Source organism: Spinacia oleracea, chromosome 1 (genome assembly GCF_020520425.1).
Source record: "Spinacia oleracea cultivar Varoflay chromosome 1, BTI_SOV_V1, whole genome shotgun sequence".
NCBI lineage: Eukaryota > Viridiplantae > Streptophyta > Magnoliopsida > Caryophyllales > Amaranthaceae > Spinacia > Spinacia oleracea.
Genome location: NC_079487.1, coordinates 123,327,023 through 123,387,807, shown reverse-complemented (window position 1 = coordinate 123,387,807; position 60,785 = coordinate 123,327,023). Strand labels below are relative to the sequence as shown.

Sequence of the window (60,785 nt, the reverse complement as noted above, 5' to 3'; positions counted from 1 at the left end):
ATATATCTACGTACTAGTTTAGGGCCCGTGCAACGCACGGCTACTACTAAAATAATTTATTATTTTAATAGTAACTAAAAGACTTGTGATATTAGAAAAACGTGAAAGTAAAAAGGATATATGAAAAAGTATAAATTCAAAATTGTGTAAAAAAAATATTCAAATGAACTAAATTTGCATATTACTATACAAAGATAAAAATTATAGTCGTTTACTTGTATGTAGAACGATCTACTAACGCTAACCAAACCCGAATGACTCAAGACTAATTTTCGAAAAGACCCGAGCATAATCGAGTTAGTCAAATACAACATATTTTAAATTGAGTAAAATCTTGATAAATAAACTTATATGTTAGTCTATTTACCATGCATGTATTATTATTTTAATTAACATTCTTATTTACCAGTTACCATGTATTATATTATTAATAGTAGACTAACATTAGAAGTTCATTTATTAATATTTTTTATATTTCTTATCAGATTAAAAAGTTATAATAATACATAAATAAAATTATATCATAAAGGAAAAAACAATATTGATTTAGCTTTCCTCCAATAATATATTATGCAGTAAATATCTATCATAATTAAAATATATTTTTATCTTAGTTTCCTAAAAAAAGGTAATGTAATTTATTTATTTTAAAGTAAAAAATAAAAAATCATTTCGGCGGGAAAAAATCGCACCAGGAAATGACACGTGTCATTCCTGGTGTCTCTTTTAGTATATAGTAATAGATAATAGATTCCATAATGATATTGTTTTTGGCAAAAACAAAAAAGAAAAAAGAAAGGGAAAAGTGGCAAATAAAGATCGGAGCACACTTCCAGGCTTCACAGTAAGAACTTGGAATACCAAGTGCAAGTTTTGTGTTCCAATTGCACTTTTGTCCTTATACAATCACTGCCTTGGCTTTTTTTATCAATCGATCTCCACTCAATGGTACTCATCAATCAACTAGGATATTATATATGTATATGTTTCTTTAGTCTCGTGGCAATGTAGAACACCGACCTCATTATCATCAGGTAGACAGCTACCTTTTTCACCATGGTAATGTGTACTAAATTTAGACCTTGTCTTCTATATTTTCTTCCTTTGTAGGCAAGGCTTTAACATTTCCTCAATGAGATTTTCGTGTAATTAACTACTCCGTAACGATTTTAGTGAAGTTGCACAATACTTCTCCTCCCCTTGTATTCCCCGATGGACTCTAAATAATACTACGTATTCCATAGTACAGATAGAAAATTTCAAATTTATTCACGTTATTTTTTTTAATTAAACTTCTCAATAAAATATAGGAGTTCTTTTTATCGGATGAAACTTAAACTTATCTGAATTGATTGATCTGAACTTATTTGACACGATTAAGCTTGTTTAAACGTATAATTATTGCAACAGATAGACCTAATTAATTATCTGAACTTCGAAATTAAACTTGTTTAGAATTTATTGAAATCATTGAAACTTATCTGAACTTCAGATCGATCAAATACAGCTAGGAAAAAGGAAAACAAAAAAGACTACATCTAATTAACAACAAATTCTATTTTGATAGCCATACAATATGATCCTCGGGCAAGAAATGACAAATAGGAGCACTTCCAGGCTTCACATTAAGAAGTTGGAATGCCAAATGTTTAGGGTTCCAAGCACTTGTATCTTTATGACAAATAGTCAACGCTCTAGCCTTTGACCCATTCATACTCATCAAAGACACCATATATGCCGATGTGCCACTACTCTTATGACAATAGAACACTGCATAAGCATACCTTTGCTTATGACACACTATAGCTGCATTATCTCCATCCACTTTTTTCATTGCAACAATTGTATAGTTTTGAACTTTGTTACTACCAATTATTTTAGACTCAGTAGACATGGCCTTAACATTTGTCCCTAGAGTTTTCTTCACGTAATCAACCAACGACTCGAGAGAAGTTGCACAATACTTTTCTTCCCCTTTTATGCCCTTATCCTTGCACCCTGTAATTGTCTCTTTGATAACATTGGCTTCTTCGGATTCTGGCTCAACCTCAAATTCTCGAAGAATCGTTGTGATTTTGTTGGAGGAGAAAGGAAGTGACTCAGCTTTCTCCCTAGGTAAGAAGGTGGCTTCATTGGTTCGTAGTCTAAAATGAATTCTCATCGACTTTCCAAATTTCATGTCTTTCTCTAAGAAAAACAAAGAACGTCCATTTTCTGCATGACCCTTTTTGTGATGGGCATACCTGTAGTCAAATGGGTTAAACCCGGGTTGTACTTTAACGTAATTGGGCTTATCTTTTGGGCCTGCGTTTACTGTAACTCCTCCATTTCCTACGTCCACGTCAGCGTTTCCTTTTCCGTGTTTTGCTGTGTGTACTCCAACTCCATTCATTGGGCCCACGTCAACATTTGTGTGCCCACCATTGTTATTCCTTGTGTGTACCCCAACTCCATCCATTGAGCCCACATTTACATCTGCTTCGCCATCAACCTCTCGATGATGTCGTGGATGTCTAACATGTCTTAAGGACCTGCTATTATCACGGAGGTGAACTCCATCTTCAATCCCTACAAGTTGTTTAGGAAATTCGAAATTTATAACTGTTTTTTCTATATAAGATCAGTATATTTATTTTTCTCAGAAAGAAAACTCTAAACTCTAAACTCTAAACGGAAAGCGGGAAAGATATGGAAGATAAATATAATATTATAAATCCGGGAAGAAGTACTACTCCCTCCGTCCCGGAATACTTGACCTGTTTTCCTTATCGGATCGTCCCTTAATACTTTACCTGTTTCTAAAAATGGAAATATTCTAACAATATTATATTATTTCTCACTCCACCCTTATTAACCCACCTACCCCCTACTCCATACAAAAAATAATTAAAAATTCAACCCCTACTCTCCCCCAACCCCACCTCTTAACCCACCTCCCATTAACTACATTAAAATAATACCCCACTATCAACTATTAACTATTAAATTAAATAAGTCAATTCAAGTCTCTTAAACTCTGTGCCGGTCAAACCGGGTCGAGTATTCCGGGACGGAGGGAGTAGTACATTTTAGCTAGGTTTCGTGTACTCCATCCGTATTTTAATACTACATCTGTTTCATAAAGTTCTTTATAATTACTATTTGCACGAACTACAATGCAATATTTAACTACTAATATATTCAATTTCATATGTTAAAAAATTATAAAATTTTGATATTCTGAAAATGCATACTGAGACCAATCTAACTAGATATTACATGTATATTTTGATATATATAATAGTTGGAATTTATGGTCAAAATTTTCATACTTTTGAAACATTTTTCAAAACGTAAAAAACTTTCAGAAGCAGTATGAGATTATGAGCTACACTTTCTACAAACGGTCATATTTTAATATGAGTTATACTTTCTATTTTTGGTAATGTCACTCACAATTATACTATGTACGTAGTAATAGTTTATCTTCTCCGTCTTGTGCTCGCTCATAACACATACTCATCCCATCGTTTTTTTAAAATAAACAATTCACTCATTGTCAATTTCTTACAATATAAAATAACCCATCTATTCCGCTTTCATCTTATTTTAATAAAATCGATCAACTCATCTTCCTAAAACTCATAACGATCAAACTATAACTCATATTAAAATACGGAATGGGTAGTACTCCGTAAATAATACGGAGTAAAAATAACCAATACCAGGCTCAGACAATGAAAGCTTGATAGCATTTGGCATTTTAGTATTTGGCAACATTTTCTTCCAGTAAATTTCGGGTGATGGAGTGGCTTGGCTTACTACAAGAGCAATCTGAAAAATATTTGTAAAAAACAATTAGCAACAAATAAATTAAATATAATACCCACCTTTTTATTAATATAAAAGTACAATAAATTAGTGAATATTTGTGAAAATTAAACTTAACATGAGGCAGTAAACAGTACATAAACGCATCATAATTAAATAGTGTGATGAACTTACAAAAAGGGAGGCGATAAATGGTAGAATATGAAGATCCATTAGAATAATATTGGATCTTTAAAAAATTTCCAAATTTAGAAAAAATAAGTAGGATATTGTATTATATTTCGAATAATGTAGTATTTTTTTTTGGTTATGTAGTCTGTAAAAAATAACTAATGATGATATTAGGGATATATATCTATTTGTATAAATGATATATATATTGATAATTTAGCTTCTTGTACTATTTTAAATTTTTTATTTTTTGATAAACAAAGATGTATCTAGTAGATTTTTTTTTTTTTTTGAAACTTCTAATGAAGGCAATGAATAACACAACAATATAACTTAGTATTTATAGAAATTTAGAAGTAAAGATATGATATTCAATGAATGCGGTTGAGGATTTGCGAAAAAGTATATCCTATAAATAATATTACTCTGTATAGAATTACTTTAAATGGTAAGAACTTATTTTTAGAAAAAGGATCATAAGGAAACCATTTATTTACGGATCTATAAACTCATAGACTAGGCAGTGTGATATAACGGAAAGTGAAACGAATATAGTATGCAAATTTCTAGTTGTTTCTTTTAGATAATACAATTCATTAAAACCGACATCTTAAAAAAAAATTGAGTGGAAAACAACGATAATAATATAAGTTGTATCTTTTTATAACAACGGAGTATTAATTAATTATACATTATAAGTTTATAACGCTAGATGTGTAACATATACTACCTCCGTTTCATTAAGTTCTTTACGTTTTGAAAAATGTGTCCAATAATCAAAACTTTGACTATAAATACTCACTATTATTTCTTTTAAAAATTATCATGAGATATCTTGTTAGATTCGTCTCAAAATGAATTTTATAAACATTAATTTTTTATAGTTTTTTGTCTTACAGAATTGGATATATTAACGATCAAACATTGCATTGGAGTCCGTGCAAATAGTAAGTGTAAAGATCTTTTTGAAACAGAGGTAATACTACGTATAACACACAACAACCAACACGTAGAAATACTAAAATGAAAGTGTAAAATTCTTCAAAACCATAAGATGAAGATTAAACTATATAATAAGATAAGAGCACAAGAAAACCTAGTTGTTGGGAACCCAAACAATGTGATCCTCAGGTAAAAAGTGGCAAATAGGAACACTTCCAGGCTTCACATTAAGAACTTGGAAGGCCAAATGTTTAGGGTTCCAAGCACTTGTATCCTTATGACATATAGCCATTGCCTTAGCCTTTGACCCATTCGGGCTCATCAAGGACACTACATATGCAGATGTGCCCTTAGTTTTGTGGCAATAGAACACAGCATAAGCGTACTTTTGTTTGTGGCATACCGCGGCTTCATTATCATCGGCCACCTTTTTCACCATAGTAATAGTATATTTTTGGACCTTGTCTTGTATGTTTTTGGCCTCTGTAGACATGGCTTTAACGTTCTTTCCTAGGGAGTTTTTCGCGTAATCAACCAAAGATTCAAGTGATGTTGCACAATATTTTTGCTCCCCTATTATGCCTTTTGCCTCACACCCTTTAATTGTTTCTTCGATAACTTTAGCTTCATCGGAATCAGGTTGAACCGAGAATTCCGATAAGATTTCCGGGATTTTCTTGGAAGAGAAAGGCATTGATGTTGCCTCTTCCCTTGGCAAGAAGGTGGCTGCATTAGTACTCCTTGTAAAGTGCAAGTTCATTGAGTTTCCAAGTTTCATATCCTTCTCTAAGAAGAATAAAGCACGAGTTGGATCATCGTGAAGTTGGGCCTCAGACGCAGCATAATTGTAATTGAATGGGTTTGGGCCTGGGTGTACTCCAACAAAAACAGGCTTCTTTTTTGGGCCAGATCTTACTATGACTCCTCCTTTACCAACTCCTACATCTGCTCCTCCTTTTCCGGGTTTCCTTGTGTGTACTCCAACTCCACTTTTTGGGCCTACATTGACATCGGTGTGCCCTCCTCCGGGCTTACCAGTGTGAACTCTAACTCCACTTTTTGGGCCAACATTCACATTTGTGTGCCCTCCATTGGGCTTTCCAGTGTTTACATTGACTCCTTTGTGAGGCCCAACGTTCACTATGGTCCCTCCTCCTTGCTTTCCTCCTGTATTCACATGGACCCCACCTTTGCCTACATTTACCGATGTGCTCTTGTCTTCCATCCATTCTACAGTCAGTAAAAATTGAAGTGGTAAGAAATTTAGAGTTAACTGTAAATTAACCCCCTCTGTGTTAATGTTGACCGGCACAAGTTGACAATAAAGAAATATAAATATTACAAGTGGTTGTAAAAGTTACCAAAAAAGGAATATTTATGATTTAAATATGGGTGTAAAAGTTACCAAAAAATAAAATTGTGACTCCTAAAAAAACGGTCCGAATTAGTAATTGTAATTTCTCAAAAAATACGGAGGGAGTAACATGCAATTTTTGTTACGACTTTGTAGTTTGAAAGGATATATTAAATATCCTTAAATGGGAACGTTCCAATATTTGTAACACTCTCTTACTCCCTCCATCCTTTATTGTTTTGTCACATTGTAATTTTTCGGGATGTATCAAAACGTTTTTAAAGTTTGACCATGAATTCTCAATAATCTATAAGAACTAATAAAGTAATCGGAATTTTGTAAGACTCGTTTTAATGTGTACTTTTATAATATCAACTTTTAGAATTTATACACGAGTAGAATTGTTTAAGATATTTGTATTTTAATTCACGTCTTAAAAACCATAAAAAGTTAAATTGAGTAAACAACAAAGGATGGGGAGTAAATAATAAATGTTATACGGAATACAATTTTCTATGTACACTCGGTTGTACCATACAAGTGATACAACAAATGTTGATTGTACGGTGAAAGTTTTGCATATTGATTGACATCTCCTAAATGTAAACAAAATTTAAAAATATGATAGTATCGCACACTCATAGGAAATTTTAATTTCCTAGCTAATACTGTCATCGACAACTTTTGTGTAAACCGCCTTATCGGAAAGACCACTTTGATTTTTTAACTAATTGGTTTCATTGCTTAACTAATTAGTTCAAGTGCTTAACTAATTAGTTTAATTGCTTGACTAATTAGTTGTATTGTTTAACTAATTGAATCTTGTGCTTAATTATTTAGTTTCATTGCTTAACTAATTGATTCCATTGCATAACATGAGGTCTTTTGTGTAAGACCGCCTTATAGAAAAATTCGTATACTCTCATACCAAAGTACAGTAATGGATTCTATTTCCAATACTTGAAAAATATATACCAAATATGAGCTAAGCGTCCTCAAAAACTGTTTTTTTGTTTTTTTTGTTTTTTCGGTTCTAACAGTTTAGAAAAGCAAAGTAAATAGAAAAAAAAAATATGTTTAAAGCATAATAGCAAAAGTATAACCAATACCAGGCTTTGGCAGGGAATTCTTGATAGCTCTTGGCATGTCACTATTTGACAACATTTTTTTCCAGTAAATTTCAGGTGGTAAAGCTGCCTGACTAACCATAAAACCAATCTGCAAAACGAAAAAAATATATATAATATGAAAAAAGAAACAAAAAAAATAAAAATAAAAAAATTCACCGTGGCTTTATATATAACATTTCTATTTTTAACTAATTAAGTAATTATGATGTAAGAAAACTAAAACATGAAAAAATAGTGCGAGTATCCCGACTTTAACTTTAGAATAGTTCAGCTCGAAAATCAAAATAATCTCAACTTTGAGAGATATTAAGTACGAACACCAAAATATCTTTTAGATTGACAAAGGTTGTTAATACTTAAATACAAAAAATGGATAAAATTACATTAACAATTAAAACGGATTTAAAATGATCAAAATTGAATGAAAAACGCGAGAGTTAAAACTAATGTAACCAACTTACAAAAAGGAAAGTGAGGATTGGTAGTATATGAAGCGCCATTTGAATATTATAGAATTTAATAAAAGATTCCAAAGAGAAATTAAGTTTTAGAAGTTAATTTGTCTTGCAAAAGATGAAGAGAATAAACATGAAAGATCTTGTATTTATAATATGGATAAATTAAGTTAGAAATCAATTATGATGTTTGAAAAAAGGGCAAAAAAGAGAGATATTATTCTAGAAGTGACACATCAACCAAAATTTAATGTGGTCTCAACTAAATCAGTTTGCTAGTAATGAATATGATGCGAGCAAAACAGATGGGAGTTGGCTACTAGGAAGAGGTCGAAGGGGTACTCGGTCCTGCGCTCAGTGTGAACACGCTACACCATTAATTATGTGCGTAATTTATCATACACGGATGGAGTATAATACTTTAGGTGAATTTATCATATATTGATGAGTTAATTCTAAAAATTGTATATATCATTATTCATTTTGTTCATACTATTGTATTAATTTTGTGGAAGTGGGGCGGCTTCACTGGACTTTAATTACTAAGATGTATTTGTAGTTTGAACAACCAACTACAAAAGATAGATTTATTAGGAGGTTGAGATGTTACATATTTGATGTAATTCTTGAGGGAACTGAGTGTGTTTAGACTCGTTACTTAATTATGTTGCATGGTTGGTTGTACTATATATATATATATATATATATATATATATATATATATATATATATATATATATATATATATATATATATATATAACTTAAAAATAGGAGAAAAAAATACTATAAAATATGCATATAATGTAGAATCATAAAATAATTATATAAATATATTAAATGAATATATCGCCATGTGTCAAGATATCATTACAGACTCTATGATATATTATGTAAGATCCAGGGTAATTACTATGCATGTGACACACAAAATAGTAAATAATAAAATAGAGTGATATATAATAGTATTATATGCCCTCTTTTATTATTTTTTTGGACTAGGCATTAGCTAAGAGCTTCCTAGAAGGCTGTCCGGATGACGGGTTATTTGAATCTTGACATGTGCATTTTCCAGAAGAGTTGCTTGAAGACGTTGAAGAAAAACTATTTGATGCATGCTTTGAGGTTTTCTTATGTTGAGTTGAGAATTGGCTTGATCCTTGTGTTGAAGACTTTTCACGAGCTCCGCCAGATGCTTGGCTTGAAAACTTTGCAGATGCTTCATCGGATGCTTGATGACCTGGAAATTTTTTAGTTGATTTTCCAATTTTGAAGGATTGATTAGATGATTTCTCTTTGTTCGATGATTCTCCAGATACTTGGCGTGATCCTTGTCCAGGAGATTTCTTAAATCGATGATCTTTAGATGTTCCATATGATTTACTCGTAGTTTGACTTGAACCATGTGTTGAAGATGATTTGGAAGATTGGTCAGATGCTTGACCCGATCCTTGTACCGGAGATGTTCCCAATGATGGACTAGAATTTTCTAAATTTTGGCCAGATTTTAGTTCACTAGTATTTTTTACGGATGTAGAAGATTGCTTAGATGTGTGGCCTGATGATTTTCTAGAATATTGACTCTCTTTTTGGTAAGATGTAGAGTACTGACTTGCTTTCTTGTGTGAAGATTTTTCAGAAGACTTATTAGATGTTTGTCCAGAAGACTTTCCAGATGAATTTGTAGAAGACCCGTTAGATGCTTGACCTGAACCCGAACCTTTACTTTTTTTATCAGAATTAATTTTTTTATCGAATTGAGCTTGATCTTGAGCTTGACCCTGTCCCGAACCTTGGGCTGAACCTGAAACTCCTGTTTTTGCAGTAACACTAGAGTCGATTGAACCTCCACTTTTTTTACCAGAATTATTGTTGCCACCCAAATTAGCATGACCCGAAGCACTCGCTTTAGCATTAAGACTGGTGTCTATAGAACTTGATACTTTGCTTGAAGATGGACTTCCAATATTTGCACCAACACCAGCGCCTATAGAACCTCCAAATTGTTTACCAACGTTAAGGTTGCTACCCAAATGAGTATTACCTTGGACGCCGCCACCCAAACCAACTTGACCTTGGGTTGTACCTGACCCTTGGGCTGAACCTGAAACTCCTGTTTTTGCAGTAACACTAGAGTCGACTGAACCTCCACTTTTTTTACCAGAATTATTGTTGCCACCCAAATTAGCATGACCCGAAGCACTCGCTTTAGCATTAAGACTGGTGTCTATAGAACTTGATACCTTGCTTGAAGATGGACTTCCAATATTTGCACCAACACCAACGCCTATAGAACCTCCAATTTGTTTACTAACGTTAAGGCTGCTACCCAAATGAGTATTACCTTGGACGCCGCCACCCAAACCAACTTGACCTTTGGTTGTACCTGACCCTTGAGCTGAACCTGAAACTCCTGTTTTTGCAGTAACACTAGAGTCGACTGATCCTCCACTTTTTTTACCAGAGTTATTGTTGCCACCTAAATTAGCATGACCCGAAGCACTCGCTTTAGCATTAAGACTGGTGTCTATAGAACTTGATACTTGGCTTGAAGATGGACTTCCAACATTTGCACCAACACCAGCGCCTATAGAACCTCCAAATTGTTTACCAACGTTAAGGCTGCTACTCAAACCAGTATTACCTTGGACGCCGCCACCCAAACCAACTTGACCTTGGGTTGTACCTGACCCTTGGGCTGAACCTGAAGCTCCTGTTTTTGCAGTAACACTAGGGTCGACTGAACCTCCACTTTTTTTACCAGAGTTATTGTTGCCACCCAAATTAGCATTGCCCGAAGCACTCGCTTTAGCATTAAGACCGGTGTCTATAGAACTTGATACTTGGCTTGAAGATGGACTTCCAACATTTGCACCAACACCAGCGCCTATAGAACCTCCAAATTGTTTACCAACGTTAAGGCTGCTACCCGAAGGAGTATTACCTTGGCCGCCGCCACCCAAACCAACTTGACCTTGGGTTGAACCTGAACCTGAAACTTTCGCATTAATATTGGATTCAGAACCCAATTGTGCTTGACCTTGTATTGTCCCTTGGACCGCCCCTTGACCTCCAGCATAAATTCCCTTATTAAGTCCACCAGAAACTCCAATTTGTTGTTGATGGCTAAGATCGAAGTTACCACCAATATTTGCACCACCTTCAAAAAATTATAGTTAAATAAAGATTAAGTTTATCTGAATACAACATAAATGTAAAAATTAAATTCTTTAATTTTTTATTGCACTCTATAAAGGTTGTATAAATTACAATGCGTTTGTAAAAAAAAATATTCATTTATTTATGCTTTGAAAATGAAGGTAAAAGGGTGGAGTAAGAAGAAGTGGTTTGAAAATTTCAGTTATATTTTCAATAATATTTACCTCCATTTTGTAAGCTCCCTCCTAATGCGCCTCCTGTAGGAAGTAAAAAAGTCGCTTCGGTAGCTGTTATTGTTATCTGCATAAATTAAAATAAAAGAATAAGAAAAAAATATTCGCATGAGAGTAAAATAAAGAAGATAATCTCTGACTAAGAAAAAAAGATAATGTGCTTTACATAAAGAATAACGGTGATCTTTAGGATGTAAGACTCCATTAAAAGTTATTCAAAGAGATAATTAGCTATACGAAGAGTAGAGAAACTATATAAAAAAAGTGTAGAAGAAGGATTAAATGATTCTTTTCTATTTTCTTTTTTTCTTCTTTTTTCTTTTTTTATTAAATAGTTGAGATGATGCTAAAAAGATAAAGGAAATTAAATTTTGTTTTGGTGAGTTAAAAAGATTTAAAACGGGGTATTTAAAGGCATTGGAAAAATGGCATTGAGTGATTTGCCACCATACATTAATTTGCGGAAATTTGTAGGACGAATGCATGGCTTTGGTGAGATTTTCAAATAAGGGTAACTGTAACTTTTTCTAATCTAGTCGAATACTAAATATAGTTGCTGATTGTTAGAGAAAACAAAAATTACATAGAGCAAAATAAGGAAAGCCATTAATTAATTTATTTATTTTTAAAAAAAAGAGGGAGTACAGAAGGGAGGACTAAGAATTAGGACCAAGGAAAGATTTACATGGAGTTATTCCAAAACCAAAAACTTACGGAGTACGGAGTACTCCACAATTTAACGCACAACTTTCCCTTGTTTTCTTGTATTTGTTCTATTTTGACCGGAAACATAGGTTAACGCATAACTTTAACTATAATTATATTTAATTGCTTATTGGTAAAAATTATAACAAGTTGATAAGTTGGAATATATGTTGAGACAAATTAACAAGATCAAACATGATTGACTATGTTTTTCAGTAAATACGTATTATCAAGAAGGTCAAAATTTATCAAGTGATTAGTACCAAAGTCAATATGGTAAAACTAAGAAAAACAAAGAAAGTATGTACTATGATCGGATGAGGTATGTATTTTATATGAAATTAAATAAAATCATATAAGGAGTACTTTGAAGAAAACAAATTAAACAAATAGATTGATGTTTTTTTACGGTGCGAATGAGTCACAAGCACAAGAAGGTTATATTTTCCATATTACTTCCATTATTCACTGTACCAAATTATGCACGTACTTAGAATTGATTTTATGCTCAAATATTGCAATTAACTATAATGTCTTACATCTGTTGGATGTTAAGTAGCTTAGTTGCTAAAGTATTGAGGAGATGGAACCGGTCCAAAAATAGGATAAATTATGTACACATCATTTATCGCATTGCCCTTTATGGCTCTCTTTTAAAATTAAAATAAAACTACAATATATTGTGGAGAATAATGACTTTGAACGTGGAGAATACATGTTCAGATGTTCTCATGATCTTAATTAGATATTGACATAATATGCTCATCGTTAGTTATTTCCTATCATACAAAACGGTTGATAAACATCGAAAAGCGGTTAGTAATTTAATTACCTACTACTCCGTACAAGATAGTCAGTAAACATTGAAAATGATCGGTAATTTAATTACTTACGTATATACTACTATACTTCACATATATAGAGAAAATTTTAAAATTGTGCCACATATTGGAATTGACTAACGCAGTGTTACTTAAGACACTAAATAATCGCAATTTTGATTATATATTCGGATGTACAGTGTTCAGTTCACAGTACATTTCGAAGAATATTTACTGAATAACTAATGAATATGAAGAAGGATATTAATATACACGTACAAGTGAAATATTATTAAAGTTATATATATATATATGTGTTCTTTAGAATTTGAACTACGAATTTGAACCACTAGCTTATGGCTTATTCGGACCCAAGAGTATGTAGCCATACCATGCATAGACAATGGAATCAATCTCGCTCCTTAATTTGTACTCCCTCCGTCCCTTAATACTCGCACCGCTTTTTTTTCGGGTCGTCCCTTAATACTTGCACCGCTTCTATAAATGGAAATTTATACCAATATTTTATTATTTCTCACACTTACTTACTAACCCCACTTATACCCCTATTCCCTACAAAAAATCATTTAAAAATTCACACCCCCACTCACCACTCTTCACCTCTTACACATTTCACACTAACTATATTAAAAAAATACCCCACTATCAATTAACACCCATTAAATTAATAAGTCAATTCAAATGTCTTAAACTCCGCACCAATCAAACCGGTGCGAGTATTAAGAAACTGAGGGAGTAATGTTTTTGTCTTTCTTTTCTTGATGTGTAGCATGTTGTTTCTTTTCGACTCCGGAATATCAGGGATTGGGCAATTTGCCGGTTGCCACTACCATATGAACGTCTTTTGGTCCAAAAGAATAACACATTAGGTTCGTATGTCTTTTATTTGTACGTAGTACTCCCTCCGTCTCGGAATATTCGATCCGGTTTGACCGGCACAGAGTTTAAGGAACTTGAATTGACTTATTTAATTTAATAGGTAGTAGTTGATAGTGGGGTATTATTTTAATGTAATTAGTGGGAGGTGGGTTAAGAGGTGGGGTTGGGGGAGAGTAGGGGTTGAATTTTTAATTATTTTTTGTATGGAGTAGGGGGTAGGTGGGTTAATAGGGGTGGAGTGAGAAATAATATAATATTGTTAGAATATTTCCATTTTTAGAAACAGGTCAAGTATTAAGGGACGGCCCAATAAGGAAAACAGGTTAAGTATTCCGGGACGGAGGGAGTATGTAATTAACTAATTATATGTATCAATAAAAATTGTGAGTATTAGGACAATGGGAAGTTTTGTCTCATATTGAAGAAATAGAGTGATATTGACTAACATACTCCGAGTGAAATCGATGGGTTATTCCACCTATCACCAATTAGTATTTAGATAAATTTTATCAGATTTATATGTATTTAGACTCCGTCATATTGATTCAACAACGATCAAAAACATTATTTTATAGACTTGTTGGAAATACTTCTTCTGTCCCTTGTTATTCTTCCTATATATTACTTCGTATTTAATTTGAAATCTTTTAGTAAGAAGAACATAATTTATGAGATGGATGGAGTATGAATCAGATAATATTAGTTAACCTCTGAGCCATTCTCGGTTTTTAAAAAATACATGAATAACAAGTTCAAAATTTAGTCGAACACATATTGATCATCAATTGATAATACTCCATTCGTCCCTTAATACTTGTTTCGCTTTCCTTATAAAGTCGTCCCTTAACACTCACCTCTTTTCTATAAATGGTATATTTTTACTAATATTATAACATTTCTCTCACTTAACCATGGACCCACCTATATTCCTATTTCCTAAAACAAAACATTAAAAAATTAATCCCCTCTCTCACACCCTCAAAAAAGTTTGACACATTTTCCACTAATTATGTTAAAAAAATACCCCACTATCAACTACTACGTACCACCTAATAAATTAATACGGATTTTTCATAAAATACTCCTCAATTTTCACAACATTCACCAAATGCCCCTCGACTTTCAGAATTACACCAAATGCCCCTCACCTTTAACGTAATACCCAAACTATCCTTACACTTAACAGATGTTAAGTCGTCGTTAGCTGCACTTTACTGTTTTTCCCTTATTTTGCTTTTGGGCGCCATTACCCCTCTAGACCCACTTCCTTCATCCCTACAGTTCAAAAAAATCACGACTCTCAAACTGCTTCTCTCTCTCTCCCCTGTTCTTCAACATTCAACCACCCTAAACACATCATCAATCACAAAAAAAGAATCAGAATTTTGGTGCGTATTGTGTTGGTGAAGTTGTTTCCTGGGTTTTCAACCTCAAGTGATTTCAGAAAGGAGAGTGTCAGGAAGAAAATGGAGGAACAAATGAGGTACACGGTTGCTATGGAGGTCCCAGTGGTGGATGTTGAGAATGATGGGATTGAGTATGTGAGGGTTATTAACACATAAGATGATGATGAGTTATTTTTTTTTTGCTTTCTCAATCACAACCACAAGCACAAGAATCCCCCTCTTCTAATCAACCTACCAAGTTTAAACCTAGGAAGAAAATGACCCCAAAAAAGAAGAAGACACCAAAATTCGCACCCCCAAAAGCTACTGAAACCACATCCACCCCAGAAACAACAACACACACACCTCCACCCCAAGATGAGTCAACACAAACAACACCTCCATCCCCTCCTCGGTCAACACAACCAACACCTCCACCCCATCCCCAGTCAACACAACAAACACCTCCAACCCCTCCTCAATCAACACAATAAGAACCTATACAAACTGATAGTGCAACCCCAACTGAAACACGGGAAACAATACATGAAGCTGGTGTTCCATCCAAACCCAAAAGGACAAGAAGAGTTAGACCTAAGGTTTTAGGGTGGGGAATCCAACATTGGTGAAACTGGGATCATATTTGCCTAAAACTAATGCTAGTAAGGGAAAGAGAGGGGCAGGAAGGGCATGTTAGAGTACTGATGTGTTCTCTGATGGAGAGGATGATGAAAAATGAGGATGATGATTTTGAGGAATCTGGGAGTGATTAGGATACTGAGGAGGAAAGTGACATAGGGGATTTTATTATTGATGAGGAAGGGTTAGAGAATTTTCAGGATGAGATCCATTACAAGATATTCGAGGATTGTTTTTACGGGAGTTCTAAGATGGACATAAATTTCAAAAATGGGAAGGTGTATGTTGAGCATCCATATATATGGTTCTATTAGGCTAGAGCCCTGGTTAATATATAAAGACATGGAGTCCTTTATGAATGCCCTTACGGGCTACTAAATTCAAGGGGGGTTTGGCTCGAGTGTTGAAAAGTCAGACAACAAGAGATACACTGATGTGTGTGCAATTGAGGGCTATGATCGGAGGATTCATGCCTCAAAGATGGTAGATAAGTGTAGTTGGGAAATCAAGTGTATGAGTGGAGAGCAAAAACTGTGTGGTAGGCTTGAGGACAACCCCATAGTGACCACCAACTGGTTGGTGAGGAAATTTTGCCTAGACATTAAGGCAAACTTAGAAATACATGTGGTCACACTGAAGAAGTATACTCAAGAGAAGTTTACGATACAAGTAAAGAAGAGGCTTTTCTATAAGGTGAAAGCAGTGGCTAAGGAGATTATCCATGGTAGTTTCAGTGAGTCATAAGCACTGTTACCTAGGTATGCAGAGATGATAAATGAGACTAACCTGAGAGTTATGAACTGATCACATGGCATAGTGATTTTGGGAATGTGAAACCAAGGTTCAAGGCTTATTTTTTCTCATTTGCGGCACAAGTCAGGGGATTTTTGAAGAGGTGTAGGCCCATTATTGGAATTGATGGAGATCCACTAAGTGGGTATTCTAAGGGGATTCTTCTGTCAGCCTTGGGGATTGATGGCAACAATGAGATATTCCTACTAGCTTATGGGGTTGTTGACACTGAAAGCCGAGAGAGCTGGAACTATTTCATGAGGAACCTAAGGGCATTGTTTGAGAAAGAAGGCTGCAGCAGGGATGACTAGACCTTCATCAGTGACAGAATGAGGGTAAGTAATTTCTCCAAATACCCTCATACTGTAAATTAATTTCACCAAATATCCTCAAATTGTAAAATAATTTCACCAAATACCCCTAAACTTAGTTTGTTTGTTTCACTAAATACCCTTTTATTTCACTAACTTTGTTGTTTAATTTACTGATTAGGAGGTGGATTTAGCTATATATGAGAACTTCCCAAGGGCCACTAGAAGGTGTTGCAGTCAACATCTATACATGAACTGCAAGAATGGAGGTTGGAGTGGAGAACTGTTCCACGTACAAGCTGTTCTGGATAGCTTCTAATGCTTACAACCTATGTTTACAACCAGCAATAGAGAAGATCACCGAGTTTGATCCAAATGCAAGAAAGTACCTGGACACATGTACTGAACAGTGGTCCAGGCATCAGTTTGATCCAGAAGTGTGTTGTGATCATAACACAACTAACTATGTGGAATCATTCAATGCTCTGACCAAGCCATACATGGATTTACTAGTGTTGACCCTATTTGAAGTGAAAGTCTTATGTTTCTATTCTGCTTTGCTTATTCTGTCTGATTATCACATATTATTGAATCTTATTTTTCCCTGGTTGTTTTGTTTGATTTGCAGCAATAAGAAATTGGGCCATGCAGAGAATTGGGGTCAGGTTTGACAAAGTTGCCATCTTGGAGCCTGACCACTTAACTGAGTATGCCAGAGAGGAACTTGAGCTCAGAAGTGCAGAGTCCAAGTTTTTCTACTCTACTCCTTGTGGAGGTGGGGACTATGAGGTGAGGGATGACAATGTACACTTCCCAGTGAGGATAGACACTAGGAAATGTGGATGTGGGGTATGGGGTATGGAAGATCTCTGGAATTCCTTCAAGCATGATTTGAGGGTGATTTACAACCAGAGATTTAGCCATAAAGATTATGTGTCTGTGTTTTTCAAGGGTGTTGCATATAAACAGACATATGTAGAGCATATGCACCCAATGCTTGACCCCACTCAGTGACCTGAGTACTCCCTTCCCAACATTAATCCTCTTTGGATCAAGAGAAGTGTTGGAAGACCCCTAAACAGAGAAAGAGGGGTGCCATGGAAGTTAAGAAGCGGAAGAGACACAATTCAGTTAAGTTTGGAAAATGCAAGAAAATGGGCCACAATGCAAGGACTTGTAAATCCGGTACTGGAACTTCCAAGGCTCCACCAAAATAGAGAACTCCAACAAAGAAGAGGAAAGAAGCATCTGATGGTGCAAGTACATCCAAAGCACCACCCAAGGGGAAGAAATCAAAGCAAGTATGAGGCAGTGTTGCATTAAGAGTGTTTGGGGGGTAGTATGACTTTTTAATTTTGGATTAAATAGAAAACAATACCACATGTAAATGGTACACATATTTTTTGTAAATTAAGCTAAAACATAAATGCTTCCCAAATGTGGGTTTTTGTGCATATGTAACTATGCAAAAACAAGTAATTGCTTGTAGATTGATTCACTTCATTATGACAAAAAAGTAAGATTACAAACATCAATATTGCCATTTGAATTAAAACATTAACTACTTTTTGTTGTTGTTTTAGCTTCTTCTTCATTTGCTTTAATTCTTCTTGCATCTTACTATTTCCCTGATTTTCGACACTTTATCCTTCGTCAACGCTTCCTCTGTTTTCTTGCTCAACTAATCCCTTTCACCATCTCAGATTGGTGTATGGATCACAGTTGTAGTATAGCCTTTGTGGGTTGAGTGTTGTATCAGAACTACGGATGGCAAACTTTCTCCCACAATAACAAAATTTGTTAGAAACATACTCTAATATATGCGGACTCATTGTGTGTGGATGGCGATTTTGAATGAAAGCCCATGACAAAAATGAGATGAAACTACAACAAAACAATTTATAAACTACAATAAACACTCAGATCTGGGTTATTTATAACCAAACAACAAGCAACGTCTACTTTTCAAACCCCAAAACTAACCGTTGGGCTTTACAAAGCTAATTTTCAGTTTTGTGTATTTGGTGAATTATGTTTACATTTAAGGGTATTTGGTGAATTACTTTTAAATTTAGGGGCATTTGGTGAATTTGAAAGTAGGCTAGCGGAGGACTAACGACGCGTCAGTAGTAAGGGTAGTTTGGGTATTATGTTAAAAGTGATGGGCATTTGGTGTATTTCTGAAAGCCGATGAGCATTTGGTGAATTTCGTGGAAATTGAGGAGTATTTCATGAAAAATCCGAAATTAACAAGTCAATTAAATTGCCTAAAATTTTGTGTCGGTCAAACTGGAACGAGTATTAAGGGACGGAGGGTAGTACTTTTTTTAAATAGTACATCTTAGAAAATACTCCGTATGTACATTTTTGATAGAGTCGTCTCTGATTTTTGATGGCCATAGCCTAATATTAAAATGGAGCCCTTAGTTTGAAATGATATAAGTGTAAAAAAAAGTTGATGATAGACGTGAATACGTGATATACTTTTTATTGAAAAAATGTCCTACAAATCATTGGAGTTTCACTTCTTTGGAGTTAACGCTACTCTATGTCTCTATGTCTAATATAATTGAATATGACCGAGAATTTTGTTTGGTCTATTCCGCTTGAAACTTTTCTATGAAGTATTAACTAACACTTCGTACTTAAATTACAGGGGACTTCTATTAAAACATGAAAAATCTATTCAAAATATGACAAAATTATATTATTAATTTTGAGAGAGAAAAAGTTCAAAATGTTTGTGAATCTTCCCCTCTGAAAAAAAAACACTAGCTAGAACAATTATCTATTTTAATTTATTCTACTGGGCATACATATAACTTTATTAAAAAGCATATCGATCTTAATTAAGAAATTCCAATTGGGCATTGGGTAGAAGCTTCCTAGATCCTTGGAATGTACGTTTATCGTAAGACCCATGAGTTGATGACTTGATGGAAGAAGGAGATGATGGTGAACTCTTAATCGGGGTTACTCTAAGAGATTGGGTACGCGGTTTTCCTAATCCATGTCTTAATGAATAACTTAAACCAACTGAACTTTTTCTTGAGCTTGTTTTTGTCTTTATTTTGAGATCTTGACTTGATTTTCGATCAACTGATTCTGTAGAATACTTGCCATATTTTTGCTTTGAATAAGATTTTTTCGAGGTTGTTCTTGAATGTGTCTTTGATCCGTGCTCGTGATAATGTTTGTAAGATTTCTTAGACGATGTTCGGGTTTTCGAAGCTTTGCTTGAACTCTTCTTGGTTGACGATGGCGACATTCTAGGGGAGTGTTGCTCGGAATCGTTGAGTGTTTTCCATGAAGGTACGGTGATGGGTAGCTGGTTGAATTGGTTTCTTGAAGATTTTTGTAAACGTTGATCAGATGTTTTGTTGTTGTCGGATTGGTTTCTTGAAGATTTTTGTAAACGTTGATTAGATGTTTTGTTGTTGTCGAATTGGTTTCTTGAAGATTTTTGTAAATGTTGATCGGATGTTTTTTTGTTGTCGAATTGGTTTCTTGAAGATTTTTGTAAACGTTGATCATATGTTTTGTTGTTGTCGAATTGGTTTCTTGAAGATTTTTGTAAACGTTGATCAGATGTTTTGTTGTTGTTGTTGTCGTTGGGGGGAGATCCAAATGGCTTACGACCATCTTGTGAAGTTTGGACGGGGGTGTTTCTCTTTTCCGCGGAAGATAGATCAAAAGTCTCGTTTGAGTCTTGGCTTGAATTCTTTCCATACGATAGATCATGTGTGTTATTCAATGGATTTCCAAATGACTTATCATTTGAAGATTTGCTCCATTCTTGCCCTGAAATACTTCAATTTGGTCAAAATATGATGCAGTGTCTCAATCTATACTATATATTAAAAGGTGTTGCTAAGAAATCTATCATTTCAAAAGACTGAAATATACTTTCTCTTTTTCTTATTAGTCGTCATATTTTTTATATTTGACACTATTACATAAGTTATATCTGACTTTTTTTTATAATGTTTAGGAAAAAAACACAGTCATATGATTCTTGTTAGATTTATATTAATGAATATTTTCAAATTATTACTAACTTTTTATAATATCTGCTTATTCATAATTGAATATATTACTAAGTACTCCGCACTACTCCCTCCGTTCCATAATGTTCCTCACATTTCCATTATGCGCGATCTCCAATGCATTACTTTGACCATTAATAGTTTTAATTTCGCATTAGTAAAAAATATAAAAAAATAATATTTAGAAAATTTATATTGAAATGAATCCAATGATATGCCACAAGTTAATATTTTTACTCTTAATTATACTATTAATTACGGTCAAAATTTTTAAACTTTGACCACATAAACAGTAAACATGAGGAACATTATTGAACAGATGGAGTAATGTTTAAAATCATGCATTGACAAATGTATGTAAAAACAAACTAGTTAGTGGCTCAGGCGATGGCTCGTAGTGCTGCATATAGTTTGATTTTTAAAATTCATCTCAAATTTACTTATAAGTTTCTTGATATATGCAAATTGAGAATAATATGAATTTTATTACATATGCAGTTTAAGAATAAAATTGGTTAACCAATAATTGGTGAACTATTTTTTGAGAAATATTCATTATTTGCGTAAATTTCTTTTTTTTGGTACTACTTTACTTATAACTCATAAGAAACTTTTTAAGTTAGGAACTTAGGATTGTATATTGAAAATTCGAAATTGATTTTAGAGGATTAAAAAACACTTTTAAATAGCTAAAAGAAAGCGCAACATTAATTTTTTTATTGTTTTTTCCTCGGTTAGTTTTTGTGTTTGTTCTATAAAAAATTCTAGAAAAGATACATGATTTGATTAGTAAAAGAATAAAAATGAAAAAACAAACTTTTATCATAAATTGTTACTCAAATACATAAATTTGGGCATTTTTATACATTCAAAAGAACGTATGCATATTTAATAGAGTGATGTTGTTTTTGTTTTTCGTAGATAGTTGAGAAATAAGATTAAAATATTGTTTCAAAAGTTTGTTAATTTTAACCTTTATTGTTTTTCATGGCCATTCCAGCTGCTTCTTTAGCTTTCCCTGTGGCTCCTGCTGCTATTACAACTCCTAAAAGATATGCTTCAACAATTATTAATATCTGCAAAATTTAAATTAAAAAATTATCCAAAAATTACAAAAAAGATATTATTTAAAATATAGAAGAAATGTTGTGTTTTACATGGAGAAACACAATTATCTTTAATATGTGTGATCCCATTGCGTATATGTTTTTAAATAAAATTAATCAGAAAATTAACTTTATTTTAAATAAAGTAGGTAAGAAGGAATTTTTATTTTTATTGCGTATATGTTTTTTTTTTTTGTTTTTTTTCAGCTTAAAAAATTAGATTGAATAGTGAATGGGAAGAAATAGAAAGGGGCAAGGGCAGAATTTAAAGGTTTTTGGAGGGGAGAAATTAGATGATCCTCCACCTTAACTATATTTGTGGAAAGTTTTGACATGAATGCAATGGCCACGATTTTAGTGAAATTTTGTTCCACAAAAATATAACTGAACTTGTTCTCTTTCTAGACTATCTATAGAAGTTAGTTATAGATGATAATATAAATAAGATATATTTTATTTATCAAATTACAAAAGTAAATTAAAAAAATGATTTTCCTAGGTGGTCGGCGCTTTATACGATCTTGAATTAAAGTTCCTCTTTTACACAGGTAGTTGGATATCCTTTTAAGACAAATAAACAAATAGTCACTCCATTTCAGTTAAATCAGAGCACCAAAATTAGCTCAAAGTTTTATGCAATAATTAAGTTATTGTAAGTTTACCTATTATTTTGTACAATATAATAAGTATTATGTTGATAGAAAGGTAGATGTAATGGGAGTGATCTTGTTTTATTTAATGTCATAACTCATAAGTAGGGTGTAAATTGGAAGGACTGTAAGAAAAATGAGAATAAGTAATAGGAGACGGATGAAGATTTTATTAGATTATTTGTATGATAATGTATACTTCGCTCCATTTTAAGAGCAACATTCGCGCCAAGTCACGACCAGATATATTAGTTTCTAATATTGAAGTGGGTTAGTTTTAACAAAGTCTTAAATCGAGTTCTGAAAACCTAATACTCAACTTAAGATTCCATGTGTGAGTTAAATTTTAAAAAAAAAGTTATATTATTTGAGATGTTTTAAATGAGTTTGATGGGTGAAGAGCTAAATTTGGATGAGTCTGAAGAATGTTTTACAAAATTTAATTAACTAAATATTAGAGGAAAGCTGACATTGGCATGTGAGAAAAGTCTTAAAATAAGACCCCCCCTTGATGTTGCTAATAATTGCCCATTTGGGTTTTAGCATTGTTCTCACATTCTTATACAGTCATATTTTGTGATTTATACTTTGTTAAATTCGTTTCGAAATATACTTTCAAATTACCAAAATTTTATAATTTGTTCAAATGTGTAATGAGAGATATTAGTGGTTAAAATAGTACATTGACAAGCGTGAAATCTCAAATTGGCAATTATAAAAATAAAAATAAAGTATATTTAAACAATTCGTGTGATCACGAGCATAAAACTAAGGGCAATAGCAACAAGAGGTTTTTCATGAGGTTTTTCATGAGGTTTGTTTCAGGTTTTTGAGGTTTGTATACAAACCTTACTATTGCTCGCCTAACCTTTTTCTAAAAGAGGTTACTAAAAACAAACCTCATTGCATCTAAAAAAGTAAAAAAAAAAAAAAAAAAATACATAAAACTAAGGGAAATAGCAAAAGTATATATTTTATTTTTATGTGAGTTGAATGCTATATGGATGGGCCTATACATGAATTTTTTTTTTTATAATTTGTCTATTATTAGTACAAAACTTGTTAAAAATGAGGTTTGTAAAATAATTATATGCCATAGAAATAAATCTCGATGAGATTTGCACTATTGCTATTGCACTAAGTCATAAGTAAAAGAAACAACGTTTTCTAATCATCATTCATCATTCATCATTCATCAGTGGCACACTCGCACGGATGCTAAAGGCCCGTCTATTCATCTATAACTTAAAAGCATTTTAATAGCATGGGCCTTGTCATGACTTGTTTTGTTCATGGGCCTTGTCATGACTTGTTTTGTTCTTGGGCCATGCAAAAAATAATGGGCTCGCAATTTAACATTGGCTTCTGAAAAGGTGAAGTTTTAAGAGCGATGTGAAATAGAGGTTGTACACTAGTCCGGACTCCGGAGTACTTACGAAGTAATGTATTCACAAAAAATAGTAAATTTGAATAATATTGTGCTAGAACGGAGGAAGTAACTTGGTACTCTTTCGACCTTTGTCTTTACTCATATTTTCCTTAAAATGTCGCTTTGAGTTTGACTCATATCTTATATGATTTGTTTTCCCTGTTGCAAACTTACAAAAGTACAAAATACAAATTCGTGTACAATATTTTTGCCCAAGCCTCAATGAGTGAACTTTGGTAACCAAACTTGCTTGATGGAGATGGTGGGAACTCACCTTGCGTTTGGGAGTTGGAGTTCCTTTATCATCCCCCTAACTCTCAAAGGTTGGCTTGCGTAGTTGGGTTAGCTGACCTATGAGAGATGCAAGTTAAGCATGGTCTTTCTTTCTTACTATTCCCAAAAAAAGTATATGAACTTTGTTATGCAGGGCAATCAAAAATATATGGAGGGAGAAACCAACAACCAACGTTTTAGGCCATATGTGGTGAAGAGATGTTTAGGGGTAGAGGTTTGACTAGTCAAAACCTCTTAAGAGAGTGCTTGGTAAAAAAAAAAAAGTAGATTGAAGTTAAACATCTCCTTTTGCAAAAGCTCTGTCCACCAACACTTTTTTGCCTGGAGGACTGTTAATGAAAACTGTAAACGACATTTTTGTCCATTCTAACTACTCTTACTTAACAAAATTAAATAAATGCTAAGACAAATATTCATAAATGCCATTTACACAATAAAATAGATAACACCTTCTATAAACCTCTATATATAATACATTTCTATAGAAATAGTTAGTCATATTAATAGTCAGTCGAATTTGCTACATAAAAAAAATAGTAAAACTCTAAACTCTAAAGTCTAAACTCTAATGGTCAACCAAGGTGGTAATGTCTTAGTAAATATTTGAATGCAGCACATTACGATTACGTGTATGCATGCGTGTGCATCAAAAGTTGGAAACATCTAAATACAAATTGTAGTGACCTCTTACTGCTACTAGCTTACATGTCCTTTTTTAAAGCAAATGAGTTGTTTTATGTACAGTACGTACCACTTTAGGACTTAAATATACTAACCAGGACGAGGCCAATCGGATGGGAGAAACCAGGGTCGTCTCATTACTCATTATATATCATGGGTCATGTACTCGATCGATCATGTGTCTTTATTAGATAAAATAAAATAGACACCTAAGCTAATTCATGATGAAATTTACATTTTTATCCAGTGTCTCTAAATTAGTCTACATGCATGTAGCTTCTTAAGCATTAGTAATCTGCCACGTCATCTATTAAATACTCCCTCCGTATTTATTTAAGAGATACACTTGACCGGACACGTGTATTAAGAACAATAATTAAATGAAATAAAATAATAAAGCAAGTGGGATTGGATAGATATTTTAATAAGTAAATAAGTGGGGACCATGTCATTTTGTGGGGGGGGGGGGTGGGGGGATGAGGTGGGTTTCTGAAATTATTTGTTTAATAGGATGGTGGGTCATATGGTAAATTAAATATATTATTTAATTAGATGGTGGGGTTGATAAGTTACTAAATATGACAAGTGTATCTCTTAAATAAATACGGCCGAAAAAGGACAAGTGTGTCCCTTAAATAAATACGGAGGGAGTAATACTTTATAATTACTGCATACGTGATACGACCCTAAAAAAAAAAAAAAAAAAAAAATATCTCACGAACTGAGACATCACATGATGTAGAAGTGTTGCCTGAGGTCGGCCATAGTCTCATACGGAGTAATATAGAAGCCAAACTTTAACCACGAACTATATACCAGTATACCACGAATCTAATACTAAGTAAGTTCATAACTAAACACATGGTACGTTAACCACTATACGGTCTATACCATGAACCAATTAATAATGCTTGGTAAATTGCTAATTAAACAAACAAATAGTGCCCCCTCTTTGTTAAATTCAGAAGTCGGGCTCAAAAAATTTAATGGTTGTGTCTGTTTAGAATCGAAATTGTAATTGAACACCTATCTTTTCTTTCCAAATTGCTTTTCTTGCTTCATCATTGCATCACAATTCACAAACTTATTGCTAATTATACTTTTTTGTCATAATTTGTAGTACACATCTATGGAGTACTTAGTACATTTATATTTTATGCTAACTCATTTATCAATTGAGTTTTGTGTAATTGGACTCTAACATATATTATTCAATTGGGAATACTTTATATTACATCATATGCCTCAAAATGTCAATAACTTGATTGATTAAATTAAAATAAGGTTTATTTCTCTAATGATATTTCCTCTAAGTGAGGGTGGTTACCAAATTAGCCACCTTGTTAATAAGTTGCCAAAACATTAATTTTCTTTTTTGTTTTAAGTGCATTTAGCTTATCTTAATTTGCACTTCATTGGTGGGCAAACCCCACTATTAATATGATTTTTATCATATTTGAACCATTTAATATAATTTGTTTTTAGATTGTCCTCTTCTTCCACTAAAACGCCCCTTTCTTTTGTAAAACTTGTTTATTGACCTTTTTTCACAATTAAATAGTGTTTGGTGTCAGGGAGATGCCCCGAGTTACTATTTTCAAAAATATATATGTGATATGCATTATGTAAAAAGTTTGGTGTATATTATACGCTTGGATGTTTCAAGTAATATATATTTATCTACAATAAAAATCAAGCTAGTCCAATGGTTGATTAAGATGGTAAGATGTTAACTTTTCATCTGATTGTGGTAATTTTTTATGTATGTTATATGTGATATATATTCCTTGCTAATCAGATGACGTGGCATGATATGTTCTTATGACTATAGAGAGAGTTATATGTGACACGCATATATATAGATAACTTATTTATTTTGTTGACCTTTTCTAACAAATTTTGATGGGGATTGTGTCATCCACTAATTATTAAATAATATTGTCAACCAAATAAGTTCTAAGCGTTTGGAGTAATTAGCACAATTGCATTGTTGGGTTTTGATTGCATTGGCTCCATGTGATTGTGTATTAACCATTTTATATTTAGGATTCTCTAGAGTTCTAAAATAACTCTACATCGCAGAGTTTGAGTATATCAACCATTGAATGAAAAATCAATGGTTCATATATTATCTTTCCATAATTCCCCATATTTTTTCTCATCAATATGAGCCATTGATTTTAAAATGTATGGTTTAGATACAACTCTACCTTATAGAGTTTTATTAAAACTCTAGAGGATCCGGATTCATATTATATGAATTGTAGAAAACAAAAATCGAGTTGCAAACTTGCAATCACACTGATTGGGTAGTTGAAATAGATCCTATCACTACACATTCCTTAAAAGAGAATATTATTAAGTTAGGGCTTATTTTATTTTATACGATGTAATTTATCTGAACATAGCTTAATTTGTTTTAATTTATTTTGTATAAAGTAAGTCAAATAACATAAAGCCTAGAGAAAAGATGAACTTCGATCTATAACTCATGGATTTAAAAATGAACACAATTATCGTACAATGTAAAATGCAAGTAACGTACTATCGCTTTGGAAGGCCAATGGTTTATTATTGGCAAAAGACACTTAGCAAGCAATGGTGAATTCAGAATATTTTTGTGAGTGAAAATGGCCAAAATTGTACATAAATAAACTACTCCGTACAAATTTGCTGATTTTAAAGAAAAAATTACCAAACAAAAAAAAATTGAGTGGGGATATCAATAATGACCCCGCATCCTCAACACTAGCTCGATCTGACACTTCACTTAAACATGATTTTGACTTTTACAACAGTAAGTTCAAACAAATTCAATAAGCTAGTTAAGATAATACAAGGGTGTGTTACCCTAATTCAATTTACGTCGATCATGTGTTTGTTTATCTTATTTCCACATGTTTTATAAAATATAAGTCCAGATAAGATAAGTTCATAAAAAATAAGAGTTACCGGCCAAGTACGTACAATTTATGACTAATTAAATAAGCTTCGAAACATTATGCATAGTAATAAGCTAGTTCAAATACATATAGTTAAGTTAAGTTCAGATAAATTTCAACAAATATGAGTTAAAAAAAAAGTGAAAATTATGGGAATATAAATACACTCTTAGTAACTTCCTCACATTTAAGTTTATATGGTTTAAATTATACGAGGAATATATATCTCTCGGTTTCAAGTTTTCAACATAATGGTTACACTTCGAGATTATTACATCAATCAAGGAGAAATGAATGGATAATAAGAGAGAGTTATGGGATGAATGGATATGGTCACATGACTCACATAAGACCTGTAATTTGCATTTGGGGCAAGTAGCTAACCATAATAGTGTCTTTTGGGCTACTGGCCACATAAAACTAAAGCTGAGCAAAACTATCCGATAAATTAAAAATTCGAAACTCGAATCGGTATCCAAAAAAGAGGGTACACGCATCGATATGCTTATTGGTTTGGGTACCCGATCTATAAAATTCTGGTATTGGATATGGTCACGGGTATCGTTTTATAAATAACGGGTACCCGATAACGATCCGATAAGCCGTTAAGTTTTTCTTAATTTAAATATTTTTTTACCAAAGAGCTCAAAATCCTAAATTTTAATAATCAATGTATAATTTTAGTAATTATAATTTCATAAGTAATGTAGTCAATATCATGTGCTAATGTTGGTATTTATTGTTGAATAATATTATAATAATCTAGTTATAAAGTCTACTTTTTTCAATTGCATATCATAACGGGTATCTGGTATCCGATTCGAAAGTTTGGGTACGCGAAGTACGGGTACCCAAACTTAACGGTTCAGTTCACAGATATTAATTTTTGCATTATTGATTATATATCGATTACCCAATCTGATAATATTATTGATTTGAGTACCCGACCCATATATCCTCACCCTTACATAAAACTACAAGTGCGCACTTTTGAAAAATAATTATCAAGCACTATTTGTTACCTTCGGAAACACTTTATCGATCTACAACTAACTGACCACGGCGTAGTAACTCGCTTTGCATGATCATTATCTTAAGAAACCACGAGTACTTAATTTAGCGTGCATTATATTCATTAAGTTATATTTTAGCCCATTGTAGGGCATCACTAACCTTAAAAATTAGTTTTTAAAAAAGAGTTAATGGCTTAATTTGTAGCCACTAAAGGACTAATTAGTTAATTACTTAAAGGGAAAGCCACCCTTTATTAGTTAATTCAGTTAACTTAATTTCCATTGGTTAATTAATTTTGCTAATTAAGAATTAGGGAAGTTTCTTTTGTGCTAATTAGATATGTAGAAAATGACAGCAACTAGCAATTATCCTCCACTAGTAAATTTAGCTTTCATTTGGGATTTATTTTAACGCACCATTACTTAAGACGGTTTCTATAATTAGTAGTATTTCTTCACTTGGAAACGACTTACATTCTTAGACGGCATAATAAAATTCTTTATGTATTAAAAAATAAACTATATATATATAGTTAATTAATTCATGTACGTTAGTGTTAAATTAGAACTAAGAAAAGAGCTTAGTGACAAAACAAATGTGGCTTTAGAATACGATCCAAAAGTCGCAATTCCACTATTGTCTAATCAACCTTTGAACTCAATTAATAATTAATTAAATGATCTACTCAACAAAAAGGTTGATAATTAATAACTAATAATGCAATTAATATTTGGATTACATACTTTACCTTATCAAAAAAAAAATGTAATTAATTAAACTATCGAAAATACTCCAGTTTTCTTCAAGATTAGTACAATGCATGATTCCCATGGTTTTTGTGGATGGCTTTTTATTTTTTTTTTGTATTCATGAGATAATTCACGTATGTAGTACTAGTGGAAAAGACGACCCTTATCGCGTAATTAATGTTTAATACTAGTACAAGCACGTACTAATTAATTCATATACCTAGTACTACTGTACTACGTACTAGGTTTAGGTATTTGGTATTTGGTATGTAAAGAATAGTTTGTGTTAATTTTCCTCTTTGGCATCCAACCGAATGTGTGTAGCTTTATGCCTTTATCAATTCAAGTAAGATACTTCATTTGTTGCAGAAACGATTCTCATGTGGAATATAAAGTCGTGTTCTTATAATAGCTTTGGCTTTACATATATAATAAGGTCCCTTTTTTTTTTTAAGTTAAGTTATTGCATATTGTAAATACGGGTCTAGCCGCACCCGTCATCAAGAGAAATAGTCAATTTAGCAAGTTTAAAGGAGGTTCCACCTTAAAATTATATGGCAATAAGGGGAGTAGTCCTTTGGCCTTATTAAGTGATTAACTCTCTTCTCTTTTATCAATATGGGACTATCACACGTGATGTTTCATGGGTCAGATCTTAACACTTCCCCTCACGTGTGAGATCATTTTCAATATGGGTGTGATATTTCATGAGTCAGAGCGCGTTTCTCGACACATATTAAAAGAGTCGTAAGTTTTTAGGGGGCGTTTGGTTTGCAAAGGGTAAAATGAATGCGATAAGAAAGGGGGAAATAGAATGGAAAACAAAACCCTTTTTTATCCTAGTTTATATCATATTACAACTTCTTTATTTTATTTATTAGAATATATTAGTGTTTGATTTTGAATTGAATTTTATTTTAGATTTAGTTTTCAATTATTATAGAGTTTGATTTTGGATGGAGTTGTATATACTTGTATATATTAAATTAGTTACGAAAATATTTACGTGACATCTAATTATTTATTTACGTAGCACTCGACTTTTTTAGTTCAAATATAATTTAGAGATCTTATTTTCATTGGCCGATACCATTAGAATTCATACGTGGCGCTCTAATATTGTATTGCTTTTTGATTTTTGAATAGAAATTTATTTTAGAATAGTGTTTGATATGATTTTGTGTTGAATTTTATTTTAGATTAGTATTAGAGTTTTGATTGAATTTTATTTTAGATTTTTTTAATTATTACTCCCTCCGTCCCTTAATACTCGACCGTTTTGATTGGACACGCTTGCCAATGCACAACTTTGACCATCAATATCTTTAACTACATATTATAAAAACTTATAAAATATTTAATATTTTGAAAATATATATTGAGATGAAGCCAACAATATATTATATACTAACATTTTTTTTCATATACTATAAATAAAATAGGGTCAAAGTGAATTATGTGAACAGTGTAAAAAGTCAAAACGGTGCGAGTATTAAGGGACAGAGGGAGTAGAGTATTTGATTTTGGATATATTTGTATATATTATTAATTAATATAAAATATCCACATATGACCTAATTATTTATCTACGTGGGACTCGACTTTTTAAATTTAAAAATAAATTAGAATTTTTTTTCATTGCTCAAAATCATTAGATTTCCTACGTAGAGTTCTTATAATCAGCAAATGTGCCTCCTTCTATGTACTCCGTATATATTAGATTGATTAATTAAAATATATATGTGGCACCTAATTAATTATCTACATGGCACTCGATTTTATTAATTCAAAAACAAATTACGAATATTATTTTTCATTTTCAGAAACCATTAGATTTCCTACGTGGTGCTCTAATATCAACAAGTATGCCCGCTTTAATTATATATACTAGATTTTAGCCCGTGCGATGCCACAGAATCTATTAAATTGTTTAAACTAAAACTCCTATATACTCCGTATACCACTGTTATATTTATATATTAGATTATATTAGTTTTTGATTTTGGATTGAATTTCATTTTAGATTTATTTTTTTAATTATTAGGGTGTTTGATTTTGGATAAAGTTGATTTGCGTAAATATTTGTAATTAATTAATAAAAATATCTACGCGGCACCTAATTATTAATCTATGTGACACTCGACTTTTTTATTTTAAAAATAATTTCGAAATCTTATTTTTTATTGGCTGAAACCATTAGATTTTCTATTAGGTGCTCTATTATTGAATTAATGTCGAATTTTGAATTGAATTTTATTTTAGATATATTATACGTACACCACCTTTGAATAAGAAACTTGTGCTCTGCCAATCGGTAAAACCCACCTACGTATTTCTAGCTCTTCAAATAAAATAGGAAGGGTGGGGGATATAGGGTAATACCGTAATAGGGATTCCCATTCCAAAGACCGCAAGATGGTAAGGATCCAACTCGATCAACGGGTTATAAGATGATTAGATGAAACTTCTACCAATTAAGGCTCTGTTTGGTAACACTAGCTTAAATTGAGCTAAAACTGATAAGGCAGCTGAAACTGATAAGGTAGTACCTGAAACTGATAAGGTGGCTGTTTGTATTGTTTGTTTGGAAGAATTAGTTTTATGAGTACCTGAAATTTTAAGTAGTTTAATTGACATTCTATATATTTTGACATATATAATTATTATTTTTCTAAGAATAATAAAATAAATATACAAATTTTCCTCCAATGTTTTATTTATGTTTTTTTTTTAATTTTTTTTTTACACAAGATAAAAGGACAAGAAACTAAAAAGAATTAAAACATAACTAGCCACTTGGAGTTGGCATGACCACAGTAGACGAGGCAAGTTGAGTTGCATCTCTTGCTGCCATTTATATCGGGTCGTGAGCAGACTACACTTGATTAAATCCTTGCCATTTTGAATGATGTCTTGAATAGTCCAAGTAAGGTGAATGTCCGAAATTATTTTTTCGTGCAAGTATAACCTTTTATTAGGGGTTTATCAAATTATTTAAGATTTTATTATCAATTTTTTTTAAAAGAAACTAATAATTTCAGGAGCTGAAACTCAAACGATAATCAGATTAACGTTTCAATATCAGTCATTTTTTCCACCTTATATTTTATTTCAGCTATCTGCCAAATACTCCCAATTGTTTAAGGTGACTTATCATATTAGCACCTAATGATTTAAGGTGATTGAAATAACTAACTTACCAAACAGACCATAAGAGTACATTATCTTCATTTAAAAAAAATATGGAGTAGCTAGTTTCAAGTTTAATAAGTCCAAATAAGTTACAATCAAGTTTTATTATCACAATAAGTTTCATCCACATTCTATATATAAGCAATGCATCTCTTATATGACCAGCAGCACCATCAACTTGGTGATGCGACGTGCGCGCTACTCCCTCGCACGCAACTACTATGAAGAATGAAGATCTAAGAAGATTCAATTATTCAATCATACTTGAGTTGTTTGTTAGTGTTTGTTGTACACATGCAAATACTAAACATTATTCTCTCCGTACTTTATCGTTTGCTTTATTGCATTTGTTTGTGCCAAACTTTAAAAAGTTAGACCATGAACTATCATTAATCTGTAAGAAATAATATAGTCATGTTTTGGTGTTATCTGCCGTTTTATCTTTAGGGCTAAACTTGTTAGACTCGGCTCAAAAAATATCGACTTTTTAAAAAATCTACGCAAGTAAGATCGGAGATATTTACGTTCTAAGTCACAGAGGAAGTACCATAAAAAGTCAAATAGAACAAACAATATGAGACAGATAGAGTACTTCTTGTTGATTCGACCTCTCACTTACCTCTAACTCTATTATAATTTATTATGTTGGAAATAAATGATTATCACTTAATTACTTTCAAGCTATGCGACTATCCTTGATGCGTCAGTAGCCCCACTCCTATTCTCACAACACGAGTCTGTATCCTCTAGAGTTTTAATAAAACTCTACAAAGTAAAGTTGTATCTAAACCATACATTTTAAAATCAATTGCTCATATTACTGGGAAGGGAAAATCAGAGGGTAAATATTGATGAGAAATAATATGGGGGATTTTAGAAAGATATTATATGAGCCATTGATTTTTCATTCAATGGTTGATATTACCCAATCTCTAACTTGTAGAGTTATTTTAGAACTTTAGAGGATCCTAAACCCTACAACACAGATCATTCAGAGAAAGACAGTACACTGCTAGGTGGGTAATTTATGCCCCCCTAAACTAAGAGAGTAACTTTTGCTGATGATATTTTTTTTTTTTTTTGTGTGGCAATTATCATAGGATCTTAATCATGGGATTAAGATCCCCAAAATATATGATAAGGGCCTACGTATTATCGTCAATATCGTCATTCTTAACTTACAATTATGAAAATAGTTAGTTATAACCCGCTAATATTTTTAGAGAATAGTTCTAGAAAAAGAAGTTTTGTCAAGTGTTGCATAAAAAAATATACTACGTACTTCTTATGATAGAAAATATGATGAATTTCAGGTAATTTTCTATTAGACCGTTAATTAGACCGTGTCTAATAGCAAGACAAACGTATAGGAGATTGATGTAATGACATATAATCTACATCGTAATATTTTACAAATTGATACAAAATGTGATCTTTTACAAGAATTTGTAAATAAATTTAATTCTTACTAATAAAGATAGCGGATTATTCCACCACATATCATTATTATGGGAAGTTGGTAACCATGTAGGCTTATACTACCTCCGTTTCATAAAGTTCTTTACAAATACTATTTGCACGAATTCGAATGCAATATTTAACTACTAATATATCCAATTTCATATGTGAAAAAATTATAAAAAGTTGATGTTCTGAAAATGAATAACGAGACCAATCTAACAAGATTTTACATGTAACATTTTGATGCATATAATATAATAGTGGGAATTTACGGTCAAAGTTTTCATACTTTAGATACATTTTCCAAAGCGTAAAGAAGTTTCTGAAACGGAGGTAGTACCAATTTATCATAACCCAATCAAGATAACGGATGAGAAAAATAAAAGGGTAAATTAAAAAATTAAGTGCAATGCACCATCTAAGTGGTGTGCCCCAAATATTTTAGTATTGTGATAAATAATTTAATTAGTTATAATAAGTACTAGTAAGAATTAATACGGGAGTATAACTATAAAATGTTTAATTTATTCGGCATGGATTATAAAAATGAAACTTAGTACATTAATTACATTAAATTAAGATTCTATGGGTTTGGAAGAAAAAAGAATATCATGCGTGAATGCGTGATCTCTTACGAACGTAGCACAAAATGAAGGGAAGTGATAAATCCAAGGAAAATTTTGCTTCTTCCAAGGAAATCCACATTTTTTTAAAGGTGATTTCCTTGGAAGAAGTGAAATTCTTCCTTGGATTTATCATTTCCCCAAAATGAAGCACCAACATAACCAGAAAAAGTGTTATAAGAAGATACAATAACTCCGATCCATAAGTAATAGAGAATACTACCGTCAAAGCCTTAGCCTATTACTTAGTGTATCGTTATTCGACGCCCACATACGCTAAAATTGCCCTCATTTTATACGCGAAAAGACAGTTCTACCGTTAAAATTAAACACCATCCCTTTAACTTTCCCCCAAATTTCACTGACCCATCATCCTCACCCAGCTCCGGGAGCTGTACTTCCAACAAGCCGCCATCTTCTTCCTTCACACCATCATCATTACTCCTATTTCCCTCCCATTCACACCATGACAACCACGTACCAAGAAGCTTATACGCTCTGCCATCGCCATAAATCCATAATCTATAATTAAACTAAACAAATAGGAGTCGCCGGAACTTAATCCTACAACTTGACAATACACCTTCGTCGACGGACATTCATAATTTCTCGACGAAAAATGGTGGATTCATTGCAAAATCAAACCAAAAATCAAAATAAAAGCATATTTTTTTATAAAAAAAAATTGAAATCTGCCCTTTGAAATCCCGCGCACAGCCTTTGCGGGGGAAGCCATGGCCGCCGCGCACAGGGTGTGCGCCGGCGACACGGAGCTTGTGCACCAGATCTGCACGGCATCCGTGTCGCCGGCGCACACCCTGTGCGCAGCGGCCATGGCTTCCCCCGCAAAATTCGTGCGCGGCATCCCAAATTAAAAAAAAACTTTAAATTCATACCTTACGGTGGATGAGGACGAAACAGAAAGGCGATGATGAGACATAGAAGGAGGAAACAGAGGAGGACGAGACAGAGGAGGACGAGACGGAGAAGGAGGACGAAACAGAGAGGCGAGGAGCAGTGAGGGAGGCAACACATATTTTCTGGGTGGTCGGAGTTCTTAACAAAGAAGGGATTGGTGGCCGGAGTTTTTAACAGAGAGGACAAAGGTGGAGGGTGAAGAGAAGGAGGGGTAAACTTGTACTTTAACGTAATAAATAAGGGCGTTTTTAACGGATTAGGGCGTCAAATAAAAATCCCCATTACTTAAGGTTGAGTTATGTGTATAATACGTAGTAGATTTTAATTCGAATCATCTTTCCTCTATTTGTAATTTGTATTATGTATTACACTTGTAGCTCATTGGCATCCAAAAAAAAGTAATGGAGAATACCCTATAAATTTTAAGTGCAACTTACTAATTAATATGCCGAAACCAAATCCACCACTAATAGTGAGTAGTAGTAGTGAAACCCATATTAACATTACTAAATACTCTGTACTTTTATGTACGTACTATTAGCGGGGAGATATCCATCCAGTAGGTACTTTGACAATAAAGACTCGAAGATGGTCGTGGGTTGTAGGTCGGGCTTCATGCTAAGCCACAAGCCGTGGGTTAAATGGGCATGATCCACCTCAAGCCCGCTTACAGTGTGACAGGTCGGGCTGAGCTTCGGTCTAAGCCACATGCAATGGGTTTAAATGGGCCTGATGCACCTCAAGCCCGCTTACAGTGTGACGAGTCTGGCCGGGCAAAAAATTTCAAGAATGAGCCCATGTTTTACCCGGATCACATGTCAGGTCGGACCGTCGTGTCTAAGCTTAATTGTACTTAATTTGGCGTGTTGTGTCGTATCGGGTTGTGCCTTGTCGTGCTTGGTCCAAAAAATGTTGCATAAGTCCGACCCACGACTTCGAACCAATGTTGTACCGTGTTTTTTTCGTACCCGTATCGATTTTTGGGCTTTTTGTATCGGGTCAAGCCATAACTCGGATCGAGTCAGCCCATAACAATCTCTAGATAAAGTAGGTATATTTTAAATGGTACTCCCTCCGTTCCTAAATAAGTGTCACTTTTCTGTAAATGACGTTTCCTTATAAGTGTCCACTTTCTATCTTTTAACATACATTTTTCCACTTTTTCATACACTTTTTCCACTTTTTCATAAACAATGATTATTTTTTCTTAAACATTCTTCACTTTTCCCACTTTTCAATCCTCATATCCACTTTTATTTGTACTTTATCAATAAACAATTATCTAATTTTTCCTTTAAAAAAAAAACATATTTCCAATCATTATCTTTTACACACTTCTCATTTTTATTAATTATCACACAACTTTTCATAAGTTACATTTATCTAGAAACGGAGGGAGTATAGTAATTTTTCAATCACTTTTTGAATGTGCGGTTGCCTATTCTTACAATTTAAAACTACTCTATGTATGGTAGGCCAACAAAAGCCAATGTGCTCGTAGGCTTTTGGAAGCCCGTAGAGGAGTTTAGCCAAATAGGCTTATAGGGTGACAAGAGCTAGGCAGTTCCCAATTTAGAGGAACATTATTTAAAATTTGATAATATTACTTTTCTTCCTCATACTCCATGAGAATTGCCTTTTGATATGAGGATTAATTGGTGCACCTCTTTTCTCCCTAACATAAGAAGAACGGTGTATTGAATTAGAATTCTTCACTGGTCAATTTATGTCTTATTAGTAGGATAGAAAAGTGGAATGGGTTTCAATCCAAAATATTTGTTGACTTGTAGTGTGTGTGGAAATTACATTGATAAAATAGGAGAGGGTTGTTCAGTTTATAAGTCTAAGGATTTTGTAGGTTGTTCTTTTTATCGTCGTGTATTTTTAAGGTGTAGCATTATATGCGTCTTGTGAAGTGGACTATATCTCATGACCGGCGCAACTTAAGCTTATAACAACCTCTTCCAGTCTTATCAACTGGACACTTTCATCTTCTGATGGGCACAACCCAACTAAGCACACAGCTAGGAGCTTAACGTGCTCTGGGACAATTTTAATGGGATGAAACGTGATGGGGAGTTGTAAAGTTTCACTCTGGCCCATGAAACACCAGGGGGATTGATGATAAAACTTTATTTTGTTGTATGACATTAGATTTGTTAAGTTTTCCAAAAATCAAATTGTTATAATTTTTCTAATACGTTCTACTCCCTCCGTCCCATATTTATAGTCACGTTACGGGTTTTAAGAAAAATGAAATATATTACATGGAAAAGTGGAATAAAGTACAAATGATGATACAATTGTACGAAAAAGTGAAAATAAGTACATGGCCACATGGGAAAGAAAATACAGTACATAGGAAAGTGGAATATAATATATGGGTGGGTTTTTCAATTCATTTTTAATTACTCCTAAGTACTAGATGATAAAATTTTGTATGTAGTGGAATATCTTGTATGTAGTGGAATATCTTATAAAATATAGTTATATTCCACTTTCCTGGATGATAAAATATTGTATGTAGTAGAATATCTTATAAAATATAGTTACATTCCACTTTCCTGGATGATAAAATATTGTATGTAGTGGAATATCTAATAAAATATAGTACATGATAAAGTGGGGACCTTAATAGCAAAAATTAGAAAAAGAAATGTAATTTTGTGACGCTCGATTTAGAAAACATTTGAGCTTATGTGTTGCTTTCTTAAATTGGAAAGTAAGATATTTAACCTACATACAATGTTTTACATGTTATGAAAAAGGACGGAAAATTTTAATATCTTAATTTACAAATGTTATATAATCCCTCCGTATTTTAATACGAGTTATACTTTCTAAAATCGGTCGTACTTAAATATGAGTTACATTTTTTATTTTTGATATTGTCATAATCCATACTCTCAATTATATTAATCTTTTTGTTTCTGCGATCCTATAGTCCTCACACTTACTCACATCCTCTTTTTCCCACAATAAATAATTCACCAACTATAATTTCTTACAATAAATAATAACCTACTACCCCATTTCCATATTGTTTTAATAAAGGATATTTTGGATAAAATCACCTTTTAAAGTTGCAGTTTTTGAAATAACCACCTTATATGTTTTTTTTTTAAATAACCACCTTAAACTTTCCTTTTTTTATGAATTCACCACCAAATGTTAACAGACGTCCAAAGTTCCGTTAGTGGGGCCCACATCCAACGGCCATATTCTTTTCCCCTCCTTTTTGCCTTCCTTCTTCCTCCATATGAACTAATCCTCCATTAAAACACTTCTATAGAAAAATAAATTGTCAAAATTTCTCAAATTTACACTCATTTCTCTCCCAAATTTTCAAGTACAATTCATGAGCAATTAATTTTCTGCACCTCCCCCAAATATCAACATGGTTCACGTAGTTAAACAGATCAATTGAAATTAGGGTTCTTAAATTGTTGAATTTGGGGGTTTTCAATTTGGGGATTCAAACTCAATTGATTGGTGTAAACGACGTCGTTCCGAAGCTTAACCATTTTAGTAAATGGTGTCAAGTTTTATTTTGAGATGTTGAAATCTGGGATTTTCCCAAATTCTTATAATTTTCCTTCGTTGTTGGGTTGCTGTGCTAAAGTGGGTAGTTCTAGAACAAGTGAAGTGTGCTATGTTCAACTCATTAATAATGGGTTTGATGGTGTGATGCAAATACTGAATTCTTTGATTCATATGTATGCTTGTTGTGGGGTGATTGATCGAGTTTGCCCTAAGGTGTTTGATGTTATGCTTGAGAGAGATTTGGTGTCTTAATTGGAATTCAATCTCTGATGCTTTTGTGAAAGTTGGTGATTTGAACACTGCACACAAGTTGTTTGATGTAATGCCTGAGAAAGATGTTGTGTATTGGAATATTATGATGACAGGGTACTTAGAAAGGGATAACCCTGGTTGTGTGTTGAAACTTTATAGACAGATAATTAGATGTGGATTATTGGGGAACGATACAACTATGGTTAATGTGCTTGCTGCTTGTGGGAGATCAACATTGATTTATGGTCGTTTACACCAGGAGAAAATGGTTTGGAAGGTGAAAAGAGCAGTAATGAAGGAGAAGAGAGAAAGTATCGAGTAAAAATGGAGGGAAAATGAGGGGAAAATAATTTTGGACGTCGGTTATGGGGCCCATTAACGGAAGTTTGGACGGACGTTAGATTTAGGTGGTGATTTCCCTAACTTTCAAAGTTTAAGTTGGTTATTTAAAAAAAAATAGAAATAAGGTGGTTATTTTAAAAACTGCAACTTTAAAAGGTGGTTTTATCCAACAAATTCTTTAATAAAATCAACTCACTGTCTTAAAATCTCTTAAAATCCAACAATATAACTCTTGTTAAAATACGAAGGGAGTATACCGGTATACATGTATAGATTATCATACCACCTTGGCTTGAAAGATTTATATTTGATCGACATTTCCAGTTAATGATTCCCCGTTATAGTATTGTAGGAGAAATAATGATCACATATTCACATGAATGTATGTAACCACACACTATGCAAGTCTACGTACGTACAGCATACAACATACAACATACAAATTCAAGAATGGTAGAGGTCTAACACCTGGCATTTCTTACCAATTATTAGGCCGATGAAAAGGATTTCTGAAGAAAAACGAAACAGAATGGAAAATATTGATTGAAAGAAGAAGAAGAAAGCAGAATCTTATTTCTGTTTTTCTGTATTAGATGATGAAATAAATATTACAGCAATGAAGTATATATAGTACAGCTTAGGGATCTAGATTGTTCTAAAGTTTGTTATAACAAACTCATAACTAACTTGCTGACTGTGTGCTGACAAAGCAGCATCAGCAGCAAAACAACAGCATAGCATCAGCAGTAACACTACAGCATTAGGAAAACAGCATCACTAAACTGTTAGTATGCATAGAATGATAATGCTATAATCAACATCCCCCCTCAAGATGGAGCGTCACAAGCTCCAATCTTGGAAAGAAGTGTCTGAAATTGTGTAGAACACAATGGCTTAGTGAAGATATCTGCTAATTGTTGCTGAGTAGGCAAGTAATTTAGATGCAGTAGCCCTTCCAAAACCTTATCTCTGGTGAAGTGACAGTCAATCTCTATGTGTTTAGTGCGTTCATGAAACACTGGATTTTTAGCAATGTGGAGGGCTGACTGATTATCACAGTGTAATGTGATTGGCTTCAAATGATGAACTCCCAAGTCCTCTAACAGGTTGACAATCCAAGTAACTTCTGAGGCAGCTGCTGCCATTGCTCTATATTCAGCTTCTGCAGAGGATTTGGAAACTGTCCCTTGCTTCTTAGACTTCCATGAGATTGGTGATCCACCAAGCAATAAAATTTACCCTGTGACTGATCTTCTAGTATCAGGACAAGATGCCCAATCTGAGTCAGAAAATGCTTGTAAACTAACAGCATCTGATGCTTTCAACAATATCCCTTGACCTTCAGTGTGTGCTAGATATCTTAGAGTGTGGTGCAGAGCTGCCACATGGTGTTCTCTAGGATTCTTCAAAAATTGACTGAGAGTTTGGACAGCATAAGAAAGGTCAGGTCTTGTGTGGGTTAAGAAATTGAGTTTTCCTACTAAAGACCTATATTTCTCAGTATCAGAATAGAACTCTCCTTCTGTGTTTGATAATTTAACAGTCATGGGCAAAGGAGTAATTGCTCTCTTAGTGGTATCAAAACCACAAGATTCAATAAGTTCTCTAGTGAACTTCTTCTGGCTCAGAATAATCCCATCTGTAGTATAGCCCACCTCCATACCAAGGAAATAGTTTAACCTCCCTAGATCCTTAATACTGAATGTTTGATGAAGATATGCTTTTAATGCTTTCAGTGTATCAACATCTGTTCCTGTCAAAATGATGTCATCTACATAAACTGCTGCAATGTTGATGTGACCATTTTGTTTGTTGATGAACAAACTGTAGTCATACTTGGATTGTATGAAACCTTGTGTCTCTAAAGCAGTCAACAACTTCTCATGCCATTGTCTTGATGCTTGTTTTAAGCCATAAATGGATTTAACCAATCTGCAAACTTTGTTGGTTGGATTGTCTACCCCTTCAGGCATCTGCATATACACTTCTTCTTTGAGATCCCCATGTAGGAAAGCATTATTGACATCTAGCTGAAAAAGGGGCCATTTTCTACTAGCTGCAACTGCTAGCAAGCATCTAATAGTACTCATCTTCACAACAGGGCTAAAAGTTTCCTCATAATCAATACCATACTTCTGGTTGTACCCTTTAGCCACTAATCTGGCTTTGCACCTTTCCAGTGCACCTGTGGATCTCAATTTCACTTTGAACACCCACTTGCACCCTATAGCCTTTTTTTCTTTTGGTAATTCCACTAATTCCCAAGTGTAGTTTCTATCCAAGGCTTCCAGTTCTTTCTTCATTGCTTCAAGCCATAATGGATGTTTAGCAGCTTGAGTATAGGACACTGGTTCTGTGATAGTACAAACTTGAGACAAAAAAGCTTGAAATTCATCTGGAAATGTGACATATGAAACTAGATTACACCAATGCTTGGTGACAACAGGGGTGTCTGTGTTGGTGGATGATACTGCAAAACACTCATAAGCATCTAAGTAACCTGGTGGTTTATGTATTCTTGCAGATTGTCTGATAATAGGATAAGGGAGAGGTGAATTGGAGGAACTGGAAGTGGAATCTGTGGAATGAGTGGTGTTTGGGTGGGATTCAGAAGAAGAGTTAGAGTTATTAGGAGTTTGAGTGGTGTTGGAGGGAGGTGGTGTTGGAGATGGAGAAGAAGTGAACTGTGTATGCACAGAATCTGTAGATGTGGCTGATTCTGTGGGTGGTGGTGAATGTACAGGCAAAGATTGAGGTGGAAAGATGTTTGCAGAAGAAGTGAAATCAGGTGGATCAAAAATTGTAGGTGACATGAAGCTAGGTAAGTAGATGGCATTAGTATAGGGAGAAGGTGAAAGGTTGTGTTTTAGATAGAGATGAAAAGGAAAATGTTTCTCATGAAAATGGATATCTCTGGTTACAAAGAATCTATTTGTGTCTATCTCCAGTAATTTGTATCCCTTCTGAGTAGTAGAGTATCCCATGAACACACAAGGTGTTGCTCTAGGATTCATCTTGTTTCTCCCAACCTTAGATGTGGATACATAACAAAGACAACCAAAGGTTCTTAAATGTGAGAGGTTTGGAGTTTGTTTAAACAATCTGTAGTAAGGTGTTTCAAGATCTAAGGATTGTAGAGGCATCCTGTTGATCAGATAAGCAGCACAAAGGACACACTCTCCCCAATACCTCTCTGGCACCTTAGATTGTATGTACAATGCTCTTGCTGTTTCTAGTAAATGCTTGTGTTTCCTTTCTACAACACCATTCTGTTGTGGAGTATGACTACAGCTAGTTTGAGTCAAAATACCAAGAGTCTGATATAATTTTTTCATGTCACCTTCACAAAACTCTTTAGCATTGTCTGATCTGATGCATTTCACTGTCATTCCAAACTGTGTTTTCACCATGTTTAAGAAATTGCTCATGACAGTAACACAATCACTTTTCTGTTTCAGAAAATGTAACCAAGTAAATCTGGTATAATCATCCACAATTGTCAGAAATTGATTACATCCAGTAGGAGTTTTTACAGAATGAGGGCCCCAAATATCTATGTGTATAAGATCAAAAGGACTAGTTGACTTAATGCTACTAGAAGGAAAGCTAAGTCTAGTCTGTTTGGCAGCAGGACATACTTGACAGATAGTATCCTGTAAGCAAGGTGTGATCACACAGCTAGGGTTTATTAGTTTCAACCTACTGAAAGGTAAATGACCAAGTCTTAAGTGCCACAACTTGGCATTGTCTACAGTAGAAAGACAAGCTACACTACATGTGTGTGTCTGCACAGAATTAGCTTCTCCCAACTTCTTTTCTGCCAAATTGTATAAGCCTGACTTCACATCACCAAGAGGAATCAACTTCCCTTGCTGACAGCAAACAAAACACTTGTCATGAGTAAAGTGAATCTCACAATCCAAATCTTGACACAGTTTGTGCACAGATATTAAGTTGTACTTAAAATCTGGTACATACAGCACATTATTTAGGGTTATGTCATCATTAAGAGTTACTGAACCAATGTGAGTGACAGCTATTTTACTCCCATCAGGTATAGTTATGTAGGTGTTTTGTTTCTTAACAGCTTCATAACTAGTAAATTGTGTCAGGTCATAGCAATAATGGTCTGAAGCACCACTGTCTAAAAGCCACTTAGAATTTGTATGAGACAGTAAACAAATATTACCTGCCATCATAGCTGAGTTTGTTCCAGTCCCTGCACTCTGCTGTTGCTTAGCCAACATATCCATGAGCTGTTGATATTGGTCCATAGTAATCACTGGATTAGTTTCAGATTGTGGCACTGTTGTTTCTCCTTCATTAGAATCACCTCCAAAAGAAACAGCAGCTGTTTTGTTGTCCCTAGTCTTAAAACCAGGTGGATAACCATGGATCTTGAAGCATCTCTCCACACTGTGACCCTGGATTTGGCAATGAGTGCAATAATAGTTGGATCCTGGTTTACCATATCTTGTATTAGTTCCAGTTTTCTGAAAACCAGACTGAAATCCTGTTTGCTGAGTCTTGTAGCTCTTGTTGTTATTGTTCCAGTGATCTCCATTGAATCTTCTCTTTTCAGCTGCAAATGCCAATGTTTCCACTTGATTACTAGCCTGAGACACCTCTTTGTGTCTTTCTTCTTGAGCAAACAACCTGTAGGCTTCAGAAACTTTTGGCAAAGTAGGCACCATGAGTACATTGCCTCTAATTGTAGCAAACTGATCATTGAGCTTCATCATGAACTGCATGACCATTTTTTCCTGTTGTCTTTGGAAAAATTTCTTGGTCACATTGCAAGTACAATTGTTGCAGGTGCAATAAGGCAAGGGATGAGCCTCTTCAATTGCATCCCATATAGACTTGATTTCAGTAAAAAATTCAGACACAGACTTGTTTCCCTGTGCTATCTCAGCTAATTTTTCTTCGAGTGAATAAATTTGAGCCAAAGAAGCAAATCCAAATCTATCCTCTAAATCAAGCCAAATGTCTCTTGCAGATTTGAGAAACATAACACTCTTAGCAATTACCTCATTCAGATTGCCTAGGATCAGAGAGCATACCAAATCATTGCACCTTTCCCAAGCTTTGCATTCTACTGTTCCAGCATCTGGCTTCATGTAACTTCCATCAACAAATCCAATTTTGTTCTTTGCTGATAAAGCTAATAGCATCGATCTTTTCCAGCTAGTGAATCCTTCTTCACCATTGAACTTGAATGAAACCAGTTGTACTGAATTAGCATCAGATGGATGTATGTAATATATGCTAGTTGGATCTTGATTTGGTGGAAGATCTTTGTGTGAATTGGTGTTAACATTCTCATCACCAGCAGCCATTTTTCAGCAGTTTTGTTCAAAATATCAGCAGTTTTGATCAAGATGATCAAGACAAAATCAGAAACCAATGGAAACACAAATCCAGAATCAGAAAGAATACCACAAATTCCAGTGAACAAACACTAGAATCGATTGATCAATTTGACAACAAACAAAGACAGAACTGCTAACAGTTTTGCGGAATTTTTCAGAAAAAATGAGCCAAGGATCGTTGATCCTGCTCTGATACCATGAAGAAAAACGAAACAGAATGGAAAATATTGATTGAAAGAAGAAGAAGAAAGCAGAATCTTATTTCTGTTTTTCTGTATTAGATGATGAAATAAATATTACAGCAATGAAGTATATATAGTACAGCTTAGGGATCTAGATTGTTCTAAAGTTTGTTATAACAAACTCATAACTAACTTGCTGACTGTGTGCTGACAAAGCAGCATCAGCAGCAAAACAACAGCATAGCATCAGCAGTAACACTACAGCATTAGGAAAACAGCATCACTAAACTGTTAGTATGCATAGAATGATAATGCTATAATCAACAATTTCCTCTAATAATTTATACAAAAGCTTAATTTCGTCAAATCGTATATTTATATTTTTATGTACAAATTAGTCATAAAAATGATACAAAATAATTCGTATAAATAACAAATAGTTAGAAAAGAGATTTGAACATGTCCGGGACCTATTATGCATATGGTTCTCAATCTTAAATATGAGACCAAAATATCAACGGATCATATTTAAACCATTAAATCCACTCTTTTTTCGTATATATAAATATGTAGTAGAAAAATCCCTGTTTCCACAATTCTTGTGGCTTAGGAAATTTCAAAAGCAGCTTTCTCAACTTAAATGTCAGATTAGGTTATTATTAGCTAGGACAACGTTCATAATTAAGTTAACGAATTATATGATATTGACCATTCAATCAAACTAATTTCTATTCACAACTTATTATCAACTTTATACATTAATTAAGTACACATGCTAATTTCTCTTTATAACGTATCATCAACTTTTTTATACGAAGTGTTAATTAAGTACACATGCATTATAGAGGATATGTACAATTTACAACCTAAATAAGGATAATATTGGATATATATTGAACATGTATTACTGGTCTATTGCTTCGGTTTTCTCGTATCTATATAGGAGTCAAGACAGACACGCTAAGTTATGAGAGTAAGACGTATCATTTATTTACATACATATGACGAGATCATAAATCAGCAAAGTGAACGTGATATGCTCTTGATTGGGGTGCTCAGTTTGGCTTTGCACCTGTGTGCCTTCTTTATTGGGGAGAAATACGAGCTAGCTAGTTTATTAATTTAGAAATAAAGTGTCCAATTATATATAAATAGAAATCTTTGAAAGACAGTGGTTCTTCCAAACTTATTCAACCTCAAAAGGAACTAGCCTCGCTAGGTGAAGGGTAACAACATTTCCATCCCTACGAACATGCATGAGATAGAGTGATAGACTCAAAAAAAGTACTAGCTATAAGACATAATATCTTCTAGGACCGAATCAAGGTTGGAAAAGTAGATAGCACCCTTCGACAGATGAGAGATTAATAATTGACAATCCGACTCTAATATCACCTTCTTTAGACCATACCTGCGTCCCAGCTTAATGGCATTAGCCATAGCTTTTGCCCCGGCAATCTCCACCGGCCAACGAGCTCGATTGTACTCTCCTAGATGAAGCGAAAATGACAACGATCTCTACTTGAGTTCCTTGCTACCACCCCTACACCAACCCAACCATCCACGACAAGAGAGGCATCGACATTATCACATTAATTTTTATCACACCACAAGGGGGAGCCAACCATTTATTTGGGCTCCTCGTCGTAGCTTGGCTCGGCCTGTTATAAATACGCACACAATACGTACCTTGGTCGAAGACCATTTGCTGCGCGCGGGCCACTAACACATTGTCTGGGGTACCTTGGTAGTCGGTCTGGCTTTGCACCTATGTGTCTAAAACTTCTACCTTAGGCAAATAAATTGCAAAGGAAGGTGGAGAATCGTACAAGAGACCTATTGTATACCGTCATACAGACCTCTCAATCTTAATCACTAGACCAGAATCTTATTTAGTAGGTCGAGTTACTTTGATTGAATTTTAATAATCGAAAATAGAGAATATTGTAAAAGTAGTGTTTGAAAATGTAGTACTAGGAATTAGGAACTAAAATATTTAGATTCTAGCTGATAGATTTTATTATGATCGCTAAAATAGGTAGCCGGCGCAAAGCGATAATTAAACAAACGACTACTTTTTCTTAGTTTTTTTTTAAAAAAATAATTCACACTATTTAAATTACTTTATTTATTTTTATATTAAAAGAAAAAAGTATTGATACTATTAAGCAATAATGATACCGGCGCACCGTTAATTCATTGGTCACGTTTGGCACCGGCGCACCGTTAATTTGCAAGCGGCCTTTGATTGGGAATAAGTGAATAACCCATCTTTTTAATGTCAAATGATTCTTCTTCTTCTTTTACATTCCACGCCAAAAGCCCAAAGTTATATACTCTCACCATTCTATAATAATATTTCAATTTTAGAGTGGTACTATTAACAATTGAAGACAATTTAAAATTTAAAATTATTTTCGATATATTAAAAAAAACATATTAATGTGATGTATTATTGTTTGAATGTTTGATTCGTCTCATTAAGCACTTCAATATTATTAAAATTTTACATTTTTTTGCTAATATATAATTAAAGATATACATGATATAAAATATTCACTGACAAAAGAAAAAAATAAAAATTGAAACATAATTATAGAACGAAGGAAGTAATAATGTGAACTTTTATAAAATTTTAGAAAATAAAGTATGTTTAACGCTTCGATATAATAATGGGCGTGGTAAGTCGTCGCACATTAAAACAAGGAGAGGTAATAAGCAAATTATAAGTTCTCCACGAAAATTAAAGCAGGTTTTACAAAAGATTACACTTTACCAATATCACTTAGGAGTGTGTAATTGGGTTCTTCAACAGAAAGGTTAGCATACGATTCACTATTAAATGAAAAAGTCTAAGCAACAAAAGCTATATCGTAATGATGGTATGGAATTATCCTTATATACACCCAACGTCGCGGAATATTCGCATTTTTTTCCTCATAAAGTTGCACCGTTTCTATAGATGACATATTTTTCTAATTTTATATTGTTTATCTCACTTATTAAAGTCCCACTTGTATTCCTAACATCTAAAAAAACATTAAACATTCACCACCACCCTCCACCACCCTCAAAAAAATTGACACATTTTCCACTGACTATATTATAAAAAAAAACACCCAATATCAACCAGCACCTCATTAAATAATAAGTCAATTGAGTTTCCTTAAACTATATGCCGATTAAACCGGTGCGAGTATTCCGAGACGGAGGGAGTACCATAAGTCCATAACCAAACATTTTTAATTAGGTGTGAATTATCTTTACTGAATGCGACTTGAATTTATCACAATTTATCATAATTTTAATTTATCAAAAAAATTGGAATTATATGGGTTTATCAGAGCTTGGTGTATTTGAACCTGTCGGAACTGATAAAACCTAATTGGCCTAATTAAAATTTATTGGACCTTATTGTAATTATCAGACTTGATTATACGAGAATAAACTTGTTGAGTTCGAATCAAACTTATTGTGTCTGATTGTAACTTATCTGAAATTTTAGACCTGAAACTTATTTTTATTAAGGTGAAGGGAACACCCCTAATGTGGTAAAGTTTTAAGGGAAAATAAAAATACTAATCAAATTAAGCAATAACATTATATTCTATTTGGCAATTATCATCGTAATATAATCTACCTATCTATATATGATACACTGATAATAAAAGAGAGGTAAATCGATGTGGAGCTGACTGATATCATTAAATAATATTTTTTAAAAAATTATTAAAAAAAATAGTACTTCTTACATAAATTGTTTGTTTTTGTTATAAAAATACTTATTTGTTGTATGTGGTTTTTGTTAACTACTCTTAGAAGAATATTTTGAATACATACTAAGTATTATGTCCATATACATAATAATATATTTCCTCTTTCAAAATATTGCATTATTTTAACTACGGAGTAGTACGTTTGCCAATTTATCTAATTTGACCATAATTATTGCTAATTACTTCTTTTAAGATAATCTTAATTTAATACTAGATTAGATCCCGTGCACGCACGGATTTTGATAATTTTTTTCACAAAATATTTAACTGATTATCTTCCAAACTATTGCATAGTTATAATTTTTTTAATATATACTCGTTTAAATTTATTCATTTAATGTGCATATTTAAAATGCTAATATGGTAATTTTATCAAAATATTGAGTGATATATTTTCCATTTTTAATATAACGATTTGACTAAAATATTACAAATATAGAATAATTATTATTGCGTCGTATCTATTATTGCCATAATTTATAAACTAAATTTTGTTTCCATACATAAATAGTTTATAAAAAAAGGTAGAGAATAATATAAAATAAAGTAGATATACTTTTTTTGGTAAAGTGGTTTTTGGCGGGAAAAATCGCACCAGGAATTGACATGTGTCATTCCTGGTGTCTCTTTTAGTATATAGTAATGGATTATGAGAATAATGAAATCAATTCTAAGACATTTTATTTGATAACATTTATTTTTAATAAATTGATAAAAATATATGGCCAAGGTATGTGTATGAATAGTAGCAAAATTAAAAATGTTGCGATATTTTTTGAAAACGAGTAAGTAATTGACGATAGGCGATGAAAATTTAGTTCCAAAAGATTGCATCTAAGGATACATATAGTATTTTTTTGTAAATTACTTTCCAAAACATTTGTTTTCAATAGACTATGACCGACCTTGTGCTCTTTACCTATCTGGTCTTATCTAGTTTCTGATCTGGTTTGATTGTTTTTAGGGAGTATTTTTTGCTTTTTCTGGTCTGATTTGATATAGTCTGATTTTTCTAATCTAATCTAATAAATAATAAGAATAAGGTGAAAAGAACATAGCCCACATCTTTGGATCCAACAAGGCATGATATTTTGATATGATTGCCTAGTTTTAGTCCTGAGTCTCCTGACACTCTGAGGGAAGAGCTCCGCTTACCATTCCCTCTCATTCTTAAAATATATAACCCGTAAATTTAGACTAGATTAATTCAAGAGAAGTTCATACGAGATAAAGCACTTCGTCTTAGCTTATCGACAAAAAGAGATTTATGTATATACACTCGATCTTAAAGTCTTGAAGATATACTTCAATCAAAGACATAATTTTATTATTTTTGTAAGTAATACACTACTCCTTTTTTATTTTTGTAAGTCTTTAAGAGTATTATTTTTGTAAAATGTACTAGCTTTGTCCTCCTTTTTTAATTTTAATTTTAATTTTTTTTGAGTGCGTATGACCATGGATATTAACCATGAAAATTAAAAGTAGAAAGCCTACTTTTTGTACGTGCGCTGGTGCGTCTCTACATTGAAACTTGTCCGATGGAATTTACGGCACTGCCATGCTAGCTTTTGTGTTAACCAACAACACCTTGGAGCTTTTCTTTTACCCCCATCAATCCATCATTGATTTCCGTTTTCCTATTTTTATAACGCCCAAATGTAAAAGTAGACAATGCCAGACACTATTGTTGGACAAGTTTACCCTTAATGGAAAAAATATTGTTGGTAAAATAACTATTAATACTAAAAATAATTATAAAATTAAAAATTACTTGATTATATATCTCATAAGAATAACGTTGCGTCATGGGATGCCACCACCTTAGAAGCAAAGTATTCACCCTACCGGTGTACGTTATAGTGATGAATTGCCCCAAGATTACCACGACATCTTCGAATTCTACAACCTGAACTCAAAGGTTGAAATTGCTCAAGAACTGCTCAAATCTTGAATGAAGATATTAGAGTTTGTTTTTTTGGATTTTCTGTCTCACCATACATCTGAATATATGTCTACCGTGAAAACAATTTAAGGACAATATTTATATGTTTCACGAGAAAAAAAGGGAAAAACAAAACAAAAAACACAGTGGGCTCAAGTCCTACCGGTCCACTGGGGCATCTAACCGATCGGGCCCAACTCAAAAACCTCCAAATGAATTATTACTTCTAATAAGTAAAAGCAGATAAAGTTAGAGGGTGTTCCATTCACCAGACAAAACCTACACTCATTGGATGATCAAACCTGAATGATTTGATAGGGTTTGATTGGAATAAAGACCTTATTGATCTTATAAAATATGATTGCAACTTATCTGAATTTATTAAACACTAACTTTTTTTTCTTTTTTCGGGAGAAAAGAACGCACTCTGGATGAGAGTGTATTAAGATCTTGCAAAGTCCATACTCCCTCCGTCCTGGAATACTTAAACCGTTTTGACCGGCTCAAAGTTTAATACAATGTAATTGGCTTATTATTTAATTAGATGTTAGTTGATAGTGGGGTACTTTTTAATATAGATAGAAGATATGTATCAACTTTTTAAAGGGGGTAGGGGAATAAGGGGACAAAATGACATGTGAAAAGAGTAGTTGATACTCCCTCCGTCCCGTATACTTGCACCGCTTTTATTACTATATACTAAAAGAGACACCAGGAAAGACACGTGTCAATTCCTGGTGCGACTTTTTCCTGCCAAAAACCACTTTCCAAAAAAAAGTGTATCTGTTTTATTTTATTTTTATTCTCTACCTTTTTTTTTATAAACTACTCCTTATTTATGTATGGAAACAAATTTTAGTTTATCAATTATGACAATAATAGATACGACGTAATAATAATTATTCCAAAATTTGTAATATTTTAGTCAAATCGCTATATTAATATTGGAAAATATATCACTCAATTTTGGTCAAATTGTCATATTAGCATTTTAAATATGCATATTAAATAAATAAATTTAAACGAGTATGTTAAAAATGTTATAACTACGAAGTATGCAGTAGTTTGAGAGATATTCAATTAAATATTTTGTGAAAAAAAATATATCAAAATCCGTGCGTGCACGGGATCTAATCTAGTTCCTTATAAAGTCATCCTGAATTACTTACACCATTTCTATAAATGGTAAACTTTTTTAAATATTCCGGGACGACCTTATAAAAAAAGCGGTGTAAGTATTTCAGAATAGAGAGAGTACGATTTAATCCGAAAGGTTGGATAACCCATCCACCAATCTTAGTCATTCTTCTTCTTTTTATTCATTGTAAGACAATGCGCCCCAATTTACATATGCGTTATTCTCTCAACATTCCACCTTGATCACATGCGAACTCATCTATCTCTAGAAATCTGGAAATGTCATATACATCCTCTTAGGCCTTTGTTGGACTTTCAACATGAGGTTAAATGATCAACTTTAGCCCAAACAACATTCACACGCGTTAATGCTCCGCACAATTCTTCGAAATCTCTCCAAACTAGCATTATTTAGGTCATTGGACACTCATTTTTAGGGACAAATGATGGATCAAAATCGTCTAATTTGATACCACGGAGAATTTTACTAGGCCAAACACAACCACGTCAAAGGAGAGTCTAAACACGTATAAATTCAGTAGGATTCCATCTCAAACCAATTGGCCAATCTCCTTTCTTCTTTTACAATATTTGACAATTGATTTCGGCTTACATATGCGTTATTTGTCAACACGTACCACCAAAGGAAAAAAAAAAAAAAAAAAAAAAATTACCCTTATCCCACTTACCAATTTCATGTCTTCATTATATCCCACCGTCTCATCCGTCTTACTCAACCAAACACTCCTCTAGCTATAACGTCAAAAACAAAGTTAGGAAAGCCTCAACTGAATTAATGCAAAAATTAGGGGGATAAGGTTTGCTTTAAAAAGAAATTGGATTAAATTTACGCATAACAAACTCACTCCACATATATGTCGCGTTTGATTTTGCACCTTAATTTGAAGATCAAGTTTCTATTATTTGCCCGTTTTAATATTGATTCGCACATCATTAAGAACACTGATATTTAACCGAAATCACAACTGTCATTATTGCTTCCAACATCCAAAGCCTTTAATTTAGTTTTAGTTTAGGCATGTCATCTATACTAAACAATTATAACAACATGAAGTACTTAATTAGCAAGCAATCATTGTTTAGTGCTGTATGAATCCTTATCTTCACATTATATCATACCAAATACCACTTCTAACAATGAACCGATTCTACTTTTCCATCCAATAGCAAAGTGTACATTTTCTATCAGTGACAGACCTTGAACAGTTTTACGAGAGGAACCGAAAAAAATTAAACAATATAATATGTAAATTATACAATTATATTCGATTTTAGGGGGCGAAACTAAAAATACAAATATATAATTTTCGCCGGAGGGCGGACCCACCCACGCCATAACTAATTAAGAACCGCCACTGTGCTCGATCAACCCTACAACTTAGGGCATGGCCGCGGGCACGACATCAATAATTATCCTAGTTGATAGAATTATGCTACTTATTTGAATACTACGTAGGACTTTACGAGACTTAAGAATCGATCTCATGTTGTACTTTATCCGTTGTTTGATTCGAAACATTGATCACTTTCACGCATGCTGATTGCCGATGCAAAAAGTCTTGCGCGCACAAGGTGTACAATAAATTTATTGTACACCAAAATAACTTTAACCCATTTTTTTGTAACTTTAACCTAGTTTTGATTAACTTTTATATTAGTAAAAAAAGTTGATAGATAAACATTTTAAAGGATTAAATGATTAATTTTATACATTATTAGAGATTTTGAAGAAATAAGTTTTATTAAAATGAAAAAATTTATCACTAAAAATTAGATAACTTTTACCTATATAAGCATAACTTTTAAGCATTTTGAGTTAACTTTTACTCCGTTATACAATAATTATTGTACAACCATTGTAAATAAGAATTTGTGTTGCTGATGTACAACTATGGCATTAATATCTTAAATTTTAAGTAAAAATTATAAAAGTTGATATTTTGAAAATGCACATTAAGACTAATCTAACAAGATCCCACATGAAAATGTTGTATCTTACGTATGAATCACGAACAATAGGAAAAAAAAAAGTTGGTGTATACGAGATTTTATCTCTGGTCTTGGGTACCATCCCACAAGACTTTACCAACTAAGCTAGTTGACATCCAAAAATAATAGTCAAAGTTAAATATGTGAATAATTAATGTAAAAAGTCAAAACGTTGCAAGTATTAAAAAACGAGAAAACTATATCATTATATGTCTTATACTATGAATAATATAGGATTTTACCCAGATCAAAAAGTATCTCCTATACTAACTAGCCCCTTCGTACAACTGGTTTATACATAGAAAATTGTCTATAAAAATTTATAGAATTCGGAGTTTTGATATAGACGGGTAGTATTAAATTAATCAAACGTCCAAGAGTCCAACAGACTAACAATATCCAACAATCTTAAGGTACGGAGTATTTGAATAGAGCCAACATTGAGAATAAAATTAAGATTGATCTTAAACCTTAACCAAAACGAGTCCTTATCGATCACTTCGTTTTACAAGACTCTAAGACCTCTTTTCTATGAGGAATTTTGCTTCATTATAAATTGACATTCAATTTCTACTCCATCTCTTACTCAGTATAGATGGACTTTTCCATAAACATTTACTCCTTCCGTCCCTTAATACTCGACCTGTTTTGACTTTTTGCACTATTCACATAATTCACTTTGACCCTATTTTATTTCTAGTATATGAAAACAAATGTTAGTATATAACATATTGTTGGATTCATCTTAATATATATTTTCAAAATATTAATATTTTATAAATTTTTATAATATGTAGTTAAAGAAATTGGTGGTCAAAGTTATGCATTGGCAAGCGTGTCCGGTCAAAACAGATCGAGTATTAAGGGACAGAGGGAGTAATACATAGAACAATAATATTATACGGAGTATATATTAAATATTAATTACTCGTACGGTAAAAAGAATTCACCCAATTATACATGTTATAGATTGTCATATTCACCTGGCTTCTTTATGCCTGACCACAAATACAAATTACTCGTACCGTAAAAGAATATCTAACAATTACTCCATAGTAAACTGTTAGACTACAATTACTCATCAGTGGTAAGGCATAACGAAGTCGGGTGAATATGACAATAACATGCAGTTACTCCATAGTAAACTGTTAGACTACAATTATCCATATATGCTAACGCATAACTAAACCGGGTGAATATGACAGACAAATAAATATAAGACAGTATGATATGAGACTAACTATTTGACAAATTTTAAATTTTATTATTATTATGGAGAATGAGTCCCACACAACTTAGAGCTCTCTACCTTTTTACCATAGTTCCTCACACACACACCATATGTTTTTTCACAACAAATAATTTATTTTTTATTGTTTACAAAAAATATAAATATAAAAAATTCCACCAAAAGAATATATATATTCACATATCACAATCTCTCCCTCTCAGTCTTTCGTTCTCTTTCTTTCTCTCTCTTTCTTAGTGTTGAATGCTGATTTATCCCTCCCCGTACCCTTCGCCGCTCTCCTCTCATCACCATAATCCCTTCTCCATTCAACTTCAACTACTCTCTACTCATTCAAGAGAAAATAACAAGATTTATTCAAACTCTACTTTTTATTTATTATTTTCTCAAAGTTTATCCAAATTATCCCTCTCTTAATTATTATTATTAATAACATATATTAATAATAAATAATTAATCTCCCTCTCCCTTCATTTTGTTTGTTACAAACATGTGCTTCTACTTAATGTTTGTTAACCATTTCTTGATCTTTTCCACCCATGTTCGATTTGTTTGTTACTATAATTAGTATTAACAAACCATTAAAACGGATCAAACAATTTTTATTATAAGTATATATAATTTGTTTTTGTTTAGTAGTGTTGTTGCATACTTGCATATAGTTGTGTTAAACAACATAACAACAAAACATGGAGTACTTCCACAACAATATGAGAGAGATAGAAGGGAAGCTAGCCAATGATGATCTTCGGCTTCCGACATCGAAAGCCCGTTGCATACTTGTTTCCGGCCCGGTGATCGTCGGGGCGGGTCCGTCCGGGTTAGCAGTGGCAGCATGTTTGAAGGAGAAAGGTGTACCGAGTTTAGTCCTAGAGAGATCCAATTGTATAGCTTCCTTATGGCAGCTTAAGACGTATGATCGCTTAAGGTTACATCTTCCTAAAAAGTTTTGTGAACTTCCCTTAATGCCCTTCCCACAAGACTACCCTATGTACCCTACAAAGAGGCAGTTTATTGAGTATTTGGAGGACTACGCTAGGGAATTCGATATCAATCCGGTTTTTAATCAGACGGTGGAGATTGCGGAGTTTGATCAAACACTAGGGTTTTGGAGGGTCAGGACAACTACAACTTGTACTAGTCCTAGTACTAGTAAAGAAGGAAAAACCGCCGAGGAGACGGTAACAACAACCACCACCGAGTACGTATGCCGGTGGTTGGTGGTGGCGACCGGGGAGAATGCCGAGGTGGTGACGCCGGAGTTGGAAGGGTTGAAGGAGTTTGGAGAACAAGTAGTACATACAAGTTCGTACAAAAGTGGGGAAGTATTTAGAGGTAAAAGGGTGTTAGTTGTTGGGAGTGGAAATTCAGGGATGGAAGTATGTTTGGACCTTTGTCATCATAATGCTATGCCTTCGATTGTGGTCCGAGATACAGTAAGTACCATCATCATATTATAGTACTTCTCTAATTAATTTCAATAGATTTTTATTTTATTTTTGAAAAAAAGAAACTCTTTTGATATAAATTACACATTTTTAATCTCAAAGAAAACTATTAAAACAAATCTATCCCGATTAGGTTAAATTGGTTTTGGTACAAGTTTTTGTACGGTTATCAGATACGTCGTTTTGACTCACGAGTTATGCATCTATTGAAAAACAAAAAGGTATTGACTTGGAAAAATCATCGTTACAGAATTAAGATCCGAGTTCATGAGTTAACCACTAACTAACTAAATGACAATTGATTAGTATAAGTTTCCCACATGTTTTGTTTATTTGTATGAGTTTGGCATGATATCTTATCTATGAAAGGGGGGCGGTGGTTTATTTTTAGGTTGTAGTGTTCTATAATTAGGATCTCCTATTGAATTCTCAAAAAGCCTAATATTGGTTTAGCCTTTTAACAAAACTAGACCCAACTTTTAGTTCTCCACCGTGACAAAGAAAGGACTAATTGAGATTGAAGTGATCTAACTCTAAATTTAAAATTAGAAAAAGTTAAAATGACAAAATCGACATTACGAAATCTTTTATTTTTGTTTTAATTAATGACTACTTTATTTTTTTAATTAATTTGTTTATCTTTCGGTAATGGATTTATAATCATAACTTGAGCACTTCAAAAAAAACCCCTAATATGTTATGATATAATTGTGGAATTTTGTGTGTTCGTGTGTGCGCGCTCTTTTGTTCATAGTTATAGAGAAAAAGTGAAGCTTTATTAGAAAATAAAACTTTATAATAAAAATATAAAGCACTTAGGTAGTCATGGGCATGCAATAAAGTTTAGGCTAAGCTTAAATTATTGCTATTAAATATTTTTGATGGGATTGTTATAATTAAGTTTGGTCTAATTAGTTTGTGAGTTCAAGTTCCAAGTACTGTTCATATTTTTTTTTTCACATTGGAACTATTTTTTCACTTTCTTGGGATACTCAAGCATGCGCAACATTGGCTCAAATCTTACTGCTAACCATTTTTTTCATAGTATATAATATAATAAAATAAAATAAAATAATAACAATAACATAGGGCCTAATCTTATTTTAACGGTTTAACCCCTTAAAAAATATTTTCACCTGTAAAGATACATTTGTTACCTGGAAAACACAAGTAAACTCACAAACTTGGCCTTCCTCATATCCTCCTAAATCCATCTGGTTGTTCAATTCCATTCAGAATTATTTTATTGATTTCTTTTCGGTCTAAAGGGAGGTGCGAAAGTTATATAACATTGCACGTTACACTTTTAAAAATTAACTGTTTGAGTATTTCTATTGAATTTTATGTGTTACTAATCGGTTTATGTTGTGTTTTTTTTTTTTTTTAAGGTTCATCTGTTGCCTAGAGAAATGTTTGGGATATCAACTTTCGGGTTGTCGATGGGGTTGCTCAAGTGGTTGCCAATAGCCCTAGTGGACCGGCTCCTATTAATAATCGCGTGGCTAATATTTGGCGACACCTCGAAACTAGGTTTAGCTCGACCGAAAACGGGTCCCCTTCAACTCAAGAACTTGACAGGAAAGACGCCGGTGCTAGATGTTGGAACGTTTGACAAGATCAAAAGAGGAGACATTAAGGTATAGTTGTAGTACTTCATGTCTCAATAATTAGTACTATCACTTCACATCTTACTTTTTTTTTTTATTTTAATTTTTTTTTGGAGTTGCGAAGTTGAGAGATCCTAGTAAGATTTTTGCCCATAAAAGGGCATAGTTTTTCCTATTAATTGATAGTATTTTCAGTGGGACATGAATATATGATTCTCACTTCCATTACTCGTTAAACCAAATAAATAAATAAATCATTAGCAAATCCCATGCTTTGATTTAGGCCTCCCTTCCACTTTTCTTTGGAGAAGTTAGATTAAGCATTAATAGTTTCTTTATCAACTAGTACTAATTATTAATTTTAAAAAAATTAGTGGTAGGAGGGATTGGGAAGGATATTTCTTCCAAAATGATATTGTAAACAATTATGCTAGGCTTTTTACACCGACACCGATTTATATACAAGACCTGAAATCGAATCTCGTTTGAAAATATCCCCTTTGAATCCTCTGGGGAGACTCATATGATAACTAAAATGTAAATATTAATGTAATTCTTTTTTAAAGATGATTTGTTCGATTGATTTTGTCATATCTCTTTTGTTGTCATCTCTATGACATAAAAAAGGCTAATAATTGTAACTAAGATTTTGCAAAATTGTTACAATTTGTGTAGGTATGTCTTGGGATTAGACGTTTAATGCACCATGCAGTTGAATTTGTTGATGGAAGTGTCGAAAATTTTGATGCAATCATCTTAGCAACTGGATACAAAAGCAATGTGCCACATTGGCTAAAGGTATATATCATCTTTTTTTTTCTTTTCTTTTCTTTTTTTCCCTACCATTTCTTTTATTTTATTTTATTTTCTTAATATTATATCTTATTCTACGTACCAAAAAAACGAAAAAGTAAAGTATGGTGTTCCATTTTCTTTCTCTATCTATAGGAAAGGGAGATGTTCTCGGAGAAAGATGGACTTCCACGAAGGCCATTCCCTAACGGATGGAAAGGCGAAACAGGATTGTATGCGGTAGGGTTTACTAAGCGCGGTTTGTTAGGTGCATCCATGGATGCTAAGAAAATTGCAGCTGATATTGGACAATATTGGAATTCTGAATCAAGACATGTTACAACGTTTGATCGTTCATATTGATTAGCTTTTTAGTGACTCCTTTTTTTTTAATGTTTTTTTTAGGTATTATTAGTCGATAATTAATTAATGATGATGATGATAATAAGTAGAGAATTTTTGGTAGTACCAATTGGCACAAACACCTTGGGTACTAATGAAGTTTCTACCTCCGATGGTTGGAAAAAAAAAACACACACACACAAAGAAGTGTCAAGCGCGACAAAAAAGAAAAAAAAAAAAAAAGGAAGTGAGTTAACAAGAATTTCAATTTTGTGGGGGGTGACTTGTACATCTTGTACATTTAATTTGCTATTATTTTTCAGTAATTAGATTTTAGGCAAGAATTGTTAGGAGGACAGGTTTTTAGAGTGTTTTTGGGTTTTTTTTGCAAATTGTTATTGTTTTTTTTAAAAGATTTATGATAATTCCAAATGGTTTTGGATGAGAAATTTTGACATTATGAATTGTATAGTTGATTTTGTTGTCCGTAATTAAGATGATGGACAAGGGTGCATAGTGAACATGTTGCATCTAAAGAACATAAGTATTTGCGTAAAAGAACATGATTGTGTTTTTTAGTTATAGATTTAATAAAAGTAAGAATATATCATGTTCTTTTACCAATACATTTATATTATTCGGATATATCATGCTCATTGTGCACCATTATCGTATAGCTTACAAATTTTCTTTTAATCTCTCTGGTGTTGAAACAAGAACAAAAGACTGACTTGAGATTGCAACAAACGTTCCTAACACGTTAGAAGGCTTCACGTTTTGTGTTGTAAAGCACACACAATCAACTTATAAACTGTGTCAGGTGCATCGTGCACCCAAGAGTGTTTTTATGCCAATTGATGGTCCCTATCACATTTTC

At 33.1% G+C, this 60,785-nt stretch overlaps 5 protein-coding genes across 5 annotated transcripts; 1 reads left to right on the top strand and 4 right to left on the bottom strand.

The window, feature by feature from the left end:
* Nucleotides 1–1,434: 1,434 nt before the first annotated feature.
* On the bottom strand, nt 1,435–4,285 carry LOC110805999 (BURP domain protein RD22-like). Its single transcript, XM_056843253.1, has 3 exons — nt 3,985–4,285; nt 3,705–3,813; nt 1,435–2,568 (listed from the first exon to the last, which is right to left on the bottom strand). Exons 1-3 carry the CDS (start codon nt 4,021–4,023, stop codon nt 1,556–1,558), a joined length of 1,161 nt encoding a protein of 386 aa, XP_056699231.1. The 5' UTR covers nt 4,024–4,285; the 3' UTR covers nt 1,435–1,555.
* A 602-nt stretch (nt 4,286–4,887) lies between these two features.
* On the bottom strand, nt 4,888–8,045 carry LOC110774934 (BURP domain protein RD22). The gene is made up of 3 exons (XM_021979536.2): nt 7,869–8,045; nt 7,387–7,495; nt 4,888–6,153 (listed from the first exon to the last, which is right to left on the bottom strand). Exons 1-3 carry the CDS (start codon nt 7,905–7,907, stop codon nt 5,078–5,080), a joined length of 1,224 nt encoding a protein of 407 aa, XP_021835228.2. The 5' UTR covers nt 7,908–8,045; the 3' UTR covers nt 4,888–5,077.
* A 623-nt stretch (nt 8,046–8,668) lies between these two features.
* On the bottom strand, nt 8,669–11,639 carry LOC110806006 (uncharacterized). The gene is made up of 3 exons (XM_022011646.2): nt 11,420–11,639; nt 11,245–11,320; nt 8,669–11,021 (listed from the first exon to the last, which is right to left on the bottom strand). The coding sequence occupies exons 1-3, from the start codon at nt 11,456–11,458 to the stop codon at nt 8,860–8,862; spliced, it is 2,277 nt and encodes a 758-aa protein (XP_021867338.2). The 5' UTR covers nt 11,459–11,639; the 3' UTR covers nt 8,669–8,859.
* A 7,859-nt stretch (nt 11,640–19,498) lies between these two features.
* LOC130466184 (uncharacterized) lies at nt 19,499–22,203 on the bottom strand. Its single transcript, XM_056834884.1, has 3 exons — nt 22,010–22,203; nt 21,826–21,928; nt 19,499–20,607 (listed from the first exon to the last, which is right to left on the bottom strand). Exons 1-3 carry the CDS (start codon nt 22,046–22,048, stop codon nt 19,652–19,654), a joined length of 1,098 nt encoding a protein of 365 aa, XP_056690862.1. The 5' UTR covers nt 22,049–22,203; the 3' UTR covers nt 19,499–19,651.
* Nucleotides 22,204–55,904: 33,701 nt separating this feature from the next.
* LOC110774944 (indole-3-pyruvate monooxygenase YUCCA6) lies at nt 55,905–60,357 on the top strand. The gene is made up of 4 exons (XM_021979546.2): nt 55,905–57,155; nt 58,556–58,804; nt 59,450–59,572; nt 59,723–60,357. Exons 1-4 carry the CDS (start codon nt 56,409–56,411, stop codon nt 59,927–59,929), a joined length of 1,326 nt encoding a protein of 441 aa, XP_021835238.1. The 5' UTR covers nt 55,905–56,408; the 3' UTR covers nt 59,930–60,357.
* The last annotated feature ends 428 nt before the right edge of the window (nt 60,358–60,785 follow it).

Bases quoted from the DNA above. Each gene is read 5' to 3' on its own strand.
- LOC130466184 (XM_056834884.1), bottom strand. From the start codon at position 22,048: ATGGGATCACACATATTAAAGATAATTGTGTTTCTCCAT. The intron at 21,929-22,009 runs GTAAAACACAAC...TAAATTTTGCAG, and splicing joins AGATAATTGTGTTTCTCCAT to ATATTAATAATTGTTGAAGC. The intron at 20,608-21,825 runs GTTAAAATTAAC...GAAGTATTTCAG, and splicing joins GGCCATGAAAAACAATAAAG to GGCAAGAATGGAGCAAATCT.
- LOC110774944 (XM_021979546.2), top strand. From the start codon at position 56,409: ATGGAGTACTTCCACAACAATATGAGAGAGATAGAAGGGAAGCTAGCC. The intron at 57,156-58,555 runs GTAAGTACCATC...TTTTTTTTTAAG, and splicing joins CGATTGTGGTCCGAGATACA to GTTCATCTGTTGCCTAGAGA. The intron at 58,805-59,449 runs GTATAGTTGTAG...CAATTTGTGTAG, and splicing joins TCAAAAGAGGAGACATTAAG to GTATGTCTTGGGATTAGACG.
- LOC110806006 (XM_022011646.2), bottom strand. From the start codon at position 11,458: ATGGAGTCTTACATCCTAAAGATCACCGTTATTCTTTAT. The intron at 11,321-11,419 runs GTAAAGCACATT...TAATTTATGCAG, and splicing joins AGATCACCGTTATTCTTTAT to ATAACAATAACAGCTACCGA. The intron at 11,022-11,244 runs GTAAATATTATT...AATTTTTTGAAG, and splicing joins AGGGAGCTTACAAAATGGAG to GTGGTGCAAATATTGGTGGT.
- LOC110774934 (XM_021979536.2), bottom strand. From the start codon at position 7,907: ATGGCGCTTCATATACTACCAATCCTCACTTTCCTTTTT. The intron at 7,496-7,868 runs GTAAGTTGGTTA...TTCGTTTTGCAG, and splicing joins CAATCCTCACTTTCCTTTTT to ATTGGTTTTATGGTTAGTCA. The intron at 6,154-7,386 runs GTATTGGTTATA...TACTGACTGTAG, and splicing joins GAATTCCCTGCCAAAGCCTG to AATGGATGGAAGACAAGAGC.
- LOC110805999 (XM_056843253.1), bottom strand. From the start codon at position 4,023: ATGGATCTTCATATTCTACCATTTATCGCCTCCCTTTTT. The intron at 3,814-3,984 runs GTAAGTTCATCA...AATATTTTTCAG, and splicing joins CATTTATCGCCTCCCTTTTT to ATTGCTCTTGTAGTAAGCCA. The intron at 2,569-3,704 runs GTATTGGTTATT...AACAACTTGTAG, and splicing joins GCTTTCATTGTCTGAGCCTG to GGATTGAAGATGGAGTTCAC.